This window comes from Pseudorasbora parva, chromosome 2 (assembly GCF_024679245.1).
Source record: "Pseudorasbora parva isolate DD20220531a chromosome 2, ASM2467924v1, whole genome shotgun sequence".
NCBI classification, from domain to species: domain Eukaryota; kingdom Metazoa; phylum Chordata; class Actinopteri; order Cypriniformes; family Gobionidae; genus Pseudorasbora; species Pseudorasbora parva.
Window position 1 is genome coordinate 25691130 of NC_090173.1, and position 72089 is coordinate 25763218.

Genomic DNA, 72089 nt, shown 5'->3' on the forward strand with positions numbered 1-72089 from the left:
ACATTTTAGAAATGTAACAACGGAAACTTTTCAAGTGCCTGTTTGGTTCAGCGTTTACAGAAATACATGCCAAATCCCTATTTTAAATCCAAACCGTGAGGCATCAGCAAAATCCAACCATAGCACAACAGCTCTTAAAGAAGCGACAACATATTGTTTAATGTTTGTGCAGCGTTTTAATGTTGCCACTGAAAGATAAGGTCTTCAATCATGTGATAGCGATCATGTAATATCCGCATTCTTCAAGTTATGAAATATGAATCATGACCGCCACAAACAAACCCAGTCCCATGCTGCCAATGGGACTGTTTTTTGAACTCCTGACTTGTTTGATTGTTCTTAATAGCAGCTCTAGTCCTCCACAATCAGGAACTGCCCCTGACCTTTTCTGATCGAGTGCCACTTGATCCCTACGCCTTACATTAAATTAATAGAACCTAATTAGAGTGGTTAGCCATTGATCTGAGTATGTTAATAACAGCGTTTTCTCAAACAAAAAAGAGAAAAAACACGTACTGAGGCGACGGGGCTGAACGGTAGCATGAGGCTGGTTAATTGGGACGGCAGGCCTGTGCTTTTACAGGAGGCTTTCTTAGCTGTGCTATCTTTGCCAGCCGCTTAGCTCTGCTTTAATTACATCTGGACTACAGAGCCTCTGATCAGCATGATAGCGTCCTAAAAAGAGTTGCGTTAAGAGAGGGGCACAACACGAGTGATTTCATAAGCAGCCAATATAATATGCCACACATCTGTGAAAGAGGTGAATGAGCCAACGTGATACACAAAAGAAAGAGACGGAACGTAATGTACAAAATATATTCTCATTCGTTCCATCTCAGTCGCACACGTGTACATTTAAGCATGCCAGAGGAAGAGACAAAAATCCTCTGGGAGGAGATGGAAAGAATAGGGGGGAGAGACAGAAGTGGGAGTGAGTGGGAAGAGAAAGGGTGAAATGCATAGAAAAAAGAAGAGGATCAAGCCAGGGGAGATTTTTAATGAGGAAAAACAAAGAAATGAGCGACTGCTCATGCTACAGACCATCTTTAATCCCCCCTGTCTTGAGTGATAGAGTTAGAAAGAGAGTTGAGGCGGAATAAGATCAGTGAGTCCGCCTCCTCCTCATCATCATCAAAAAAAAAAAAAAAAAAACCTTTCTTTGAGGAAGTGTGTGTTCTGATTTTAAATTGTGTGTTCTAATATTATATTGTGCAAGTGTGTGTGTGTGTGTGTGTGTGTGTGTGTGTGTGTGTGTGTGTGTGTGTGTGTAGGAGTGTGTGTTCTCACGCATGTATCATTAGGCATCATTAGAGCAAATTATATGGAGGGAGGGAGAGAGACAGATGCTTCCCTTGGCACATGTAACTGTAGTGAGAACCCTTACACCACTGCAAAGCACTGCAAGGCCAGCAACTAAACAACAGAAAACATAATATCCATGTACAAGCATGCATAAATTAATGAAAATCATTTATACTGTATTGAAATAATATGTTCAATACAAACAAGGATAAAGGAATAGGTCTCCCTCTCTTTCCCTCTGTCATAAAGTGTGATGTGTTTGCAGTATTATTTTAGTCTACATGAATTAATTTGTACTGTCAACATTAATAAGCAGTGTTTCTTTATCACTGACTGCATGAAAGGCTCTTAAAGGCAAAGTTCACCTAAAAATTAAAATGCTGTCATCACCCACTTCTTACTCTCACAAGGCTCAAAACCTTCTGTGGAACACAAAAGAAGATGTTTTAGGTTCAGTGGGGTCCAATATTGTTTGAACAAACATGCCGCACGCGTCCTGAAAAGTGAAGCCAAAACGTCTCGCTCGCCCCAAGGTGGTTGGTCCCTCCCAATATAGCTCATAACCCCGCCCCTCCGCGTATTCTAATGGACACGAGACAAACTAAACAATCAAATTACACTTCAAATAATTTTTTCCCAAAGATGGTTTATGTCATTTTCGGTCGTTTTTATCACACTGATGTTAGTTTCAATGTTCGTTCTTTAAAAAGTTAGTTATTTGATGCTATAAAAACGGGGGATGTGACGTCATTATTGACAGCTGAGATTGACAGCACCAACAGACTTTTTTCAGGATTTTCAGGAGGAGCCTGGAGCTTTAGCTTTAATTTCTTCATTTCCATAACTGTTTATTTCATACTGACATAATGATTTGTTCTTTATTTGCGAGAGTGTGGGTGGGCTTTTGATATCGCGCCCCTGTTCTCTACCGTGCAGACTCAGGTACCAAGTCGGGTTTTCAGCGGAAGGTAGTGAAGATGTGTCATCCATATTTTTTTACGGTCTATGGTTTGGAATGACATATAAGACGCCAGGAATTTCACTTTTCGGGGAAATATCCCTTTAAGAGGAATCTACAGTATAATCCTTCAGTCTCTGATGAAGGAGCCTGTTCATTAATGTTGACAGTGCAAATTAACGTAGATTAAAATAATATTCCAAACACATGGTACAGTATGACACAGAGAGAAAGAGAGCGAAAGACTACAACAACAAGCAGAAAACATGCCCACAGGAAATGGAATTAGCCATCGTGCAAGTGAAATAGTAGCACATGTGGCTCAGTCCAACCACAGTTTCTCTTTCCATATCCATCCATCCCACTGTTTCTCCAGCCACTGCGCATTCTAACAAATTTCTCCTCCCATCTTTCCCTCCTCCTCTTCCAATTTTTTTATCCTCCTCCTCATTTCTCCATGTGTTATCCTATAGATTATTTGACGTTATGCTACATAGTCACTCCTCACTATATCTGTTTCTCCTCCTCCTCCTCTCTCTCCCTCTCTGTCTCTCCCTCCCCCTCCTCTTCTCTCTCTCTCTCTCTCTCTCTCTCTCTCTCTCTCTCTCTCTCTCTCTCTCTCTCTCTCTCTCTCTCTCTCTCTCTCTCTCTATCTTTCTCTTGCACCACCTGTTAGTGCAGACCCCTGTGCTTTGGAATTCACTTGTTTATGAGGGAGTCTTTCACACTCACACAATCAAAGGTAAGAGAAAAATACCGCTTATTTATCTTTGCCTGTAACTTCCTCGTATCTGTTATGTAATTTAATCTCCCAGCATTTTCTTGTTTATTCATTTATATCTTTGTCTCTCTCTCTTTGCACACCCCTCTCTCTCTTTCATGTCTATCTGGTACCAAGTCAAATCAGTGTTGACCCTTTCTTGCAGTGTATGTTTATATTTCTGGAAAGGAAATTATCATAAAGTATGGTCTATCTATTTACCACCGGTCCCCTTAACCTCTCTTTCTGTCCTTCTTCGTGCGCCCCCACATCCTGCACTCATTCTGTGTTAAGTATTAATGTACTCATGTATGCGTGCACGTTAACCTTTTCACTCTCTTCCTGTTTCTCGACCCCCCCCCCCCCCCCCAACTATCATTTGCTGTATTTTTTTGCATAATTTTAACTTTAGATGGAGAGAATATACTTCATTCTGGCACATGGAGATACTGTGATGTGAGATACTGTGCGTGCAATGTTTTTTTTAAAGCTCTTTTTGGAAAGCATGCGATGCAGACTCCTCTCTCTATCTCACTCTGGTAATCCATCAGTGTCTGAGTGACAAAGTGACTGACTGTGAAACGGTGATGTGCTTCTCATCAGGACCACCGATCTTGTGTGAATAAAAGAGAACATGATACTACTGATGAGACACACGAGAGAGTTTAGAGAAACGATAGACAGATAGACAGACAGATAGATAGATAGATAGATAGATAGATAGATAGATAGATGGATAGATGGATAGATGGATAGATAGATAGATAGATAGATAGATAGATAGATAGATAGATAGATAGATAGATGGATAGATGGATAGATGGATAGATGGATAGATAGATAGATAGATAGATAGATAGATAGATAGATAGATAGATAGATAGATAGATAGATTAATATTTTTCAGATAATTATTTACACGAATGGTTCCCGCATTATATTTGGTATATAGTAGAGTCACCTGTAAATATTCTTATTTTCTTGGGATTTTCATTCGTTTTCTTGAGGAGATAACATGCGCTTCATGCTGAGAAAAAACCTAAAATGCTTTATAACATGCATAGTATTTACCTCGGATATATCGGTTTAATATTGTTAATATGGTTCGATGTTGAATCGTCACCAAAAAGTAAAGTACAGTCTGATTTATATGGCCGTTTTCTCCTTATCCGTTGCTGGTTTGAGTGGCACACGCACATTCAATTAGTGAAGTTCAAAAGAGACTCACTTATGATAAAAGACAAAGAGCTTTGCGTAATGTGTGCCTTGAATCTATTCAACTGTGTTCAACAATGACTAAAGGATCACTAACTTTTGCCAAGAAAAAAACTGCCTGTATTTTTTTTCCTAAAGGGTTCGTTAAACCCAAACAATGTACATTCTATAGTTGTCCAAAAACTGTAAGACCTTTGATATTGAGAAGATATGAAGATAGTTTTAATGAAATCCAAGACAGACAGAAAGGTAGTAAAAACATCTTTAAAATAGTCCATGTGACTCCAGTGGTTCAACCTTTATTTTATGAGATGAAAATACGAGAAGAAAACAAACAAAAATAACTACTTTATTCAATAATTTCTTCTAGCCTGTGTCAGACTCTTATGCTGTTGACGTAGTGTAAACAGTGCAGTGTTTCCTAGTTCTATGGCAGAACGACTCATGATCAATGCATTGTGGTGCTTACATAAACAGTGCCAGCCAATGGTATAAGCTGGCATTTTCTGGAAGTGCTTCCAGATAGATAGCATGACAAGATTTAGCCTCCAGGCAGAAGCCGTGGAGAACTGAACAAGAATTTTAAACACTGACTGAGACAAAGAACAGAGATGTTGAAAAAGTGAAACAGGTCTGTACAACCAGATATGTGTGTCAGTTACACAATTAAAGTATTGTGCTGCTTAGTCAGCTAGTTAAATTGATCAGCTAGAGAGTATGTTGACAGCAGTCCAAATCACATCTAGCCACTGTGTTTGGCGTCAAGTGCCAACAGTGTCATTATGTACTGAGACAACCCACTGCCAACATGTCAGTAATTTACAGTAGGCTACTTGAATATCTCTCTTCACTACTTCCTCTCACTCTCACATCCCACCCCCCACTCCGAGGCATCTTCTCAACGGTCTCTTCATGTCTTGCTGTGATCCAATCTCAAGCACTGACATTCATTCATTTTGTGACTGCACTCACAAAGTTAGCGGGTTACTGCGCAATGCACACAGTTCACTATTCAAAGCACTGAGAGAGAGAGTCTGCACACTGTCACGACCCATTGCAGAGCGTGCAAGTTACTGGAAGTTTGTTTTTCTTTTTTTATTGATGACATAAAAACAACAGTGCCAACATGACAGCTGACTTAATTCTAGATTGACTTAACTAGCATTGCACTAGCCATTTGGGTTGTTAAACCACAGCTTAAAAAAATAGATTGCGCTACGAATGAGGTCTACAGTTGCCCACCAGGAGAAGCACACATAAAGTCTATGCAAATTAGATTACATTTGAATCCGCCGCTGGCTTGGTAGTTTCGGAAAGACATAAAATCACGTTTGAATTTAAATGAGCCCACACTCACCTCTGAAGAAAGTCTCAGAAGATGAAAAAACATATACGATACAATCACATTTGGTTGATAAAAATTATATTATTATAGAGATTTGTTCTAGTGCGCAAGTATCCTTTCTTCCAAAATCTAATTTCGTCATATAATGATTTTAGATGCAAATTGACATTTCCCTCTGACTGGGGGTTGAAAAACAATACTTAGTTTTCGGTCCTCGCCAGTGAATTGGAAATCATTGAAAATGTTTAAATAAATAATTAAATAAACAGTTTTCATAAACCATCACAGACATGTATTATTATGTACAGCAGGTGGTGGGAAGAGATTTGATTTGAAGTCTAAAAAAACAAATTCTGCTAGGCGTGAGGTCCTGTGCTAATCGCTAATCTTGTTAGCGTCCATGTGTCATGATCTCATTAGCTGTGCTGCACCAATGCCATTATGACAACTTACCTGGCACCACCGTGGAGACAGCCATGATGCCTGTCAAAACAGTGGACGACCTGATGGATTGACAAGTAGAAATCTCTGCAATGGCATGTAATAATGTGCTTTTGGCCAAATGGGCCAAAATTACCTTAAAGGTCAGCTGTGTATGAGTATGTGTCCTCCTGCGTTCTTTTTCTAAGATTTTCTAAAGTTTTTGAAAGAAGTCTCTTATGCTAACCAAGGCTGCCTTTATTTGATCAAAAGTCAACAGTAAAAACAATAATAGTGTGAAATTATTACAATTCAAAATAACAATAATACATTTATTCCTGTGATGTCAAAGCTGAATTTTCAGCATTGTTACTCCTGTCTTCGGTGTCACATTATCCTTAAGAGATCCTTATTGATGATTTGCTCAATCACATATGATGATTTGATGCTCAGGAAATAATTCATATTCCTTATTATTTCTGCAGGGATTAGCTGCAAACACCCTGAAACATTCTCAGGGGAGCTTGTGCATATCAAGTGTGCCCATAGAAACAAGATGTTGCCGCTAGAATAAATAAAGTCAAAAGTGCATTCTCACTTCTTATCAAATTACACACTCATTTTCTCTAAACCCATTTCCCATCCTCTCTTCATTCTAGCAACTTTTAAAACTAATATTTTGTGGTCTGAAGCTGCTCCATCTGCAGGTCTTACTGGTGCTTTAAGCGCTTACATTGAAGGTGAGAAGAGCATGCTGAAATTGAAAGTGTGCTGTGGCACGCGGGTCCGGCAGCTCAGAAAACAGTTTTGACAAGCCAGGTCAATTCATCTCAGTCTCTGGAGGTATTACAGATCAAATGCGTATCTGACAGTCTGTCAAAACAAACAACAACAAACAAGGCTGTTTAGAGGTCTCTGGAAGAAGGTCTTTAATTTAGAAAGGAAGACACAAAAGCTTAACAGTGGTTTCAATTTACATTGAATAAAACCAAGCACGACTGCAGGGAATGGAAAATTGGCCAAGCTCTGCTTTTGGCTTCAGGCATAGATTTTTGCTCACGACTTCTAAATAAATAAGAGCAGGGCTTAGATGGCGAGTTCTTAAAGCTAGAGCTCAGCACAAACTTCTTAAGCCGCAGCATGCAAACGCCCACTCTCCTCCAACTCTGAACCTCCAGCCACACTCTCTCCTCACTTCGCTTTGTACCTACTCATACTCAGCCTCTAGCCTATTGCTCTTGCGCTGTAGTTTGCAGCTCCACTCAGCAGCTAAGTTGTAACTATCATGTATATTTTTGTCCTTTTAACGCTTAAAGCATTTAAAGTACAACACAACAAAGAAACTTTTGGTTTTGGTCTCTAACACGGGTCTCTAGATCCAGTATAATGTCTACATTTCCTTGATCTCTCAAGAAAAGCTCTTCGGTTCAAATTCAAAGGCCTTAACATTCAAAGGAGATTCGGCTAAATGTATTTCTGTGAAACCAAGGGCCTCAAGATCTGTGTAGTGAATTTCTGCCATGCTGGGGTGGACTACATGAACATCTGTGCTCATGAAACTGCTATGAATCTGCTTTTATGGTTATGGTTTTTTCCTGCAACACCAAGTTCATACACTTAAAGAAACAATAAGAAAAAAACTGACTTAATTTTTCTATTTTGCAAAATCTCACTGATTTTTTTAAAGCAAATTTTGCATATAAAAATTAAAGGCACAATATGTACGATTTTTGGATTAAAATATCCAAAAACCACTAGAACAATGTTATATATTTTGTTGACTCGTGTATTATCCCAAATGTTTCCTAGAATGTTAATTAAATTAAATCCAGATTAATATCAAATTTAAACCAGGACATGGACCGTGTCAGTGTGTCGCCTATCAATGACATCATACCCTATTCTAGAAACAAGCTGTCATCAAGATACACCTTTTTTGTATAAGGGACTTCTAGCGGGCGAAAATTACATATTGCGCCTTTAAGTAAACTCTACTTAACTAAGTTAGGTAAAATGAACAAGGAAAATAAGTAACTTTAACTTCAGCAGTAAAAGGTTTCTGGGTAATTTCTACTTGAAGTTTCCAATACTTTTTACAGAAACAATATAACACTTAAACTTAAACAACACATTTAAAGTGTATGCTTCACTTATAAATATATAAGTAAATAATACAGTAGATATCTACATAATAGAAGTAATGCGCCACCTGAACACAGAGATCTCACTTGGTACACAATACACAATAGCGGTAACATTCGATTAACATTCGATTCGATAGTTTTATTACATTTAATAATATTTATGCTTTAATTTCTACAAAACTAATATACACTTACCTAAAGGATTATTAGGAACACCTGTTCAATTTCTCATTAATGGAATTATCTAATCAACCAATCACATGGCAGTTGCTTTATTTGCATTTAGGGGTGTGGTCCTGGTCAAGACAATCTCCTGAACTCCAAACTGAATGTCAGAATGGGAAAGAAAGGAGATTTAAGCAATTTTGAGCGAGGCATGGTTGTTGGTGCCAGACGGGCTGGTCTGAGTATTTCACAATCTGCTCAGTTACTGGGATTTTCACGCACAACAATTTCTAGGGTTTACAAAGAATGGTGTGAAAAGGGACAAACATCCAGTATGCAGCAGTCCTGTGGGTGAAAATGCCTCGTTGATGCTAGAGGTCAGAGGAGAATGGGCCGACTGATTCAAGCTGATAGAAGAGCAACTTTGACTGAAATAACCACTCGTTACAACCGAGGTATGCAGCAAAGCATTTGTGAAGCCACAACACACACAGCCTTGAGGCAGATGGGCTACAACAGCAGAAGACCCCACCGGGTACCATTCACCTCCACTACAAATAGGAAAAAGAGGCTACATTTTGCACAAGCTCACCAAAATTGGACAGTTGAAGACTGGAAAAATGTTGCCTGGTCTGATGAGTCTCGATTTCTGTTGAGACATTCAGATGGTAGAGTCAGAATTTGGCGTGAACAGAATGAGAACATGGATCCATCATGCCTTGTTACCACTGTGCAGGCTGGTGGTGGTGGTGTAATGGTATGGGGGATGTTTTCTTGGCACACTTTAGGCCCCTTAGTGCCAACTGGGCACCGTTTAAATGCCACGGCCTACCTGAGCATTGTTCCTAATAATCCTTTAGGTGAGGGTAGAATTATGTTGTTTTTTAAATTATTGCCTGAACTAACATTTTCATGTAGAAATGTTGCTGTGCTGATGGGACTCAGTGCAAAGATTTTACATAAAGGTAGTTCTTTGGTCACTCTGTTAATTTGGAAGATATCTGCGAAGGTACTCAGTTCAGGGACAGAGAGGTGTTATAATTATAAATATAAATATAAATAAGTATTATGGTGACAGCTATATACAAGCAAAATTTCAGGGGAAATTATACAAGAAAAACTTTGCTCTCTTTCTCCTTATCCTCATCTTCATCCTCCTTACGCAAAAATTCACTAGCTTCTGCACCACATCACAATGTGTAAGCTGAGCAGCAAATCAGAATTGAGCACCAATAATTGTAGTGTGACTGTAGAAATGAAAATTCTGTCATTATTTACTCACCTTCGCGTCATTCCAAACCTCTATGACTTTTTTCTTCTGTGATATACAAAAGAAGATATTCTGAAAAATGTAAATTAAGTGAAAGTCCAATGTTCATTGTATTCAACAAAAAACAGCGTTATGCAGAAGAATGAAAGTCATACAGGTTTGGAACAACATAAATGTGAGTAAATGTCAACAGATTTTTCATTTGAACTATCCCTGTAAACACAAATAGCTCTGGTGGAACCGTCTTTGTATTTTAAGTCACTTTAGATGAAGCACATCTAAGTGAATAAGTCATAATAACTCTCTTTCTCTCTGCTTTAGCTCTATGACGGTGCGTAAGGGAAAAAAGCTCACCATTTCCATCCAGGAACACATGGCCATAGACGTCTGTCCTGGCCCCATACGACCAATTAGACAGATCTCTGCCTATTTTCCCCGGCTCTCCCCGACCACTGAGCCCATCTCTCCTAACCCTGCTTCTCCACTGGCTCTCAGCCCAGGGGTTGGGACCTCTGGAGGAACGAGTGGAAGTCTCTTGTCCCCTCTGCAGGCAGGGGCGAGGGGAGGGGGCGGGACTCTGTCAGCAGCAAGCAGCATCGAGACGTCGGTGGACATCTGCAGTTCAGACAGCGATGAGAGTAGTAAGTTTTGACATTGTGTGCTTAAATCAGCAGAACAATCACACGCATATCCAAGGGAAACGTCTCGGTTACGTATGTAACCCTCGTTCCCTGAAGGAGGGAACGGAGACGTATGTCGGAACTGAATATATATAGATTTTTTTTTACTTCGGAGTAGATTTGTCTCTGAAAACAGATCCCAATTCAATCCCAATTTTAACTGTATCTGTAAGGTATCATGAATGTATAATAGTGTTACATAAGTTGTACAGTGGGCTCATTAGCACATAAACAGTCTGTGAGTGCATCATGGGAACTTGAAAAAGTCGTGGCTGTGTCCGAAAGCCTAGACAGCTGACTCGTTGCCTCATGAGATAATAGCTTGTAAGGCAGCTTTTTGTGCATGAAGGCACCTTACAAATCTAATTTCGGGCAGACTTCAGGCAGTGTAACAGTTCAATGAATTACAGCAAAATACAGAGAGCTTTGATGAGAACTAAATATTTAATTAATATATTAGAAATTTCTGACTAGATACGACATCAGAAGTGGAAAATGTTGGTAAAAAACTCACATTTACACACAAACTGACCTTCAAACACAACTTTTGGACGTCATCTTTTTTCCTCAGCTCAACTGTCACAGAAGGGAAAGCACAGGATTGTGGGATATCAAAGGCAGAGAAGGATACATGTATGCTGCTTTCAAAAATCGATCAGATGAAGGTCTCTCAGGAGACAGGAAGTGAAGCTAACATTAGATTTGGATGTGCCTTGTTGCCTTCCTACCTTGAAATGAAATGTGTCCTCTGAAGGCAGCATTTTTCGGATTTCGGACGCAGCCCGTGAGTCTCAAAGGTGACTGTGACAAGTACTTTATTTGTCCCACCCATAACCCTAAATCTCTTTGTTGTTCCCAATATCCAAATATTTTGGCTCTTATAAAATAATGTTGGATTTTATTAATGATAATGCCTAACAAATATGGTGAAAATTATTTGAGACATACTATCTTTTAAACTTGGACATTGAGAAAAGAGGTTATAAGAATATTATTTTACTATTTTACTGCTAACAATGTTTGTCTGGCTATCACCAGACCAAGCTCAATTTAAAATTGAACATTGGTCTGGGGAGTCTGCTCTGTGTTTTCTACTGCACCAGAGGTGTGATAAATGAGCATTATTATAATAACTCTGTACGCAGTTGGATAGTCCTTCAACCAATCAGATCACAAGAGGTGTGATTAAGAGGCGACGACCCATCATTTCTCTATCTGTCATCATGTTAAACCCCAGGTGGATAAGCCATTCTGTGATTGGTTCCCGCAAAAGCGTAATAGAAGCAGTAAAAATTAATGTACAGGTTTACAGACTGAGTTGCCAGGCGAAATCAAATCGCCAGTAAATCAGGAAAATATCTATAGATCTATAACAAAGTCCCATCTTTAAATTATCTTAGTTTCATTGCGAAATCCAAACATTATGTCATATTTTTGGCACTGATTTTAGCTGATCACATATCAATCATATGATTATTAATATATATTATTAAATATACACTGCTAAAAAAAATTAAAGGAACTGAAAACTTCTGAAAAAATGGAAATTGAAAACACATCAGAACTCATTTGGGAAAATATCATGCTGGATACCTATACTAATATGGACTGGGTAATGTGTAATGAACGAAAGGATACCACATCGTTTGATGGAAATTAAAATTATCAACCTACAAAGGACTGAATTCAAAGACACCCCAAAAATCGGAGTGAAAAAATTATGCACCAAGCTTGTCTATTTTGCTGAAATTTCATTGCAGCAACTCAAAATGGTACTCAGTAGTTTGAATGGCCCCCACATGCTTGTATGCATTCCTGACAACGTCGGGGCACGCTCCAATGAGACAACGGATGGTGTCCTGGGGTATTTCCTCCCAGATCTGAACCAGGGCACCAATGAGCTCCTGGACAGTAGGAGGTGCAACCTGGTGATGGCGGATGGACCAAAACACAATGTCCCAGAGGTGTTCTTTTGGATTTAAGTCAGGTGAGCGTGGTGCCCCTTCAATGGTATCAATTCCTTCATCCTCCAGGAACTGCCTGCATACTCTCGCCACACGAAGCCAGGCATTGTCATGCCCCAGGAGGAACCCAGGACCCACTGCACCAGCATAGGGTCTGACAAAGTGTCCAAGGATTTCAACCTTATAAATAATGGCAGTCAGGGTGCCATTTTCTAGCCTCCATGGATATGACTGCCCAGACCATCCCTGACCCACCACCAAACCAGTCATGCTGAACGATGTTACAGGCAGCATAATGTTCTCCACGGTTTCTCTAGAGTCCAGACCCTTGTCACGTGTGCCTCGGGTGAACCTGCTCTCATTTGTGAAAAGCACAGGCCGCCAGTGGCGAAACTGCAAATTCTGGTGTTCAATGGCAAAGGCCAATCAAGCTCCACAGTCCTAGGCAGTGAGCACAGAACCCACTAGAGGATCTCGGGCCCTCAGGCCACCCTCATAAAGTCTTTTTCTGATTGTTTAGTCAGAGACATTCACACAGTGGCCTGCTGGAGGTCATTTTGTAGGGCTCTGACAGTGCTCATCCTGTTCCTTCTCACACAAAGGAACAGATACCGGTCCTGCTGATGGGCTAAGGGCCTTCTATGGCCCTGTCCAGCTCTCCTTCTGGCAACGGCACGTATTGATGTGCCATCCGGGAGGAGTTGGATTGCCTGTGCAACCTCTGTTGGGTCCAAGTATTGCCTACTGCTACCGGTAGCGACATTGACCCTAGCCAAATACAAAACTGGTTATTAGTAGAGAAAGAAAATGTCAGTGGTCTCCACCTGTAAAACCATTCCTGTTTTGGGAGTCTTCTCATTATTGCCCATCTAGTGCACCTGTTTTTAATTTCATTAACACTAAAGCAGATGAAACTGATTACCAACCCCTCTCTGCTACTTAACTGACCAGATCAATATCCCAGGAGTTTAACTGAACTGATGCTATTCTCTGATTTAAAAGTGTTCCTTAAAAAAATTTTGAGCAGTGTATATGGGCCTACTATAGGCCTATTATAAATGATAATGCTATTGATCCTTATCGATATCTTATGTGATGTAGCCTATCTTTGAATAAATATTGTCCAAAAATGTCTAAACATTAATCTTGTTTAAAACAAATCTTCCATTTACTCCAAAATAAAAAATAAAAAAAACAAGCAAACAAATGGCTCCATTTCAGATTTGGAGTCAAATAAATATATTTATATAATTACTACTTGTATTGTATGCCCCTTTTCGATTGTTGCACTTTGAGATTCTCCGGAATGAAAAGTGCATTATTAATAAAATCTATTATTGTTATTATTAACTTATGAGTCTTCTTTTTTTGTGAGTACATACAACTGAAAAACCTTTCTGGGACAAAACGAGCATGGAGCTGTTCACATACTAAACATTTAGTCAGATACATATATAAACAAATATAATTTATAGTTTTAATAAATATATCATCCATATGGTAATGTCAGTCCACAAACGGGCACCTTATGCTATGCAGAAATAGCCTGCATATCTATATTGTACATGGGCACGGCAAAATATTATGTTGCAATAATACCTTATTTGAATTTTTGTTGGTTTTCCCTTAGTGCCTGGCAAAAATGAAATGTAAATTATTATGTTAATAATTCTGTAATATTAAGCTTTGACTTTGCATTGTTAATATGCATAGTGCAGGCATAATATTCCAATTTGCAATGTTGCTCTCCATCTTACCATCTGTCAGATTTGCATGCCTCCTAATTGTGTTCCATAATGGATTGTTTAATCTGCTTCCTGTCAGGTATTATGTTATATGATGTTATTAACATTTGTACTATCATTCTTATGATTGTGTAGCTGCACTGGGGACGTTAGAATTTGAACTGAGGTATGAGAGAGCAACCAGTTCACTCCACTGTAACATCATCAGAGCCAAGGTAAGGTCCAACTCACACCTCTGCAGTTCACTACACACTCACACCTATCTGTGACTCACATTGCAAAAACAACCTGCAGGTGATTTACCCTTTAGCAGTTTGTTCTACTTCAACAGGGCTCCATAACTTCACTCATTTATATATTTTTATTTATTTATTTAGCATTCCTACCATTAATGTGGCTTGTTTTTTGTTTAGGGTCTGAAATCCATGGATTTTAATGGCCTGTCCGATCCTTATGTCAAACTTCATCTTCTACCAGGAGCCTGCAAGGTGAGATCCTGTTAGGAGTAAACCTCTATGCATGAACTTCACTATATTTTTGTATAATACTAACCATTCAGAGCAGGGGCGTAGTCAAGCTTCAAATTCGAGCTTTAAAGGTAGCCTATAGTTCACCCAAAAATGAAAATTTTGTCATTATTACCTTCATGTCATCGCAAACCCGTATAAGCCTTCGTTTAGGGTGACCATATTTTGATTATCAAAAACAAGGACACTCGCCCCAGCAATGAGATACTCAAATGATACTCAAAGTCTACTCAAAGATTCCTTATTATTTCAATACTTTTAAAGTATGCCCCCTCTATATGGATAGAAAAAGTTATATTAGGGACAGGACTTGAAAACAAGACATGTCCTGGGACAACATACATGCATCGTGCATGGTGATTTTGTCAATGCAGACTGGAGATTAATATTTTGTAAATGAAGTGGTAGGCTGTTGGGAAACAAGAAGGACTGCAAAACACAAGGAGTCAAAAAGGGGGACAAATCAGGCAGGTGATGAGGGAGAACAGGTTGGGTAAATAATCCATAAAGAGATAACAAGAGGGGAGGGGTCAGACAGAAGACAAGAGCACATTGCCCAAAATAACAAAACACCAAAAGACAGAACAAACATGTGACTAAATTGTGTTTATTATAATAACATGAGGGTGAGTAAATTATGACAGAATTTTTGGGTGGACTAACCTTTTAATGGTGGGCTAATCAGCGCTAGTTTGTCCAGTGCAACAGTCCAGTTTGTTTGTTTAAAAGCATGAAACCATAAACATCTGTGTTTCGCTTCAAAGGGCGTCTTTGACGACGTATTCTGTAAAAATGAAGACCTTTTTTTACATTACGATTCTTACACCTAAAAGCTTGTTGACCTCACTATGACCTCTGACCTAATTATTTATGATTGGACACACGAACACCAAACTCATATGTGCTTGTTGAACATTTCAATCTCAAAACTGTGGGAAATAATAAAGAGTTGATCTTCCCTAACAGCTTCCCCTCTTCTAGAGAGACTTCTATTAGGTGTTGGAGCAGGTATGCAGGGATTTTTTTCCATTCAGACACAAGAGCATCAGAGAGGCATTGATGTTGGGTGATGGGGCCTGACTCACAGTCGGTGTTCCAATTCATCCCAGTAGTGTTCAATGGGATTCAGTTAGGCTTTGTGCCTGTCACGTTTTTCTACACCATTTCATTATAGATCTTGTTTTGTGCACAGTATTATGCTGAAATAGAAAAGCACACTCCTCAGACCAAAAATGGTCTTCAGTGGAATTTAGGAGTCTAGCCAAAAACATAAATTAGAAGGGGATGTTATTTTTGGCCATAAATGGTGACACATTAAGTACTCTGAAATATCCTCTACTTTAAATCTAGAAACAACTACTAAAAATGTTTTATAGCACTTACATTTGGTGTTAATAAGATGTTTTTGGAAAAAAAAACAATATTATATACATTTTAAATAACTTTTTTTTAAATGTATATTTTAAAATGTAATTTTTGTGATACAAAGCTGAATTTTCAGGATTATTAATACACTCTTCAGGGTGACATGGTCCTTCTAATAATTCTAATAAGCTGATTTGACATTTCTTACAAACCCGATTCCAAAAAAGTTGGGACTATACAAATTGTGAATAAAAACAAAATGCAAGGATGTGGAAGATTCAAATTTCACTATTTTATTCAGGATGACATGGATGACATATCAAATGTTTAAACTGAGAAAATGTGTAATTTTAAGGGACAAATAAGTTGATTTTAAATTTCATGGCATCAACATATCTCAGAAAAGATGGCACAAGGCCATGTTAACCACTGTGTGTGTGCCATCCCCTCTACTTTTTATAACAGTCTGCAAATGTCTGGGGACTGAGGAGACAACTCGGTCAAGTTTAGGAATAGGAATGTTGTCCGATTCTTATCTAATACAGGCTCCTAGTTGCTCAAGTGTCTTAGGTCTTCTTTGTCGCATCTTCCTCTTTATGATGCGCCAAATGTTTTCTATGGGTGTAAAATCTAGACTGCAGGCTGGCCATTTCAGTACCCGGATCCTTCTTCTACAGAGCCAAGATGTTGTAATTGATGTAGTATGTGGTCTGGCATTGTCATGTTGGAAAATGCAAGGTCTTCTCTGAAAGAGACGACGTCTGGATGGGAGCATATGTTGTTCTAGAACTTGGATATACCTTTCAGCATTGATGGTGCTTTTCCAGATGTGTAAGCTGCCCATCCCACACGCACTTATGCAACCCCAAACCATCAGAGATGCAGGCATCTGAACTGAGCGCTGATAACAACTTGGGTTACTCCTTGTCCTCTTTAGTCTGCATGACATGGCATCCCAGTTTTCCAAAAAGGACTTCAAATTTTGATTCGTCTAACCACAGAACTGTTTTCCAATTTCCCACAGTCCATTTGAAATGAGCCTTAGCCCAGAGAAACGCCTGCACTTCTGGATCATGTTTAGATATGTCTTCTTTTTTTGACACAGAGAGTTTTAGCCAGCAATGGTGAATGGCACGGTGAATTGTGTTCACTGACAATGTTTTCTGGAAGTATTCCTGAGGCCATGTTGTGATTTCTATTACAGTAGCATTCCTGTATGTGATGCAGTGCCGTCTAAGGGCTCGAAGATAATGGGCATCCAGTATGGTTTTCCGGCCTTAACCCTTACGCACAGAGATTATTCCAGATTATCTGAATATTTGGATGATATTATGCACTGTAGATGATGATAACTTCAAACTTTTTTTTTTCTCTGAGAAACTCCTTTCTGATATTGCTCCACTATTTTTCACAGCAGCATTGGGGGAATTAGTGATCCTCTGCCGCTCTTGACGTGACGCTCTTTTTATACCCAATCATGTTGACAATTGCCCTAATAAGTTGCAAATTGGTCCTCCAGCTGTTCCTTATTATGTACATTTAACTTTTCTGGCCTCTTATTGCTACCTGTCACAACTTTTTTGTAATGTGTAGCTCTCATGAAATTGAAAATGAGCCAATATTTGGCATGACATTTCAAAATGTCTCACTTTCAACATTTGATATGTTATCTATATTATATTGTGAATAAAATATAAGTTTATGAAATTTGTAAATTATTGCATTCCTTTTTTTTAAATTCACAATTTGTAGTATCCCAACTTTTTTGGAATTGGGATTGTATTATTATCAATGTTTTTCTCAACTATTTTTGTGGAACCGTGATACAATTTTTCAGATTTTTTTGATTAATAGAAAGTTTAAAAGAACAGCTTTTATTATAAATATTTTTTAATGTTAAAAATGTCTTTACTGTTGACCAATATATACTGTATAAATGCATCAAAGAATTAAGGTATTCCAAAATATTCACTCAAATATAATTATATTTATTTATTATTCATATAAATAATGTGACAGCATTCAAACTGTTTTATACCCACAGGCCAATAAACTGAAAACCAAAACTGTACGTAATTCTCTAAATCCTGTTTGGAATGAGACTCTTACTTACGTTGGCATCACGGAGGAGGATATGCACAGGAAGACTCTGAGGTTAGTGAAGACATCTGTGCACCCTTGAATCCATCTTGCTTTATGGGCGACTCCAAGCAGGCTGTAAATCTATTCTGGATATGTCTTAAAAATACTTATCTCGGAGAGCAGTGATTTGACAGTAGCCTGCATATCTTGCTTCAACAGTAGATGTGTAGGTGTGTGACAGAGAGTGCGACTGCTTAGCAGACCTTCCTTTGCTTATAAACCTTCAGGAATAATCTAGTTTCTTGGTACAACTACTGTTGTGCACGTCTTGGAAATTCTGCATATATTTAGCCTGAAAATGTTTGCAGAGCTGAAAGATACTCTTCCTGACTGCTGTAGCACTCAGGTTTATCCTGTGATTATCCACAGAAAATTGCCTGTGTGCTCATATTATAAATGAACAGTATCCCCAGGCAATATGGGACTGCTGGTGTTTTCAGATTTGCCCTTTTTTTCAGTGACAGGGTGACAGTAGTCAGAGAAGAAGTCATTTAGCCGTTTATCTCCAAGGGAGAGTAAAGGAGCAGAGGAGAGTGTCGGTTCCACAAAAACGCAAGCAAACCTTTAAAAAAAAAAAAAAAAAAAACAGGCGCTTACTTCCGACGAACTGGCAAAGCCAGAAATATCACCCTAATCCCATTCATAAATATACATTTCTGTCTGAGCCATTTTCAGCTCTTGCTGCTCTGCGGGTGGTATTTTTATAGCCTTTTTTTATCACTTTCTCCCATACTACATTTACAACTTTAATGTTTATCTTTGCTCTCCTTCCTGTATAATTGAATAACTCTCACTTTCTTTTGTTGTTGTTGTTGTTGTTTTTCTCAGGTTATCGGTGTGTGATGAGGATAAACTGACTCATAATGAGTTCATTGGAGAGTCTCGTGTGGCCCTACGACGTGTGAAGCCAGACCAGACAAAACGTTTCTACACCTGTTTAGAACATCCGCCACCTGTAAGACACACATACACACACTTTTGTAGTCTGTGTGAACAGTGCCTGATCAAAATGTCACGTCATTGTGATCAATGCCTGATCTAAATTGAATTAATTTAACCTTTAAATGCATGACTGTTTTCGCCAAATATTCTTACATATTTGGGTCTTTAGTGACCCGGATCTCTAACACGGATGGATCTGTACCTGTTGCAATAATATGTAAAACTCCTGATATTAGAATAACAATTACAAGAGAACTAACATTACCTTTTGGAGCTTGGAAGTGTTCCGTTTCAGCAGATGTTTTATATCATCAGAGCTCATTTCCCAGTACATTCGGCATCTGTCTCATATTCGCCACCTCATTTTCTCACAACTCATTTTCAACGTCTTCAAAATAAATGTTTTGATCACTGACAGCTTCTTCACCTCTTCACCATAATTATTAGATTGGATTATATAGTTTCCTTTTCTGTCTGAGGTAACTATTAGTGAAACGTCACTTCATCATTGTGTATCAGACATTGCCATCTTGTGGAATAAAGGTGAATTGCACTTATTTCATCATTATAGATTAATTTAGGCCAATTATTGTGCAGGGGAAAAAAAGTACAAACTGACACACCTTGGGTTGTTAGCGACCCTATACAATTTTGACAAACAAGTAGTGGAAAAACAGGCATTCAATTATAATGTTGTTCTTGTTATATTGTTTAAAATGGATTGATTGAGGAATACTAAAAAGGTTGATGTCTAATTAAAAAAAAAATGAATGAGGAGGAGGGTAGTAAATGATGTCCCGGGTAGCTAAAGACCCAAGGTATGCATTTAAGGGTTACGCTTGTTCTAGCTAATCAAAATAACTTTTCTTAACCAGTTAGTGTTGCTGATAGAAAGAAACTTAATTTTCTAGAATGCATTACCTGTTAAATTTCTTTGAATTGAAACTCGGTAAATTCCGAATCATGCATTGAAAGGAAAACAAATCTTCACTTCTTAAATTTGCTTAAAAATGTTTTACTTTTTAAGCTTTGATAATATAATGTGATAGATAATATGAAACATGTAAATGAACACATTGTTAAACATTATTAATGATAAAAGGATAGCTGAAAAAGAAAAAAAAAAAGAAAGAAAAAAATATCCTGATTAATCCAAGCATTATAATGGCAGTAAACTGCCTTCCATATTCAGTTTACTAAAAAAGAGTAACTGGTGCAACAATGACATGCTCTGAACTTTAAGAGGCGTTGCACTTTCTTTGTAAATGAAAGGAAGGCAGTTTGGCGGAAGCTAGACATTTTACTGTATACTGTTTTAATATGGATATTTTTCTTATTCACAAACCCATCAAATCCCTTCAGACGGCATTTATTAACCTCCTAGAGCCATGGGGATTTACTTTTTTTGTACTTTTGTAACTTTTTGGATGGCTTGAGGGTGAGTAAATTATAGAGTAATTTTAATTATCCCTTTAATTTAACGATTAAGACGCGTTAAGATTAAGATTCAAGTCATGTTGGATAGATGACCTTTGAGTACCCATAAAAAGCCAATGGAATTGCCTCAAGGGATCTTTCACAACACCACAGCAAACCCGAATCCAGCAATAAGAGGAGATTCCAAAGATGTTTTTCACTGTAGCTGCTTCCATCAGTTTTGCGGTCAGGGTGCGACCCAAATGCTGCGCTGTACAATTAGATTTAAAAAATGCATTCAAAGTTACTTTAGAATTGATTGATTAACTTGCACCTCGACTGGACATGTTTATTAAGTAACTTGTCAATTGTGATAAGACCTAGCTCAATTATGAATGGCTCCCTATTTTGTGGTTACTTTAATCAGTGTTAGTTAGGAAGTCACAGCTATTGCGAGATTAGAAAATGAGCTTGGTTTTCACATCTGTTATCAATCCAAAACACAAATGACAAAAACATACAGTCACTCTGCTCACTTCATTTCTGTCTGTCTTCTAGCTTCCCTCTCCTACAGCCATGGGAGCAGCACTGCGAGGGATTTCCTGTTACTTACGAGAGGTACTGTACCCCAAAAACCATCAGTTTTCTCTCCGCCTCTTCTTCAGTGAAAAAGACAATTGATAAAGCACGATGACGTTTTAAATAATACTGATCGACTCAAATGTTTTCACATTGGGATCTAAATTCATTTGCATTTCAATAAGAACATTGAGCACATTATAATAAATGGGACAGAAGAAATGGATTAGCATTTTCATTACCATCCAAAATTGTTCTCAACACGCTCTGTGCCCCATGATGAGAAATACCGGAAGTAAGGACACAAGGAGGATGAGGACGGGGTCGGCTAAGGAAAGGGCTGGCATGTGGATGCACTCTCTGTGCATTTCATTGTTTAAAGAAAATCCCTGCTCTGTCTGTCAACAAGAACGAATGTGGCATTCATAAATTACGGATAAGATGAGCTAAACGGCATTGTGGCTCCCAGAGAGATGAGATACAATTTGTTCTATTTAACTTGGTGTTGTAGAGCACTTATGTTGTTGAGTGTTGACAATTTCACGACAGAAGCTGCTGAACAGTGAGCCAGAGAGAGAGAGAATTCAGATCCATTTCCTTTGATTTAACCAGGGACATAGAAACAATCTGGAAATGGGGGGAGGGGGGAGAGAGAGAAGGAAATAGATCTTATCAGCCTGCTTATGAATATTAATTAGGTGACATAACAGTACTGAAAGCATGTAAATGGACACCAGACACATTAGGGTTGCTTTTTACCCCTTGTGATTGCACGTTCATTTGTTTGATTATTGCTCAAACCGCTTATTTCATATTCATCCCTCACTCTCATTTCTCATTTCTGTCATTGAGAAACTGATAAAATATCAATTTTAAAGGACAGAGACGGCAGAACACTTTGCCGCCCACCTAAAAGCATTAGAGATTTCTGGAGACCAGAATAATAACATTTTTCAAAGGAAGTGGTGTGATTATGTGGGGGAAAAAACATGGAGAAAGCCACAGACAGCATAGATAGAGAAGATGAAGAAAGAGGGAGCGAGAGGTTACAGGGTTATGAATGGACAGAGGGTGCCAGATGAGTGACAGACCACATACTCACAGGTCTCTGGAGGAAGAGAACAAGAACTGACAGGGGAAAACTGCTGAACTGCTTAGAGGGATCACAGAGACAGTGATGGTTCGGGGGGGTGGGTTGCCAGATGAAATGATGTTAAAGGGACAGTTCATCCAAAAATAAAATAACTTTAGAGCAAATAAAATCATTTTCTCACCCTCAAGGCATTCCAAATATGACTTTCTTCTATAGAGAACAAAAGGAGATGTTAGGGGGATTTTAATGTAAGCCTGAAGCCTTTCAAAACCTTTATTTAGGGAACAGGGTGAAACTAAATCATTACTCCTGAAAAGCTTCAACATGGTCCTGACCCTGAAAAAAAGACCACTTTGGAATAGTAAAAAAAAACCTTTACAGAAATAATCATCTTTAAAGGGATAGTTCACCCCAAAATTAAAATGTGATGTTTATCTGCTTACTCCCAGGGCGTCCCAGATGTGGGTGTGTTTGTTTCTTCAGTAGAACACAAATTAAGATTTTTATCTCCAACCATTTCTTGTATAATGCATGTCAGTGGGGTGTTTTCTATGAGAGTCACTATGAGAGTAAAAACACACAGACATACAAATACATATTAAATCCTGTGGCTTGTGGCGACATGTCTTAAGACACGAAATGATCGGTTTCTGAGAGAAACCAAGCAGTATTTATGTAATTTTTTTACCTCGTAGAAGACAAATCTCATCTAATATTCCCAACACCATTACTTCCACCGGTGAATGTCAAAACCACGGCGCGATCATATATATATATATATGGTTGTTTTTATGTTTTTAACTTTTTCGGTGGAAGTAAAGGCATTGGGAATACTGGATGAGATTCTTCTGATATGAGGTAAAAAAATATATATCAATTTCTGTTCGGTTCCTCGCATAAACCAATCGCTTAAGACATCTATGTGTCGCCACAAGCCGCAGGGTATAATATGGATTTGTATGTATATGTATTTTTTACTCTCATGGTTACTCTATAGAAAAACACCCCATTGTCGTGCATTATACAAGAAATGGTTGGAGATAAAAAAAAATCTTAATTTGTGTTCTACTGAAGAAACAACACACATACATTTTGGATGCCCTGGGGTTAAGAAGATGAACATCACATTTTAATTTTTGGTTGAACTATCCCTTTAATCTGCACCCACGTGGGTTGTGCATCGGCGCGATTCTTCAGCCCATGAATCAAATTTTTGTGTTGTAATTCGGAATCACAGATTCTACGTCTTGGAAGTATGACCAAAATAAGAATTTTCACCTGAAAATGTCATCTAAAGTAACAAGTCTGCCAAATGAGAAAAAAAGGCATTACAATAAGTCACGTTACCAACGTTGATTAAATCTAACGATCACTTAGCTAATATCACATCAAACTGTGCAAATTATTATTATTGTTATACTTTGTTCTCAAATTGTTAATGTTAACAACATCAGCTTTGCGTGACTATGCATTTTTACTGTGTATTAGCGTTACCTGCAGATTCCAATTTTTCTAATTGAAATTCACAGCCTCTAATTATCTACCATTCAAATTTCCTATAAACAAATTGTTCTTTTTAACACAAAAAAGTAAAGAAATATTCCTTAGAACTGGTTCTCTTTGAAATTCAGTTTTTTTTTTCCTGTAGCCACTCCACAACCCGAAGTGCATCTCCAGTTGTAACTGATGACTGTTGTTTTGGACCTTTCTGGATTAGGCTACAATCCGCCATCAAAATGATAAATTTAATTATTCTAGCTGCTGTGAGAAAAGGCTATAAATGATCAACCACCTGCAGCAGTATGGGTGGATTGGTTGTCTCCCTCGATTGCAATGGTCTAGTTTTGGATTGAACATTAGGGAGTTGAAGTGTAAACCATTAGTGGTCCCGGGGCAAATGCTCCCTCGTGAGGTTTAATTATCTTATATTATGTTTGCATGGAACAAACATGGAAATTGGTTCATAATATAACACATTTTTTGTCAGTAATTGAAGAAGGTCAATATTTTAAAGCTATTTCTAACTTGTACTCTGCCTTAAAAGTAAAATAGTTCCGGCGGAAAATGAAAATGAAAATGTTCTAGACAGATGAACTATACTCTCATTCATGTGTAAGAATCAAGGAACTTTGCTGTTGTACCATGAGTGCAGCAGGCGCAAATAAAAGTAGGCTATAAGTGGCCTTTTATTTGATTAATATTATATGATCTGTTATATCATTTTAAGACTTTGAAGTACACTACAAGGGCACATTTAATACAATCAAGTGCACGTTTTTTTTTTTTTTAAAAAAAGGTGGTCACCATTCAATTTCATGCATTGAAAAGAGCAGCTTTTCCTTTTGTGTTCTAAACTTGTCACAGCTTGGAAAGCCACGAGGGAGAGTATGATGACAGACTTTTCATTTTTAGATTAATTTTAAAAAAAGAGAGGGAGATTTGTAATTGTAATAAAAGAAAAAAAGGTGGAACAAGATAACAAACTCCAGGCACGAAGGTAGGATCACAAAGTCAGACAGAGTTTATAGCTCAACCGTCACTATATTTATTTAAAGCTCTTGATTTGGTGTCATGACTGGCACACATACAGATTCTGGTGGAGGCTGATGACTGGTGCCACGCCATCTGCCTGCTAATCACGCAAATCTGAATATGAAAGCTGTGCGAGTGCGCATACATGTGTGTGCGCGTGTTCCCAGCCTCATTGTGCACCTGTTTACCTGCTGGATACACCCCCTCATTATGATTAGTGAGTCTGCATGATGGAGGTCATTAGTTTGAAACTTTATGGAGCACAGCAGCCAAAAGCACAAGCAATTCATGCTACAACATTTAAACCGCGCTAAATTAATTGATCCCATTCAGAAATGCCATTGGCATTTTAATTAGTCAAAGAAACTTGCACTGTCAGAGGAAAGCCAGCACTATGCCACCATCTGCTTATTTGTGACTCAGTTGCCTCAAAGATTTTCTAACAAAAACATCTAATCATATTATATGGCATTTGCATTTTATTGTAGTGAGCTATTTGATTATACAGAAACATTGTTCCAAACACCTATTATTTGATATTTATGCAACTTTGTTTCACATACTTGAAACAAAATCAATTCTTGCACCCTGAAGTATGCACATTTATCTTAACACTACAGATTCAAGTGTGCCCTAATGTACAAATACATGGGTAGGAAACTGCAAAAATGGCAACTAACCGCAATGTCTAAGTGGCGGTTCTTAGTAAAGTTGACCTCATGCGGCAGGGAATTATATGTGCGGCTATTTTGTCTGTCTCTTGAGCATTAGGCAGCTGGGCTTCTCTCCTCGCTGCTTTCATTATGAGTTGTCTGTTTATAACACAGGGGTCGCCCCTCAATCTGCCCCACTATGTGTATGTGTCTCCTCACTGTTAAATTAATGAAGGTCTGGCAAATTTCACTCACTCCAACTCTGTCACACACACACACACACACACACACACACACACACACACACACACACACACACACACAACTATCTGTATCTATCCCCACACAATTACATTAATGAAACATCACACTTGCCAGCAAACAGGTTTGGCTTGGCATGCTTCTCACTAATGGGCATAAACACCCGCTACCCCAGCAAACACACACACACACACACACACACGAACACTGTGGCAGACAGGGCTGTAAGGGGAATTTCAAAGTGCAAGGTAAAGAACTAGAAATAACAAGGCTCTTTTTAGAAAAACAAACAGAGAGAGCGAGACACTGTGATGATTACCCTATTGATCCTGTTCTTTTGCTGGTTACTGTGGGTGTGGCTATGAGAGAGAAAAAAGAGAGACAGCCAGGCACAGACAGCTTAAAACAAAGCAAGGCAGGAACAGAGGACAAAAGAACAATATAATGCGTACTGCTCTCTTTGTGAATTTTCATATGTAAAGATATTACACTTTTCTCATAAATGCATAGGGAATTATTTCCATGAATGTGAAATCCTGTCAGCTTAAAAATATATTGATCATTCTGAAGTTCTTGTTAGCTCATATATAAGGCTTGTTTCTTTAAGGTTATCAGAAAAGATGGCAAACTAACTATTGCTACACAATTAAGTGGGTTTAATCAAATCACTATTTGCGCTGTTATCCTTTGCAAAGGACAAGAGATCATAAGAAAGAAAAATTGAGGATACGAGAAAATCCAACATGTTTCTTAAAATTATTTAATGAGAATTTTAAAAACTCTAAAGTCATCAGATGTATACCTGTCTGTTTAATTAATTGTGATATTAAGAGAATATAAAAATAAACTAATATCATCTGCGTCTTTAAAGGTTTAATACTTTAATATATTTAGAGATACAGAAACTGTACTATATAACAGAAATGTGCTCTTTGTTGTGTTTCCTCTTTATCTCTGCATCAGTCTAAACTTTGATCTTCCCCATTACAATCCTTTATAACTGCTGACCCAGATGTAAAACAAAAAAGAATGTGTTTAATCCATACAGAAGGTTTATTGAATATTTCATGTAAATATTGTTGCTCTTGCGGTGTAAGTGTTACATATTCAGAGTCGCACTTGAGCATCCTCTGCATGAATTATTAATGTGCATTCAAATAAGCTTCTCTCAAGCCTTACTAATGTGTGTGTGTGTGTGTGTGTGTGTGTGTGTGTGTGTGTGTGTGTGTGTGTGTGTGTGTGTGTGTGTGTGTGTGTGTGTGTGTGTGTGTGTGCAGGCGTTGCACCAAATCAGACAATTATGTCTCATTAAGTCTCCATATCTCAAAATCCTGAAGAAACCATGCTTAGATCTTCCCGCTTCCCTCTCTGAAAGCCATTGAAGCTGAGATGAGCCTAAATAGACCAGGAAGAGAGAATGATAAATTGGATTGATGACTGTCCGCATGTGAGATGTAGAGGATGAGTATGAATCATACAAGTCATCATTTGCAGAATACTACAAGAGTTTAAATATTATTATGTTTTAAGACAGATTAAACATGATCTTTTATTAGAATCATTATTAGGCTTATATTAATGGAAATAATTTAAATTTAAATTTCCAAAACAACAGATTGGCATGGTTTAAAAATGAGCCTATAGTGCACAGATGTCACATTACACTAACATCCTGACATGCCTTAATCAGCTGTTTATAATTATTCTACTCAATGAACATTCTCAGATTTTACCCAGAGGGAGTCCTTGTCATTGGTTTGGTTGTATGCCATGTACCGAGTCTCCTACTCTATCACTTTTTATATAGACAAAGCTGTACCTATTGGTATTCCTGGTTAGGTTTTGTTATAAAACCTCGAATCTTATGAACCACGTCATATAAACCACAACATATAAACATTGTTTTGAATATAATTTCAGTCTTAGGCGAGCTATATATTTTTTGTTTGTGTACTTTTGTACACTTTATCTTGCAAATTTGATTGCAGACAGTGATTGCGTGTTGATTCTTGTGTAACTGATAAACAAGTCATGCACATCATTTAAGCCTTAAACCTAAGCCTACCTCAGCAGTATTTTTATGCTGTCTTGCTTATAAACGTATACTTTAAGAAATGTAAGCTCCCTAGTCCAGTAAGTACACTACGGGAGTCTGCCATTTATGGCTGTCTTGTCAAAATGCAGAAAAATTCCTACAAAATGAATTATTATATAAAGAAAACTATACCAGGATAAAATCATCAGTGTCCTATTGTTTAGTAGATCAAGGCCAAAGACTATAGATAGAAAGACGATTCACTACTCATGAATGGAACTGCAACGCCCAATATGGTGACTATGAATAGTCATGCCTTCTAAAGTAAAAGGTAAAGTCATTGCGTTACTGCAGCTGCTGTTAGATGCTCCGGTTCCCATAGAAACCTGAGACTCGTGCTTAGGACTGCACACTCTTTTAGCCTGAAAAATATGTTTTTTTGAGCTATTTGAGCATAAGAAACAACACTTATGGGATAGTTTATGTCAGATTTTGTTGCTGATTTGAAATGATATTTAATTGTGAGTTCGTCAAGCAGTTTTTGACCGCCAAGTAAACAGACTTTCCTTGATAGACTTTGTCAAGCTCCTTGCTAGTGCTAGTGCGAATTTGCATTCATGATATGAAGATTTACATGTCACAAGTTCACTTGTGTGCCAGCATTGATGGTGTCATCATAATATGTGCATACTGAAGTCTGCGCTTAGTTTTTTCATACATGTATTTGCTTAAGGAATTCTAACATTGCTCTTGTCATCTTTTCTTATATTTATCCATACATAGCAGCCTGTGACTGTGCTGATTCTTGAGTAACCGACAGCAAGCAAGACGTGATGTGGCATTTCATATGTGGATTATTTAAGCCTGGAACCTAAGCCCACCTAAAACAGAAAACATTTTTCTTTTGCTGCCTTGCAACCACTGGTATTTCCTTCAGGAGATGCCTAATCTAATTACAATTTTGGATCTAAAATACATTTGTTCTTTTTTTTGTTCTTTTTTTTTGTAGTGGGAGAATGAACAAATGACCAGTTTGGAAGAGAGGGGCCGTCTGTTGCTGTCGCTGCAGTTCCTGCCCCCGCCTGCAGAGGGTGAAGGAGAGGGCGGACGAGGGGGCTTGTCTGTCGGAGTGCTGCGCTGTGCCCATCTGGCCGCCATGGACGTCAATGGCTTCTCAGATCCCTATGTGAAAATGTGAGGCTTCTGCAAAAAACACTGAGACAGACATGCAGCGAAAAGACACTTGCTTTGGATCTCAGTGCAGTGCCTCATGAGAAACGCAGAACAAATAAAAAGGGCTAAAGAAAACGGTCAAAATCACCAGTTTGGAAGGGAGGTGACAAACAGATCTCAGAGGTGGAGAACGATTATGAGAAACTGTAAAAAATAAAGCGAGAGTAAAATAGACAGATAGTACAATAAGGCACAAAAAAAAAATCTCTGTACATCGTACGTCTTTCCTCTGATGTGTCTTTGCATCTCACTCTCTCATTTGTTGCCCCTTCTAATCTCTCATTATTTTTCTCACATCATGTATTAAAATAAACGCTCCCAAACAGTTCTTCCTCCCCAGGCAAAATGGCATAAGAACAGACAGGTCCCCCCCACCCACGCTCACGTCCCTTCCAGTCACTCCAGTCTCTCTCTCTCTCTCTCTCTCTCTCTCTCTCTCTCTCTCTCTCTCTCTCTCTCTCTCTCCATTCCTTTCACAAACACACACATCATTCTCTCTTTTCCTGAGGATCAAAGCCATATTCTAACTATGTGTCTTGGGGGAGGGTGGGGGAGAGTTAACAGCAGTACATAAAGCAAATCAAATTTTTATGGAAGCCAGTGGGATGTCACAGCAAAAGGCAAAAAGCACACAGCTTGGCACGAATGTGTCCGGAGTCCATTCCGTATTCACACGACAGCAGCACCGCTTGTTTTAATCTCCTGCTTTCCCACTGTCCGGCTTTTCCTACAGCCCTCACTTTGTTCTTCTATTTGCCTTTCTTTTTCCAGATACCTGAAGCCAGATGTGAAGAAGAAATCCAAACACAAAACAGCAGTGATTAAAAAGACCCTTAACCCAGAATTCAATGAGGTATGGATGTATTTGATAAACTGGCAGAGAGTGTGTCAAGTGTTTTGAGTGTTAATGAGATGTCTGGTCCAATATATTTGCTCAGTTCACATTCCCAGAAGACCTCCAACTAGATGCACTTTTGTTTTTCATGTTGTACGGTTAATTTCCGTCATGTCCCTATTTCTCTCTTTCTCCCTCTCCTCCTTCCCGTCTGTCTCACGCTCTTTCTGTCATGTGGGTGGTTGGCGGTCGCCAGTAAGGCTAAGTGTTTTGTTTCCATTCACTCAGAAGTAATACACAACCAGATTGGCCGTATAATTACTCCTTGGCTCAGACTCCTGCTCACTCCAATCTCACACACCTCTATCTGCTTAAAAGCAGGCCTGCCCTCAGCTCCATGGGAGCCCTCTCAGCAAAACCATAATAACTCATCATATCAAAACTGTTCATGAGGGTGATGAGAATTCCTGGGAGGAATAAGAGGCAGGAGCAACATCGCTCCTCAATGTATTATATTTAGAAAATGTTCCAATTTACTTTTATGAACTGTTTGAACATGTGTGTCTGCCTTTGACTCAGGAGAGAGGGATGAGGTCAGAAGAGGAAGGTCCACTGGTTTGATCCCAGCATGATTTAACTCGGATACCTGGGATATGATGCTATAAAGCAGCCTCCATTTACAACCTGAATTTTGGGATGTTTTTTATTTATTTAAATAAAATAAAAACCAAAAGACTTTCAAATCGCATGAGCCAATATCGTAGTCACATTAGAACAAAGATAACATCAAATGTTTAAATGTAGAACATTTACACTTTTATCCACTAATTTGAGCTCATTTCAAATTTAATGCCTGTTACAGGGGCAACAAATGGCTGGAAAAGCAAGACAAGTTTGATTCAGCTTGAAGAACAGAAACTAATTAATTGATATCAGGTCTGTATATATAAGCCATATAGGTCTTATAATAAGCCATATTCGGATGGTAATTTTTTCTCATGGGGTCATAATGTATTTTCATCATTGACAGGGGCTAGTCTGTGATTTTGTTGCTGTCCGAATCCAGACTATCAGTGTTTTTCTCCCAACCCCCGTGTAAAGATCCCCAGCCGAATTCCCTTTTTTTTTTGACAAACACTGTGATCGTGTGGTAATTTAATTGCCGTTTTCAAGAATATATCGCTTCAAAATTCACTATTTATCATTTTTGACCACTGCAGAGCACCATAGAATTGCACTTAGCAGTAATTTAGATGCATTTTCAAGATCTACTTTTATTACTGAAATGCTGGCAAGTATTTACATGAGCAATATATTTCATCAATGCTCCAAAAAAAATAAACAAAGAAAAGCGTGTAAACATTTTAAACCTATAAATAATAATTAGGACATTATTTTCCTATTATTAAATTAAATATGCATTTATTCTTATTATTCCATGCATATGACATTTTATTTACAGCATACGTCGTATTATTGACCACGTGAACAGTGTTCGCAGGATCACAAAACTCAATCCTCCATCCGTGAATAAATCACCATCCGAATGGACAAGTTTTATCACTGAGGTGGCATGCAAATATATTTTTACGGGTGTCCATGTGAGAAAAAAAATACTGTCTGAATAGGGCTTTACTACAAAAAAATGCTTTTCTTACTTAGTATTTTTGATTGTTTCTAGTCAAAATTCTTACATTAAGAGTTTTTGCTTAAAATAAGCAAAATAATCTGCCAAAGGGGTAATCTTGTTTTCTGTTTGAATTAAGATTATTTTGCTTTCCCCATTGGCAGATTCTTTTATTTTAAGCAAAAACTCTCTTAATTTTTTAAGAGTTATTCCCCCCCCCCCCCCCCCCCCCCAAAACAAGACAATAATTTTTACTTGTCTAGTAAATATTTCTTGTTTCAAGAAATTCTAGATGTTTGGACTAGAAACAGGATAAAAATTCTAAGACAACACTGGTAAGAAAAGTATTTGAGTCTCTCAGAAGTAATCATGGGCAGAGGGTCTCCAATCTGTGAAGGAGTGCATAAAAAGATTGTGGAATACTTAAAAAACAACGTTCCTCAACGTCAGACTGCAAAGGCTTTGCAAATCTCATCATCTACACTACAGTGTAACATCATCAAATTATTTAGAGACACTGGAGAAATATCTCTCTGTGTGTAAGGGACAAGGCTGAAGACCTTTATTGGATGCCTGTGGTCCTCAGGTCCTCAGATGACACTGCTTCAATCATGCCCAGATTGTGTCAATGACATTACTAAATGGGCCTAGGAATACTTCCAGAAGCCACTGTCGGTAAACACAAATTCGCCATAAGATCTGCAGATGCCAACTAAACATGATCATGCAAAATGAATGTGGTCCAGAAGCGCTGTCTTTTCCTGTGGGCCAAGGCTCATTTAAAATGGACTATTTCAAAGTAGTCCATAAAAGTGTTTTATGGTCAGACGAGTCCAAATTTGACATTCTTGTAGGAAATCATGCTGGGAAGGACTTGTGTATTTCAGCAGGACAATGCAAAACCACATACCGCAGCTATTACAACAACATGGCTTCATCATAGAAGAGTCCAGGTGCTGAATTGCCCTGATCTTTCACCTATAGAGAACAATTGGTGCATAATTGAACAAAAAATATGTCAAAGATGACCACAAACTCTTTAGTAGCTGGAAACATATATCAGGTTAGGCTAATATCAGGTAAGAATGGGACCAAATTCAAACACCAACACTCCAGAAACTCATAACCTTGATGCCCAGACATCTCCAAACTGTTTTGAAAAGAAGAGGAGATGCTACACATGACCCCGTCCCAACTTTTATGAGACCTGTAGCATGCATCAAGTTTAAAATGAGCTCAATTAGTGGATAAAAGTGTACAATTTCTCTGTTTAAACATTTGTTATTTTATCTATGTTCTATTGTGAATAAAACATTGGCTCATTTGATTTGAAAATCTTTTAGTTTTCATTTTACGTCCCAACATTTCCAAGATTAGGGTTGCAGAATATATTGCTTTCTATTGAATACATTTTTCTTTTCTTCCTTTATTCTAGCACACGCCAGGCTTCAGTCAGTGGGTGTGATATCCTAGATGGGAACATCTGTTTGGCTGAACTACCAAATGCCATTTGTACCTTGAAATTTGTTTTGAAGCAACTTTTCATTGGGTTTCATATTTTCATCCTTCCCCAGATGGCTTCTGTGCTGTTAGGATGATGTATATGAGATCCTTCAGTGTCTTTAATATGAATTAGGGGGAAATTAAAAGTGGCAATGAATTAATAACATTTTGGGGATCAGCCAAATGATTGATAAAATGAGAAACAAAGGCATCGTCTTTCAAACAATTCTTCTGATAATGTAAGGAAATGATTGAACACCTGAAATAACCCACATCATATTTTACCACTTACAGGAGTTTTTCTATGAGATCCCTCTGTCTGAACTGGTTCATAAGACACTGGAGGTCACAGTGTGGGACTATGATCTGGGAAGATCTAATGATTTCATAGGTAAGTACATGCAGGACAGGATATATAAACAGTGAGGAAAATAAGTATTTGAACACCCTGCTATTTTGCAAGTTCTCCCACCCAATCATGAAGGTGTCTGAAATTGTCATCGTAGGTCCATGTCAGCTGTGAGAGACATAATCTAAAAAGAAATCCAGAAATCATAATGTGTGATTTGGCCAAGACCAAAGAGTTGTCTAAAGACACTAGAGACAAAATTGTACACCTCCACAAGGCTGGAAAGGGCTATGGGGAAAATTGCCAAGCAACTTGGTGAAAAAAGGTCCACTGTTAAAGCAATCATTAGAAAATGGAAGAAGCTAAACATGATTGTCTATCTCCCTCGGACTGGGGCTCCATGCAAGATCTCACCTCCTGGGGTCTCAATGATCCTAAGAAAGGTGAGAAATCAGCCCAGAACTACACAGGAGGAGCTGGTCAATGACCTGGAAAGAGCTGGGACCACTGTTTCCAAGGTTACTGTTGGTAATACACTAAGACGTCATGGTTTGAAATCATGCATGGCACGGAAGTTTCCCCTGCTTAAACCAGCACATGTCCAGGCCTGTCTTAAGTTTGCCAATGACCATTTGTATGATCCAGACTAGTCATGTGATCAGATCAGACCAAAATAGAACTTTTTGGTCATAATTCCACTAAACGTGTTTGAAAGAAGAAGAATGATGAGTACCATCCCAAGAACACCATCCCTACTGTGAAGCATGGGGGTGGTAGCATCATGCTTTGGGGGTGGTTTTCTGCACATGGGACAGGGCGACTGTACTGTATCAAGGAGAGGAGGGCCAGGGCCATGTATTGCGAGATTTTGGGGAACAAACTTCCCTGAAGATGGGTCGAGGCTGGGCCTTCCAACATGACAATGACACTGTATATATATATACACACACACACACACACACACACACACACACACACACACACACACACACACACACACACACACACAGTGCACAGCATAAATGAGTACATCCCTTTTGAAACTCAGAAGACATGTCATTGCTCTCTATAGATATTATGTTTAAGGAAGTCTGCTTGATCATTTACCAGAGAAGCATGTAAAAAATATTCAGGAAAATAAGGTTTTCTTATCAAAGTGATAGAATATTGTGTTGTAAAAAATGTAAACCCTCATTTAGTAAGCCTTTATTTGTACCCTTTAAATAAAACTAAAAACTAAAACAATTCTAGTGTAAGTTTAAGGCACGTTTTGATAAATCGATTAGTATGTTAAACCAAAACATTTAAAAAGTTTCTTGACAATTAAAAGTTTTAAATAGCGCACTTAATTATTCTCAGACTTAATGCTGACAACAATGGAACCACTTGTACTGTAAGGAGACTTGTAAAATAGGACATTGGTACAAGAGGATTACCAAATCATTGTCCTAAGTGTGAAAATATTGCAAAAGTAACACAGAAATTAAAAACCAATGGACTTGTGACAAAGCCCCCTGAAATGATCAGGCCTTCCTTTTAAAGCTACACTGTGTGATATTTTCTCCCATCTAGTGGTGAAAAGGTATATGACCATCCAGTGAATAATAGTTTCTGCTCCTCTCAATTTCGATTTCGTTTCAACTCCTACGGTGGCCGATTTAGTCATGGTTTTGAAATTTTTGAAAACTATTATAATTTGCAGTTATTTAATTTACCAAATGATCTATGATCAAGTTAATCTATGTAAAATGAATAATAGAACTGAATAATAACCAGTTCATTGCTAACATCAGCTATCAGGTTCCCAGACGAATGCAAGCTCTTAGTAAAGTAACTTTTATCAGTGCTATCATTATTCTGTATATTGTACAACACCACTAGCGTAAGGCAAACAAATTATAATGCAATTAAAATATTAATCTCATGTTATCCGTCATAGAACAGGGATTTATGTTATTAGGTAAACAATACTTTTTCATCATTGACGCGAGGAAAACTATCCTAGACGTCGTTCTAGTGTTATGCACAGCACAACATGATATAATTAGCCAAGCAACAATAAAACTTCCAATATACACAAATAGGCTGAATTAATATTACCTGTCGAGAAGAAAGCAGGCAACGTCGGCGTTCTTTTTAAAATCGTTGCTCCTCATGAGCTCTTTCCATCTTGGAAAGGCCACTCCAGTATTTACTTTTGTCTTGTTGATTTGCCTGTTGCGTTGCCGTCTTAATTCTCTTTTCCGCTTCCTTGGCGACTCTGATACATATCCCACAATGTTACTAGGTCCCCGACCCGAGTCGAATTCGGTAATCAATTCCGGGACGTGGTTGCTTTTACACAGAAGGCGACCCGGCAATGTTCCGGGAATATTGCGGGTCCGACGTTCAGTGTGAAAGGGGCTTAAGAGTGATGATCCTCCATCATCATATAGCAGCCTCAAGCAATCCTCCTCTTCACATTCGACACAGTGCCATCGAGTGTAAAAACGCGAAAAGCGAAGCTTGAATTTACGTGTATGTCCCTCTTTGGCAAATGTACTTTCAAGATGGAGGGGCAACATGGCGACCGCCATCCGAACCCTCAACACTTATGTATTTTCAATGGTATATTATAAAATTACAAGAATGCATTATTACTTGAAAGAAGTAAATATACATTAATGAGCACATATATTTTTGAAAGAACTAAGTGATTTTAGCTAAGAATAAACTAAAAAAGTTACACAGTGTAGCTTTAAGCTTGAATTTATAATAAAAAAATTGCTAGACAAAGAGCATGAGAAATACCAGGCGAGCCAGCAAAAACTATGAAAAGAGTAACTGTTTATCTCACAGAGTAAGATGCAGCCTGAAGGTGACATGCTTTTCCAAGGCCCATATTTACAATATATAGTACTGTACGGAATTTTTAGTTATTTTTTCCATTTCCAAAAGTTATTTTTTTTGTGATTGGTACCCAAATTCCAAACCATACAGAACCACTTTTTGGCACCCTTAATTTGGTGTACCTAGCACAGTAGTATGGTACTAAAGGGTCTAGCTAGACTCTACAGAACATTGATTGGTTGACAGAGAATTGTCACTTGCGCATGCTTTTTCGGCTGTGTTTCTCCTTGCAGCCTGCAGCCTTGGCTCAAACAAAGCTTGTCTTCTTCTTGTGACAAACAGCCACATACTGAGAAGAAAGAACTTCTGTATGTCATCCATTGTTGTGTCAACTACTTCACACAAGAATGATGTTGATTGCTACACCCATCTTATCAGAAGCATACCAGGGTGTACAATCACAAATCATACTGTACTGTACTGTACTGTTCTGTACCGTACCGATATAGGGATGTATGAGTGCTGAAGGTGGGATAGAGTTGTGCTTTAAGTTAGGGGTTAACAGTATATGACCCAAGACCAGTAGTGAAAAATGAAAACCAGGAGTCAGGAGTGCAATTAATTAAATAAAAATTTACTGAAGAATAGTTTGCAGTTTCATCAGATGCACGTGTCCATAGACGTGTGACTTGTTGACGCTTTCACCCCGGAATTAGGCCCTTAGTGACCTTCCAGGTCTGGAGCATGCGCAAGTATGCCAAGAACATCTCCACCCATCTCTTAGGATGTCCATTGTACACCTTCTTAACACTGATCAGAATATTACGCACATACAAAGATACACAGTTTATCCGAGGTTGGAGCTGATTAAGCTCCAGTTCTTTCCCAAAACAGACTGATAACGTGCTTTCTCTCAGTGAGAGGTACAGACAGTATTACAGTTAATATTCATCTTGACTCTTTAGTGTTTCAGCAAAAGGAAATATAAAATGAATAAAATATAATACAAATTAAAGACAACTCCATAAATCCATATCTGGATGCCGGGCTAAGTGAGCAAACACTGTTATTGCATTCCTGGCATATTAGGGGTGTGTGATACCTACAAAATCCAAACACACGACACCTTGTTGCTATTCAAGTGTTTAGTGACACCACACATCTTTAGGCCAGACCCTCAGTCACTCCTCAGAGACCAAATACACACTTTAGAAAACAAGAAACATTCAGTGGCTCTTAAGCAAAATCATAACTGGAAAGAATCATGATAACATATCTTTTTTATTAAGTATAAGTTTAATACACTTCAATTGTGCTGTCTTTCAATTAATTGTATTAGTGATCATCAAGAAAATACATCTTTTGTATTTGTTCATAAGGGGTGTACTCATTTATGTATATAGTATATTGTGCACACAGCATGCCAATTTTCTGTGTGAACAGAATACCCAGTATACTGCAATTGCTAAATTATGCAGTATAAAACAGAGCACACTGTGTGGAATACTATATCCTGTAATGAAGTACACTAGATATGAAATCCTATTTCCAGTGTAATGAATTCATAATTTGATAGGACTGCCAAAACAAAAATTGGTAGGGAAGCAACAATGTTAAAACTAATAGGCTGATATTTATGTTCATGCTATGGTTGATTAAAAAAAATCAATTACTTTTGCCTAAATTACTGCAGCGTGGCATGAAGTTGATCAGTCTGTGGCACTGCTCAGGTGTTATGAGAGCCCAGGTTGCTCTGATAGTGGCCTACAGCTCTTCTGCATTGTTGGGTCTGGCATATCGCATCTTCCTCTTAACAATAACCCAATAGATTTTCGATGGGGTTAATGTCAGGTAAGTTTGCTGGCCAATTAAGAACCGGGATACCATTGTCCTTAAACCAGGTACTGGTTGCTTTGGCACTGTGTGCAGGTGCCAAGTCAAGTGTTGGAAAATGAAATATGCATCTCCATAAAGTTGGTCAGCAGCAGGAAGCATGAAGTGCCCTAAAACTATCTGGTATACGGCTGGTTTGACCTTGGACCTCAGAAAACACAGTGGACCAACACTAGCAAATGACATGACACCCCAAACCATCCCTTACTGTGGAAACTTTACACTAGACCTCAAGCAATATGGATTGTGTGCCTCTCCTCTCTTCCTCCAGACTCTGGGACCCTGATTTCTAAAGGAAATGGAAAATGTACTTTCGTCAGAGAAATTAACTTTGGACCACTCAGCAGCAGTCCAGTCCTTTTTGTCTTTAGCCCAGACGAGAAGTACTGACTCCAGCTGCAGTCCACTCTGTGAATCTCCCCCACATTTTTTGATGGGTTTTGTTTCACAATCCTTTCCAGGGTACAGTTATCCGCATTGCTTGTGTACTTTTTTTCTACCACATCTTCCTTTCCTTCACCTTTCTATTAATGTGCTTGGACAGAGCTCTGTGAACAGCCAGCCTCTTTTGCAATGACCTTTTGTGTCTTGCCCTCCTTGTGCAAGGTGTCAATGGTCGTCTTTTGGAAAACTGTCAAGTCAGCAGTCTTCCCCATGATTGTGTAGCCTACAGAACAAGACTGAGAGAGCATTAAGGCCATGTCCACACTAATACGTTTTCATTTGAAAACGTATATTTTTCTCTTCGTTTTGGCCTTCCGTCCACACTGAGACAGTGTTTTAAGTCAATGAAAACGTATCGTTTTGAAAACGCTCTCCAAAGCGGATACATTTGAAAACGCCGTCTTCGCGTCGTAGTGTGGACTGTGAAAACGGAGGCTTTTTAATACGATGACGTATTTTTAGCCATTTGATGCAGTCATATGACAAATTCAGCCAAGATGGTGAACGACATTGTACAGCAGTTGTTTTGTATGCTTTCTTCTTTGAAAGCCTTGTTAAATATTAATGTCTACATTTTTTCGACATTGCTGCAAATTTTCAAAGAGTAAATAAACAAGTAGCGGAAATGACGCAAGTCGAAGCGTCTTGGATTTGCTCATGCACAGTACGGGGATGTAAGCGTTTTCAGACGTTTCAGTGTAGATTAACATTTTTTGGAAAACGATTGAAAACGATAGTGTGGATGCGGAGCGTTTTTAGACGAAAACTCAGTTTTTAAATTTATCCGGATTAGTGTAGACGTAGCCTTAAAGGCCCTTGCGGGTGTTTTGAGTTAATTAGCTGATTATAGTGTTGCACCAGGTGTCTTCAATATTGAATTTTTTCACAATATTCTAATTTTCTCAGATACTGAATTTGGGATTTTCTTTAGTTGTTAGTTAGTTAGAATCAAAATGAAAAGAAATAAACATTTGAAATATATCAGTCTGTGTGTAATGAATGAATATAATATACAAGTTTCACTTTTTGAATGGAATTAGTGAAAGAAATCAACTTTTTGATTATATTCTAATTAAATGACCAGCGCCTGTACACAACACAAACTATATTCTTGAATTGCAGGTGGCGTGTGCCTAAGCTGTCACGTCCAAGGAGATGCTCTTCGCCACTGGATGGACTGCTTGAGGAACAAGGGACAGAGGGTCGAGCGCTGGCATATCCTGGCCAATGAGCTGCCACAGACCGCCTGCCATGATTGAGGAAGAATCCTTCCAGGAATAAAGGAAATCAGTCATGATAGGTTACTGGATTTGATTGATTTGAGGTGGACATGGGGATAATTATATGAGCTAACTAGGGACCAAGATGTTGGAAGTAAATTATACACTTTGTGCTGTTTAAAAGGAGGGTGGAGGAAGGGCCACCAGTTGTCTTCTGACTTGATGTCACTCAAAGCAAGTCCCCACCCCTTTTACCTAATTCTCTCTCTCTCTCTCTCTCTCTCTCTCTCTCTCTCTCTCTCTCTCTCTCTCTCTCTCTCTCTCGCGCTCATTGCTGCACGTTTTCTACACATTTTGTAACGTTGAAGTGAATTTTACTCTTATGAAATCTTGTGTAGCACAATTCTCTTTTTGACTTACCGATTATAATGTATTTCAATGTTCAGTGCTTTCATAATGCTTGCAGACAAAGCTAAGACGCATCTTAAACAAAATTTTAACACGGGGGTGCATGTAAACTGCCTGGTGTAAACGCATCTAAATAATATACACATATGGTATCACCATGACAACATGAGAAGGTCATTAATGGCCAGTCAATGTTGTCAGTTATATTTGAAATGAATAGAATTTCAGGTGTATGTGTACTACTAACAAATAGACTATCCATTTTGTAGCATGATGCAATGTTTACATTTTTTTACTTTGCACCAACTGTGTTTTCCAAAGTCTCAGATTTTGCGGTTATCAATTTCCAGTTGTTACTTTTCTTTAAAAAGGGGTTTTATGTACATGCTACAATTTGATATCGCATACATTAATTACTTGATATATTTTTGGAATCAAATGTTTATATGTGCCATATTATAGGAGTATCTGGAGTGTGTCTGCATGCGTACGCGTGTGTGTCGTCCGGTTGTTTTGTACCAAAAAAAGTGCTGTATTCTTGAGGGTTTGTGGTTTACATTTATATGAAGTGCTTATGTACAAATTGGAAATACATTTGAAATGCATTGCTCTTTAAGATGTGCATCATTTCCCTGCATCCTCTTGAAGCAAGCTTAGAAACCTATCAATAATTACAATTCATAATCGCTCCAGCAAGCAGAGAATCTGTCATGGTGTACCACTTATTATAAGCAGCATATAAGGACACTTCACCTAAATGATCTCATTCACAAAGGGATCATTCTAGGCGTGATTGCAGAATTGCTTTAGCAATTGTGGATTTGGGTATCTTTACACTGATAAGCAATAAGATATTCTCTAAATGGGAATCCAAACCTAGATATAAGCTTTTCCTCCTGTGAAAAACCACCACACTGATTCTGTGGTTCTACGAGACGCACCTGCTTGATTATGTGTTCAATGCGTGAATGGTAATTAGATGGTCACTTAACAGCACCACAATGAGGTAAATGTATCTGTCAATGTATCTGGCCCAGGCCACTGACAGCAATATTAGACATTTTTAGAGGGAGCTGAGTAGAATCAGCCTTCTTCAATCAGCGGTTTGATTTGGGAAAAGGATTATATATATATATATATATGATTTAAAGGATTATTAGAAACACCATAGTAATACTGTGTCTGACTCCCTTTCGTCTTCAGAACTGCTTTAATTCTACGTGGCATTGATTCAACAAGGTGCTGAAAGCATTCGTTAGAAATGTTGGCCCATATTGATAGGCTAGCATCTTGCAGTTGATGGAGATTTGTGGGATGCACATCCAGGGCACGAAGCTCCTGTTCCACCGCATCCCAAAGATGCTCTATTGGGTTGAGATCTGGTGACTGTGGGGGCCATTTTAGTACAGTGTCATGTTTTTGAATGTTTTGCATTTTGTACAGTGTCATGTTTTTGTTTTGCATTTTGAACATTGTCATGTTCAAGAAACCAATTTGAAATGATTCGAGCTTTGTGACATGGTGCATTATCCTGCTGGAATTAGCCATCAGAGGATGGGTACATGGTGGGCATAAAGGGATGGACATGGTCAGAAACAATGCTCAGGTAGGCTGTGGCATTTGAACGATGCCCAATTGGCACTAAAGGGCCTAAAGTGTGCCAAGAAAACATCCCACACACCATAACACAACTACCATCAGCCTGCACAGTGGTAACAAGGCATGATGGATCCATGCTCTTATTATGTTCATGATAAATTTTGACTCTACCATCTGAATGTCTTAACAGAAATTGAGACTCATCAGACCAGGCAACACTTTTCCAGTCTTAAACTGTCCAATTTAGGTAAGCTTGTGCAAAATGTAGCCTCTTTTTCCTATTTGTAGTGGAGATGAGTGGTACCCGGTGGGGTCTTCTGCTGTTGTAGCCCATCTGCCTCAAGGTTGTGTGTGTTGTGGCTTCACAAATGCTTCGCTGCATACCTCGGTTGTAACGAGTGGTTATTTCAGTCAAAGTTGCTATTCTATCAGCTTGAATCAGTCGGCCCATTCTTCTCTGACCTCTAGCATCAACAAGGAATTTTCACCCACAGGACTGCCGAAATCTGGATGTTTTTCTCTTTTCACACCATTCTTTGTAAACCCTAGAAACGGTGTTGTTTGAAAATCCCAATAACTGAGCAGATTGATAACAATCATTTAGGTGAGTGTATATATATATATATATATATATATATATATATATATATATATATATATATATATATATATATATATACATTTTTACTTGCATAAATTCTACACAAAGTGTTTTATAAATAACTTGAAACATTTATATTTATTATAAAAATGCATCACAGTACAGGTTTTAAAAAGGTGAAAACTGCTCTTAAAGTATATAAAAATGTGTGTGGGGGAGGGGGGTTAAAGTTTTGGCATATTTAAACCACTGAGCCTTAAAACTTTTATTTTGTTTATTATAAATTGAGATTGCCCCCCATTAAGTCAAATTGATTGTTAAAAGAAAACACAAAACGCTTTACATATAAAGGGTTAGTTCACCTAAGAATTTGCATTCCTTAAAGGGGAATTATGCCATTTTACGAAGTCTTGATTTTGTTTTTGGGGTGTACTAAAATATTAGCCTAGAAATCTAGACGCACCCTAGCGGCAGCAAATTTAATTTGCCCGCAAGTGTGGTCTAGCAACTCTCAATTCTTATCTGAGCTGTATTCCTCAGAATCTGGACGGCCCAATCACATCGTGTAGGTAGGCTATAGAGTCGGCGGGCGGGGCCATAATGACGACGGCCGAGTTGCGTTTGCGTGCTTCTAGTAACACAGTCTTGGCGGCGGTCTTTCGAATCAGCTCTGCCCGCGCCTCCGGAAGACTTGGAGTTAAGCTTTCCTCTGAGAAAAGAACAAAGAGCGGCACTGAAGTCATTCTTAAAAAGGGAAGATGTGTTCTGAGTTTAGCCGACCGGATATGGTGAATGTTTAATCAGTCAGCGAGCTCCCCTTCACCGTCGTTGCTCCGGTTGGTGTACCGCTATCCTATCGCGTGCAGAGGGAGTTTGAAAGACAACCGTTTATCCCGGCCCTCGGACTGAGCCCTGTCTATGGTGAGTTTCCAGACCAAACATCTTGATGTGGGTCTGGCTTGTCAGGCTACTAAAATATGCTTTAATGCTTGAAACCCACCAGTTTCAATGAAGCCCGCCTTCTAAAAAACCTGATTGGTTAGCTGGCCCAGTGTGTTGTGATTGGCACCACTCAGCGTGTGTTCAGGAAATGTCACGGCCCCTATAAACATTAATGTTGGCTAACAGGAGGCAAAGCTTTCCCCTTTGTTTACATCGTAGCAATAACATAAAACGTATAATTGGAACTTTTAATAGAAAACACAACTACAAATAAAAAGACATACTTACAAGTTGTGATCCACAAACGACAGAAGCAGTTCTCCATAAAATGTGCAGCACACAGATAAACGTTGGGATTATAATGTTCAGGAGCAGTGTTTAAAATAAATGTAAGTTTTAATTTAAGTTTGTCAGCCTTAGGAAGGTCAAACAAATTAGTTTTAGAAATGGGGTCTCTTTGACACAGCACCGTCTTCTCTAATGCCTTTTTTTGCATATTCCATGGATGGTGATTATTTAAATAAGTAACATTGCGACTTTGTAAAGCTTCGATGTACTTTTCACTTTAACTCATTTTGAACTGCACAGAATAAAGTAAGAACAACATATGGGTGGGTGAATTGACAGAATTTCCATTTTTGTATGAACTGTTCCTTTAAATTCTTAATCAGTGAAACCACATCTTAAAGCAGTGATAACTGTGCTAATTGTAAGTGATTTTCCACTAATCACAAACAACATGCTGTAAACTAATTGTTAGGATTCCTGAAGAACACTATGCTAAAACTTAGTCTAGAGAGTCTCTAGAGACTCTAGAGTACTCTAAAGAGACTTTTGTAATAGATAAAACTTGTATTTTAAAAAAGTAGTTTCATATATTCAAATTCATATGTTCAAATTAGCCATGCAAACTTAGTACTGACATTTTCTCAGATGGTGCATTAATATACCCTAGTACACTTGAAATGTTTTGTCCCATTCTAAAAATGCTCAACATCGCCTCCTAGTGGGAATACTTTCCTTTTTTTGCCCCAAATAACTTGGAAACTGAAAAATCAAGACATTACAAGCCTTAAGTATATATAATGATCACCTTCCCATATAGTTGAGTTAAACCCTACTTAAAATATTCAAGTGACCCTGAAGAACTTGATACACTTGTTAAGGTCTGTAAAGGGATAGTCCACACAAAAATGAACGTCGTCATCATTTACTCACTCATGTTGTATATGATATTTCGAAGAATGTTGGTAATCAAACAGTTTTGGGCTTCTATTTTTTGTTCATACTGTGGAAGTCAATGAGAACGAAATGGTTTGATTACTAAAATTCTCAAAATATCTTCTATTTTGTTCAACAGAAGAAAGAAAGTCAAGCAGATTTAGAACAACATGAGGCTGAGTGAATGATTTTTTGGGGTTGACTATCCCTTTTTAGAAGGTTGGGCCTTCAATGAAATAATGGATTTTACACAAATGTCTAAAACATCTTTAGACCTCAGTCTGCGGAATGAGAAATCTCAAAGAGTAAACACTCAATAAAAATCTATAAAACAAACCATTTAATTTAGCATATTAAAAGAAGCAGAAAATAGCTGACAACACTGGCACTTGTTTGTTGCATCCTACTGGTCTGACAGCAGGGCACACAATGGGAACATGAAATGATTTTAATGACACCATCAAACACTATACTCAAAAGATTTTCTGAGGACATCATGTGACATATTCTTCAGTGCCTCAATCCTGCCCACGGAGGTCTCCCAGCATGGCACATTTTAGAGTTCTCTTTTATCTAGAACAGCTGATTCAACTTTGATGTTCAGTAATCAGGAGCAGGAAAACTGGGACCGCACATCACAATGAACAGGGAAACCATCCCATGAGTCTTACATATAGCTAAAGTTCCTTTTAATTTGCACCACTGCTTCACCTATTATGAACACGCATGTGATTTCGACAGGTGTATGCATCCTTAAAGCTACGCGCGCACACCGGACAGTCAAACAGACGTAGCTGCAGATGCACTCGGCTGTGATTCCTTAGAGTCCCGTCGTTGTTGAAGCGTTTCCCGCACTGGGCGCAAACGTACGGCTTCTCCCCTGTATGAATGAGCATGTGCACCTTTAGGCGCGAGTGATGAGGGAATAGTTTCCCACACTGTGGGCAAACGTGTGTCCCAGGACCACTACCTCTTCCTCGTCCTTTTGCCCTACACTGCCGGACATCCCTGTTGAACGTTGGATGGCGTAGGGGATTGACCGCAACATTAGCTACATGTATACCGAGATGGCCGTTGCTGTTGATAGTGTCGTTCCTGACTGATCCTAAGTCTGTGTTTTGATGAGCAGTGTTGTAGTTGACGTGAGTTATGCCTGATTCAGGACAAGTGGTCTTTGACATTTTTGGGCTAATTTTACTAAATGACACTTGCAAGGTATTAGGCTTTATCTTTATATGTTTAGCTGATTCTAGATCAGAGGAACTCGATGTACTGAAAACTTTAGGATCAGACTTGTGAGTAATATCGCTAGTAGCTGGTAACTGAGCAGAACAATGAGGAAGTGGACTGTAGACGGATGTCTTAACACAGGTGGATTGTGAATTGAGGTTTTCAAAAGGCTCCGTTTTTACACCACAAGAAAATTCATTTAAAGTGGATGTCTCAAAGGCTTCATCTGTCTGAGCCAGCATGTTTGCTGTTGGTGGACAAGGTAAACCGATGTCTGATTCGGTCGCCAGAAGCATGTGGCTAGAGAACTCTTCCACTTTCGTGTTGGTGGGCTGTTCATTTTGTACCTGGTTCTGATAGAGCTCTGTAGGCATCGTTTCTGTTTCAATACTAGAAGTCCACTTTAGATGCGGAGGTGGAGATGATGGTGCAGGATTTGAAGCGGCTGGACCTGTAAAAGATGAAGGGTCTGAGGAGATCAGGTGGAAACACATTTTGGTCACTCGGAGTTGATCCCCCCAGTCAGAATGAAATGTTTCTCTCTGAAATCATTGACAAATAAAGAAAATGTAGGCTAGTGATTTCAAATTAGTTTAGATTTTAAAAGTTGTGTAGTGTATGCAAGTCTTAACTCAACTAAAACAACTCCTGATTCAAACATAGCTTTATACAGCAAATGCTTATAAATTATTATATACAGTTCCAGTCAGACATTTGGACACACTAATGTGAATATGTGTTTCTTTAAAGACCTTTATAGTCTTATAGATTATAAATTTTTCATGTTTCAATTGTATATGCACAGAGAAATGTGTTCCATCAAGGGCAAATTGTTTTAATTGCTCATAAAGTGACACTTCCCATATTTATACCCACACACAAAAAGGAGTCTATTAAATGGGCCTTGGTCTTAAACTATGTAATCATATAAAATACACGAGTGTCCAATTTCATATGATCATGAGTAAAATCTGAAATATTAACATTTAGTAAAATATTTTTATGTAGGTCTACAATATTCACTAAAATATTTTTTTCACATTTCAAGACACTCATTTGACAACACTTGTTATCCAGGACAATCCTAAAAAGTTGACAAAATGTCAGTATGTTCTCTACATTTAACCGTACAATCATCTTAAAATGTCAATTATCTTGAACCATATAGTGAAGGAAAACAGTCAACAAGTCATCAGCATACATGGGAACTATTAAAAAACATCTAAGACTCATCATTGATATCTAGACAAGGTAGAGAATGTTGAAAAAGTAAAATTGTTTGTTTTTCATTTTTAATCACTATATAATTTCCATACTTTCCTCTGTGTTATTTCATTGTTTTGAAGACTTATATTGTTCTGACATAATCGTACAACAACTAGAAGTTGGTGTGTGTGTGATTAATTTAACGCAAGTTATTGTTTTATACATATTGGTATAAAACATAAATAGCATTTATATTAAATGTGTTAATAAATTGTTTTATAACTGTCCTTACAACAAACAACATAATAATTGTACTTACAAAATGGTTACATGACATTGTAACCATCTTTTTCGCAAAATTATAGTTATTAGAATAAAACCATAATGCAACTTATATGAAATCTCATTTTAAATATACAAGAAGATTTCAGAGTCTTTCTATCATAGTGTTTAACTTCTTAATGATAGAGACTTCTTGGCTGATATTTTGTTACTATGGCGGAAACTATAGTTTCCATGGTAATTTGTGTAAGGAAAGTAAACAAACCGATCTCTTCGGTACAACTACTAACCAGTCGGTAGCCTACAATACGTTTTTTTTTTTTTAAATGAAAGTGCTATGTACCGATTGCCTCGACGATTTTCTCAATCTCCTTTAGTCTCCGTCTCAGGTACTCGTTGTCTTTCTGCACGCTGTCCAGCTCTTTTTCATACTGCAAGACAGTCCCGCCAATCATGTCCATGATTTCATTCAGCGCCGCCATCAAGCGCTCCGTCAGAAACGTGTTGATGACCTGCATCTTCGTCATTTTGCTGTTGGTTCGCAGTAAATGCAGTTATTTTATGTTCGGCGTACAGTAAGACAGAATGTAAACACTCTTTCCTGTGGTCATATGACCACGTTTATGTTCCCCTTTAATCACAAAAAGAAACGACTTCAGCGCCTACCAACGGAGAGGAGTGGTAGGTACAAAAAGGGGTTGGGTTGTTTCATTATGATATTCGCAACATAACACTGTGAGAAGATGGTACTAAAGGAATGGTACACAGTTACCACAGTTAATGTAGCTTAAAATCATAAATGAGTCAGAGATTGCCTTCAAACTGTTGAAGAACATTTCAGAACGTTTCTGTCACTTTTATGGTAGCAAGCATGTTATTTTAATCAGAACTGACTGTAGTACGTGTGCCCATGACGTTTTATTATTATAATACACCGTTTAGGCATAACAGTATGCCAATTATCATTTTAATATTCCTAATATTGTGTTGGTCCACTTTTTGCTGCCAAAACAGCCCTGTTCCATCAAGGCATGTACTCCACCAGACCCCTGAAGGTGTGCTGTGGTATCTGGCACCAAGATAGCAGTAGATCCTTTAAGTTCTGTAAGTTGCGAGGTGGGGCCTCCATGTATTGGAAATGTTTGTTCAGCACATCCCACAGATGCTCAATTGGATTGAGGTCTGGGGAATTTGGAGGACAAGTCAACACCTCAACGTATGTTGTACTCCTCAAACCATACCTAAACCATTTTTGTTCTGTGGCAGGGGGCGCATTATCCTGCTGAAAGAGGCCAAAGCCACCAGGGAATACTATTTCCATGAAAGGGTGTTCATGGTCTGCAACAATACTTGGTAGGTGTGTCAAAGTAACATCCATATGGATGGCAGGACCCACGGTTTCCCAGCAGAACATCGCTCAAAGCATAACGCCTCCCTCTCTGGCTTGCCTTCTTGCTTTCGGCAGTGGATGGGGTCAGCATAGGCCTGGGTGCTGTCCACTGCCAAAAGTGTCAACAGTGGACAAGTGAATAATAATGATTATCACTGAGCCCCATATGCAACAAACTACAATGCACTGCGTACTCCGACACGTTTCTATTAGAACGAGCATTAATTTATTGATCAATTTGAGCTACAGCTCGTCTGTTTGAACAGACCACACGGGCCAGCCTTCGCTCCCCACGTGCATCATTGAGCCTTGGCTGCCCATGACCCTTTTGCCAGTTCTACTGTTTCTTCCTTGGACCACTTTTGACAGATACTGACCACTGCAGACTGGGTAATAATAAACTTTCTCATGATTATTACTTAACATCTTATAATAATGAAAAACATTCTTGTAATTATGAGTCATTTTGTAATTATGAGTCATTATAAGTAATTATTATGAGGTTCCTCTTTATTAAGTCATTGTTATAAGAAAAACAAATGCCTGGTTTCTCAAACAATGCTTATGATAGTCCCAGTCCCTAAAATACATGTGTGAGCTGTTTAAATTAAAACAACTTGCACTGACATATCTTAAATGTCGGTGCCCTTTTTATTTTTGTCTTAAGATGCAAATCAGTAATGTTTTATCTAAAGCATGTTTACAAAAGCTATGTAAATATCCTAATTCAACAAAGGACTAATCCTGGCCTAAGGCCAGTCTGTGAAACCAGGCAAAATCATTATTATGAGTTTGTTATTATGAGAAACTAGGTAATTATAAAAAGGTTGTAATAATATGGTAAATAAGTCATTGTTATGATAAAGTTTCTCTTTATTCTGAAGGAGAAAAAAAACAAGCAAAGAAAGTCATTATTCTAAGAAATGTTCTCATTATTTTTGAGAAACTAAAGGGCCGTTTACACACAATAACCTTGAGTCATTATTATGAGAAAGTTTCTTGTTATTATGAAAAGATACAGTGAGACATTATTATGGGAACATGTTTTTATGAGTCATTATATAAATTTTCTCATTATGAGATTTGTTTTGTGATTATGTATTTTTGCCCATTTAAACAGTTGTGAAAATATAATTTTGTAAGTCATAATAATGAGAAACAGTCTCAAAAAATTCTCATAATTGTTGTTGTAAAATCTGGGGCAAGGGGTCTAATAATATAATCTAATCTAACATGGCATCTATTAATAGTCAGAATGTCATTATTACAAGAACATGGTTGTAATAATGTTTGAGATTTGTTTACTCGTATCATAATATTACTCATAAATGAATAAAATGTTATTTTTAGAAGGCACACACTGAAACAACAAACAATATTCTCAAAATGTTGTGAAACCATAATTAATTTATTGCAAAATTTTGTATAAAAGACAAAATCAGTTCAAAACTTTAACATGAACATCTTACGTTTCAGTGAGGTGGTAAAAATATTCTGTAAATAGCCTCTTTATTACACTTTTCTTTCATATTAATCATGCCCTAGACAGTAGTTCAATTAAATAACATACCATTATTATTATGATTTTTCTAAACAATGATGAACCCAAACAATTCGCCAGTTACTCACAGGATAAAGATTGTGATAGTTTTTCCAAGCTGTGATTTTTCGCTTTGTCTGTAACCACAATCAAAAGCCTTGAATGACCAACTGTACGCATACATATCCGACTGATCTGATCACAACCCACTCCATATGATGTTAATTTTGATGAAACGATTCATTTGAAAACACACCAAAACACTGAATGTTAAGCAACCACTGTGGTTCGCCATGACACACAATAGCCAGTGCCCGTACTGACTGAGAGCAGTTTAGTGGTTTTCACACAGTCTTTCTCGTAATCTCTTTCATTCGTCTCTTCTCAGCACTGCCAAAGAATAGCACATTTCCTGCAGGAATAACACAAAGATGATGTCTTGCTTTCCTCAAATTTATCCTATTATGCAAGCACCATTAAGGTAGTTGAACAGACTGAGCAGAAATTGTACTACAGCAAATATACATGTATATATATATATAATATATATAATAATAAAAAATCAGAGAACAAAGGATAATGTCATGATAAGATCAACATTTACCATGTTTCATCCGAAGGTGCTTTAGAAGGGCAGACGTCGTGTACTCTTTGCGACCACGAGATATGACGGCCCTACACATAAGGCACACTGCTTTGCTACAATCTCCTTCTTTTAGAGAGAAATACTTCCATACAGGGCTTGATTTGGCTATTGTCCTCTTTTGCATTTCACAGCATTTACTGCTACAGTAGGCCCCGTTGGTGCATAATATGTTGTGATATGAAACGTGATTAGCATCATAAGATGAACTGCTATGCTGGGATGCTGTGGGAGGAGCTTCACCGTATGTTTGCTGGTTTGGGTGTTGTGCTCTGTAGGGGTCCGATGTCCCCAAAGGCAAGTCTGGGCTGCGTGGTGACCAGCTCTGATACACATCTTCAGTGCTCCCTATTGCGTCGCCTGAACACAAGTTAGAGTTCATGAATTCAACTTTGATTTTGGTTGGGAAATGGCAGTTTGTCATCTCGTCCCCGACAGGATTTGTGTTCTGTTTGGTGTGATCAGTGCTCATGTGTGAGCTCTCGTTGTTGTTGTTGTCGTTGGCTTCTGATGGCAAAGCTACAGATTCCCGGTAAGCGTCGGCACAGTACTCAGGCTTTTCCGGTTTTATGAGTGGAAGTTGTTCGCCAAGTCTCTGGCATTGGTCCTGCTGAATCTCTTCAAAGGGTTCTGGCTCCTCACTCTGGCTGCAGACCCATCCAGGCTGCACAGGGGAGATGGGCTGATAAGACTGCACAGGAGCTAAACTGCCCGCTCCCAAAAAAACATAAAATGATAACTTTTACTTCAGATAAAAAGATCCGTGTGAACCTATAATGTGACTACAGCTCCAAGAACCTATGTACATTTTATTAAACACACCTTTAGACATTAGACTTAAAGGGTTAGTTCATCCAAAAATGAAATTCATGTCATTAATGACTCACCCTAATGTCGTTTCACACCCGTAAGACCTCCGTTCATCTTCAGACACAGTTTAAGATATTTATATTTAGTCCGAGAGCATATCTAAGTGTAGGCACACTATACTGTCCATGTCCAGAAAGGGAATAAAAACATCATTAAGGTACTTCATATGTGGCATCAGTGGGTTAATTACATCAGAATCTCTTGAAGCATCGAAAATACATTTTGGTCCAAAAAATAACAAAAACTACGACTTTATTCAGCATTGTCTTCTCTTCCGCGTTTGTTTTCAAACCTCAAATAAAGAATCAAACGGTTATGAATCATTGGATTGATTCATGATTCGGATCGCCAATCACGTAAGTTCAGCAGTTTGACAATCAATCCGCTGATTTTTGGATCAAAATGTGTTTTCGATGCTTCAAGAGATTCTAATTAACTGATGTCACATATGGACTACTTTGATGATGTTTTTATTCCCTTTCTGGAGATGGACAGTATAGTGTGTATACACTTAGGGTGCGTTCACACTTGTCATGTTTGGTTCGATTAAAACGAACCCTGGTGCGGTTGCTCGGTTAGTGCGGTTCATTTGAACATATGTGAACGCTGCCACCCGAACTCTGGTGCGCACCAAACAAGCGGACCGAGACCGCTAAAAAGATGGGTCTCGGTCCGCTTCCAAACGAACTCTGGTGCGGTTCGATTGATATATGAACGCAACACGGACCAAAGACATGTAAACGGACCAAAAACCGGACGTATGTCACAAGATGCCACGCATAATGCAGCTGATTTGACGACGCGGAAAGATCGGTGTACGTTATCCAAAATGAGTAACTTTAACGTTAGAGGGCAAACGTAGAGCAACGAGGAAGAGCCTCATCAATATTTGGTCTGACGAGCATGTTTCGAAAATGCTAGAAAAAAAACACAAAAAGCATACCTGGCTCTTCTCATCAAAGTTCCTGTGTTGCCCATTATTAGCAGGTACAGACGACAGAACGGCCGTCTCTGCACAACGGAGGATATCCTGCTGCTGTTTTGAATGTTTTGAACATTTTATGAGCTCTTCATGAGTTCTCAGCGGGTAAAAATAATGCCACATGTACACGCATAAAATGATCGCGTTTAATCCAGCACATAGCGTTGTTTTGAACATTTCATGAGCTCTTCATGAGTTCTCTGGTAAAAAATAACGCCATATGTGTTACACGCATAAAATGATCGCGTTTAATCCAGCACACAGCGTTGTTTTGAATGTTGTGAACATTTCATGAGCTCTTCATGAGTTCTCTGGTAAAAAATAATGCCATATGTACACGCATAAAATGCCCGCGCGTGTAATCCGCACACAGCATTGTTTTGAATGTTCGGTAAGCGAGCTTCTACGTCATATAAACCGACCAATCAGGTTGTGAGCGTCTCCCTGTGCCTTTGGTTCGGTAACTTTAGGTTCGCTGTTAAAAATGCCCGTGTGAACGCTAAGCGGACCTGGGGCCTGTACCATGATGGCAGTTTAACAAACTCAGGGTTACAGGATTAGTTTCGAGTTGACAAAACCAAACCATTGTATTAAGGCTTTGTTGGTCCCATGATGCTGATCATCAGCTTTCTCTGTCAACTCAGGCTTTGATCCTGAGTTCAAGAGTTTAGCTGTGACATCAGTAGTGAACAGCCAATCACACGCTGTGGAACTGAGATTCACTTCTCGGCGAGACAAGCAGTGAGATTAATTTCTCTCTTCTGCAGAATATTGCATGATTGAAAAATATTAAGAATTAAAAATAAATAAAAATACACAGCAAGAATAAAAGCTGTCTATGAAAGAGGACAACTTAAAGAAAAAATAGTATGCGTCAATGCAAGTAAAAGTTACGAAGTTAGTTAATATTTAGTTTAGTTAATATAGAGAAAATTGAACAGTTAAGCTCAGTAAGCTCAGTAAGCTTTTTTTATAGGCTAGTTTTATTTATTGATTTTAAAGCTTATTCATATGACTTTATGCAGGTGATGAATTTTAACAAATTGCCTATTAATGATTGATTAACTAAAATGATAAATGTGTAATTGATTAAAGGTATAATAATTACATAAATTATATCTAAATCATTCAAAATTATTATTTTTTAAATAAATAAGCATTGTTAAAAGCCAGACGCTTTAGTCTTTAAAAACCATTTTTGCTATGCAGTGACCTTTAATTTGGAGTAGAAACGGGAGTGACTTTATTGCATCAGAGGTGTGTCACTTTACTCACAGCTGATTGGTCCAATTTCAGATTGAGATCTCTAATCCAGAACATAACCTGCCCCAGAGCAGGTTAGCTGTGGAGCATAAATTACTATGGCGATGAACACAGCTAAAAGCCAAACCACTTTAATGGTACCTAAAACCCAGGATTGGCACAAACTAAGCTTAAACAAATATGGCTAGCCAGCTAAACCAGCTTCATGGTACAGGCCCCAGGGGCCTGTACCATGATGGTAGTTTAACAAACTCAGGGTTAAAGGATTAGTTTCGAGTTGACAAAACCAAACTAATCTATTCAGGCTTTGTTGGTCCCATGATGCTGATCATCAACTTTCTCTGTCAACCCAGGCTTTGATCCTGAGTTCAGGGGTTTAGCTGTGACATCAGCAGTGAACAGCCAATCACACGCTGTGGAACTGAGATTCACTTCTCGCGAGACAATCAGTGAGATTAATTTCTCTCTTCTGCAGAATATTGCATGATTTAAAAATATTAAGAATTAAAAATAAAAAAAATGAATGAAAGAGGACAACTTTATGAAAAAAATTGTATACGTCAATGCAAGTAAAAGTTATGAAGTTAGTTTAGTTGATATAGAGAAAATTGAACATTTAAGCTCAGTAAGCTTCTTTTTAATAGGCTAGTTTTACTTATTGATTTTAAAGCTTATCCATATGACTTTATGCAGGTGATGTTATTTATATGACTTATGTATTAATTTTAACAAAGTGCCTATTAATGATTGATTAACTAAAATGATAAATGTGTAATTGATTAAAGGATAATAATTACATAAATTATACCTAAATCAGTCAAAATTAATATTATTATAATTAAGCATTGTTAAAAGCCAGACGCTTTAGTCTTTAAAAACATTTGCCATGTAGTGACCTTTAATTTGGAGCAGAAACAGGGGGAGTGGCTTTATTGAATAAGAGGTTTGTCACTTTACTCACAGCTGATTGGTCCAATTTCAGTTTGAGATCTCTTATCCAGAACATAACCTGCCCCAGAGCAGGTTAGCTGTGGAGCATAAGTTACTATGGCGATGAACACAGCTAAAAGCCAAACCACTTTAATGGTACCTAAAACCCAGGATTGGCACAAACTAAGCTTAAACTTATCTGGATAGTCAGCTAAACCGGCTTCATGGTACAGGCCCCAGGACTATTATGTTTGTTTTTGTTTTTTGGTCCGGACCAAACTAACCAAACGAACCGAACTACAAGTGTGAACGCACCCTTAGATACGCTGTCGGACTAAATATAAATATCTTAAACTGTGTTCTGAAGATGAACGGAGGTCTTACGGGTGTGAAACGACATTAGGGTGAGCCATTAACAACATTTTTGGGTGAACTAACCCTTTAAAGATGCACATATGTTTTTTCCTGTGTTGATTCATTTCCAATTAAAAAAGGTAGCTGGAATATAATATAAATAATGTACCTCCCTTCATCTTTTTTAATATAATAGCCAATAAGCTTTAAAGTCACAATGAAAAAGTATCAACAGATATTTTCTTCCATATTGTGATGTGCATCTGAATGAAACCGATTATCGAAAAATAAATCAATACAGGGCAGGCAATTGGTTCTATTCATTGAATTTTGAGATATGGACATTGCTCTCAAAAGGGAGGCAGAAGAATGTGGGCTTGCATTGGTGAGAGTTTAACTCACATGATAAGGGAAGTCTGATATTTCACAGGAAGATTGATTTATATTTTGATTATTACAATATATGAATTATTGTATATGAATAACTTGCAAATAGACAGAATCGATGTCATGTTGATTTTAAATCATGTCACCGCAGTGAACCATAATTTGCTAGTTATTGCTGTGTCAGAGGCCATCCAAAAGATTTATAGTGATTGGACAAAAATAGGAAATGTCTACAAGTGCACAATGATTGATTCATGTTTTTGGTTTGTTTGCCATAAATATAAAAATATACATTTTAAATTCGTATGTTTAATAAAAGATAAGTTGTTAACTTTTGGAAGTACACTAGTATACAGAGATGGACTGAAACTCACACAACTCATTGGAGTTTTAATAAGTCACGTTAATATTCATATGGTCAATGTTTATTCACACGCCCTCGAATACCATGTAATCAAAAAGAATAATAATTTATGAATAATCTCGTGGCTATGAATCAAACATGGACTCGTGACAACAACAACCAAAACATGAGCACAAAAGGACAAAAAAACTACACTCCAGATCCAGTTCAAATGACCACTACGTAAAATAGATCAGTGGTAAACTCTTTTAAACGTAATGGAAAAACATTCGCCATCATGTTATGGTGAATGTTTAATCGTCATACCAGCATTTGCTCGTTCCGTGAAGCACCCCGAGTCTCGTAACATTTCTTTCAGTCGTTCGTTTTCGCTCCTGATTCGCTCCGTTTCCTCCTCATACTCCCGAACCGTTCTGCCGACTGTGAAGATGATCTCCTTCACAGCAGCCATCAAGCGCTCGGTCATGAAAGTATTCAGACGATCAAGTTTAGTCATTGTGCTATATTTAAATGAAAAATACAGACAATACAGGTATTTCACAGCGTGAGAAAGTTCCCCCTTTAAAATCAAACCACCAACACATAAGGTTGCTGTGCTAACTGAAGTGTCTCTAGCACCCTTCACAGGACGGGAGGAGGCAGTGTAGCTTTTAACCAAATAACGCCATTGGTCATTTATATTATTTACACCAACGAGCAGTGGTTAAAGTGGGATTTCGCAAGTGGGGGAAACCCTCAAATTTGGGGTAGGTGCAGGGAAAAAGGACTCATCATGAGGCAACATATTGAGTATCGTGGTATAGCAGTACTTATTGGGACAAGAGTGTCACCAAGTATCACAATACTTATTCACTTATATATTTTAATGGTTTTATTTTGGTCCATATACATCAACACTGATATGATGTTGTTACTGTTAAAATAATATGCGACAACCCTATTTTTCACAATGCAAATTAAAACATAAAATGGAAAGCAGGCTATAGAAATTATTAAAACCCAAATTAAGAACACATAGGGCCATGGGGCTATAACTAACCCAAGGGCCCCCATAGTATGGGTACCTTAGTTGGTGCCACAATGTGTTCTAGCCTACCATAGAAATAATTAGTATTTAAAAAAATAAAAATATTCAAAAACACAGAGATACAGTGAGTATATACTGTCTGAATATTACATTTTAATATTAAGTATGCCTATATATAAATATTCCAGGCTGCAACACATTAACAGTCATAGATTTGCAATCATACACAGCATGTTTAATGAGAAATAAAGACTATTAAACATATATTTTTATTTTAGCTCTGCGGTCACAATGTGACTGGAGTCGACATCTCTTTTTTGTCACAAACACTTATCTCTTTTTTTTTTTTTTAAACTGACACAAGATTATTTAAGTGAAAGTATGGATACTGAATAATATGCACAAAGTTAATAAAGTAATCTGTTTAATTACGATATCTAAAGGTTTTACTTAAACTTCTTGCCAGTGATTTTTAAAACATAAGATTCAGCAGTTTCGGATTTTACAGTTGTTTAATAGACAGCTATGTTATATATCATTATCATATATTATTTAAAAGTTAGGAATGAGACAGTTGAGCTGAAACAGACTGTCATATGTTGCACCAGTTTGAGAGCTACGCCCCCACCCCCACCCCCCAAACAACACAAAAAACACCAATACACCCTTTAGATTTCTCTAACCTTTTGTTTTTATTCTCAATCTGTACTTAATAAACATATGCTATGATCTGCACAATAAAACAGGCCGAAATGAACTATTCCATAAAAGTATTTAACATTTTCAGATTCAGACAACCTTGTAAAACACTGTAAAACATATTTACAAAACAAATAAAACATATGTTGTAACTTGTTTTTTTTTAAACACAAAAAAACACTAAAGATGTAAACGATAACCTCTAGCAATCTGTCAATCAGTCTTTGATTTTGCCGTGTCCTGCTTCTTCCCAGTGGAAACCTCTTGCCTCTGTGTCTGAAACAAAAGCATCTTCAGTCAGGTAGAAATGTTCACAAGCTTGAAAGAATGAGCAAAAAAATAATAATAAAAATACTACTCTAGGGGTCCACAATATTTACAGAAATGGTCGCTCTATATTTTCTGCAATTTTGTCAATAACAATTATTCAATTATATTCTGTCATGTTGTGGACAGCTGACTCCTACATTTTCTATTAGAGGTTAATGAATGTGTTAAATCATTGAGCAATTTATTCAACAGCTGACTCATTCAAATGCATACAAATGCGGATTCATTCAGGAACAAAGCAAGTGACTGTGTCTGTCTTGAGGCCGTGTCCACCAAAGCGTTTTCTTTCCCCTAGGCCGGCGTTTATTTCCAGTGGTTTTCAATGTGAGCACCACATTTTTAAAATGCCAGCTGCATGGCTATGGAGTTACTTTTGTGTCTTTTTTAATCCAGTTAAACTGTGTTTGAAAGCTAAATGATATTGTAGTTTTAAAAAACAACAACAACTGCCATTAAAAAGTTTTCATAAATAAAAAAATTATTGTAATTAATGCAGTGTTTTTCCTAGTAAAGTTTTTATCACGCGCACACAGATTTGCTGTTCTGCTGTCATTGTTTGCAACTTTAAATCAAGTAAAGCTGCACTTCAATGGGTGGTATCTAAGCACCAGAATGAAAGACCTGTTTCTATTAGTTGCGTAACAATGATGATTTGTAACTTCTATTTTTCAATCAGATATAAGACCTCATCTCAAAATCTAATGCCTGGCAGAAAAAAGCAGTAACTTTACCTTGCATTGTGGCCGCAACCTTTTCCTCAGTGTCATCATTAACAGCATCTGGTAAATCCTTAGGACTCTTTGCTGATGGCTGTCAATAAAAAGAAAAAGAAAAAAGAAATGTTAATTTGGTTAATTTATAAGAATCAAGGAAAAAAAAAAAATCTTTACCTCCAGGCTAACTTTATCCTTCATTGATGTCTCTCCACCTTGGATTCTTCTCTTTGGCCTTTTCAATTTTTCCAGGTCTGTGTTAGTTGACATGTGCCCTTGAAGACATCAACAAAAAAAACATGCAAATGTCTAATTTTGATGAATTACATAAAACTGGGTTTCTGCAGGTTTTATGAAGGGATCACAGTATATGTCAATATGTACACAATGGCCCTCATTTACAAAACTAACATATGACAAAAAAAAAACTAGGCGCACAGTAATTTCCATGAACAACAGCATTATCAATATGGACGTGAACGTTTTTGAGTTTGTGTGAACTTCCAAGGTCAATCTGGCAGAAAACCCCTATGAAATCATTTTGACTGGAATGAAAACATATGGCCAGTAAGCTAAATATTCATCATTTAAAAATGTGTTGTCAATGGTTAAATATTCTATTGACAGTGTGTCATTTAGCCTATCCATTACATTAATAAAGTATTTATTTTAGTTTAAAAAATATATTTTATATAATAATATTAATTCAATAAGGCTAACAGGTGTTTGTGTGTGTGTATGTGAGAACAAATTCTCATTCATGAGATTATTTCCTCTTCTGTGTGAAGAGGCCATGGAGAAATCTAGGGGCAAGGCTTGTGACGTTTAAATGAAACTGTTTTCAGCCACATTTATCACCGACCGGCGGATGGGATTAGTAGGATGGGATTGGCGGCATTACGAATGTTTCATGAAACACACGTGAACTGTCGTAAGATTTCTGCTCTCAGATCTGTGCTTGTTTCTACGTTAGATTGATAAATGAGGCCCAGTGAGTTTTATTTTTTACATATATTTATACATTTTAGAGTTTGAAAATACAACTTCCAACAGATATCTGTTCGTTTTTAATTCACTACCACTAAAATATGGAAATATATTTTACTGTACCTTCTGCAATAAAAGTGTTGCTGTTCCTCAGTATTTTTGTCTTGTATTCAGTGCAAATGTCTAAAGATTTGTAAATCAAGATGTTTTTACTAGATACAAAATAGCATTTTTTTTTCTTTGTTTTCTGTGAAACTGATAAAAATTAAGTGAGTTTATGATTACATTGATTTCTGAGCCCATTAGCAGATGTTCTTGTCACACCTGCCAATGGGCTCAGAAATCAATCTAATTCTAAAGGAAGTTCTCTCATTGACACTCATTGACAGACATTTGATCTTACATTTCAAATATATGATTTTACATTTGCATCTCAAGTAAATGTATCTTGATTTAAAGATGTTTAGATATTTATATTTGAAAACAAAAATACTGGGAAAGATTTGCAATGCATGCATCATTTAAAGCCAATAACTAAATTTAAAGCTTGGTGTGTCCCAGCCTTAAGACTTTCTACTCTGACCTTTTAAAGGCCTTGACTTGTGTTTGGGTGAATTAGGAACTTTTCAGAAAAACTGATAAAAGTAAAATAAATATATAGTGATGATCAAAACAACAACCAATAAATTCACCATGGTATGCAAATGTGTGCTTTAAAAGGCGATACTTCTGGATGAATCCCACATTACAGTGTTGACACCAGAATGGCCTCTCACCTGTGTGGAAATTTAAAAAAAAGAGGCATAAGAACGAGCATAAATGCTTGCTTTGAATTGCAAAATTAGATTGTGTGTTAAAAATGGTTTTGCACACTGACCTGTGTGAGTGTATTCATGTCTGCGCAGCGTGTAGGAACTGCAGAAAGTTGCCCTGCAGTGCTGGCAGACATGTATTTTTGAACTGGGACCCTCTCCTTCACCTAGCGAGGCATAATCCATGATCAGTGACTATATAAATGAAAGGAAAAAACAGACCACTGCTTAGCCTTAGTTCACTGAAAGTACTGCTACAGACATTTCATTCACATTTAATGTACATTCAGACAAGATGAAATGGCGTTATGGTACTCTCAGTGTGCAATGATTTACAGTTTACAGCGATTTACAGCATTTAAAGTTCTGTGTAGAATTAACCATCTGTGTTGCGTACTGGGTGTAGGCGAGACTAAATCTTACGCCTAGTCAAAAGTCGGTGTAAAGTGAAAAGTCATGACTTGTTCAGAAAATATTAGTTTTATGTCATGTAACATCGATTGGTGTGCCTACTAAATACTGCCAACACAGGTAACTGACCCAACACAACATTTCCATTCAATATGTAATCATGTAGGAAATATTAAATATGATCATGTGATTATTATCAGAAATTATATACCATTCATTATCTTGCTCGGCAGAACAGCATAAATGCTTGTAAATAAAATTTCACATTTTCTAAGTCCATTTAACAGCAAGTGATAATTTAAATTACTGTAGGCTACTAATAAAAACAATATTATCCAACACAACATAATTGAATAACTTAATTCATTAGATGAATTTTGTATGCACATAGCTTTATAACCATTTACAGTGCATCCTAAAAGTATTCACAGTGCTTCACGTTTTCCACATTCTGTTGTTACAGCCTTATTTCAAAATGGATTAAATTAATTAATTTTTCTCCGTTATACAAACAAACCCCATAATGACGACATGAAAGAAGTTTGTTTGAAATCTTTTACATAAGTTTACATAAGTATTTACAGCCTGCTACAACACTCAAAATTGAGCTCAGGTTCATATCGTTTCCACTGATTATCCTTGAGATGTTTCTACAGCTTGATTGGAGTCCACCAGTGGTAAATTCAGTTGATTGGACATGATTTGGTGAGGTGTGTAATAGCTGTCTATTTAAGGTCCCACAGTTACAGTGCATATCAGAGCACAAACAAATCCATGAAATCCAAGGAATTGTCTGTAGACCTCTGAGACAGGATTGTATCAAGGCACAGATCTGGGGAAGGGTAGCGTTGAAGGTCCCAATGAGCACAGTGGCCTCCTCCAAACAGTGTAATTGGGGGAGGAGGGCCTTAGTCAGGGATGTGACCAAAAACCAGATCTTCGGCTCCAGCGTTTCTCTGTGGAGAGGAACCGTTCCAAAAGAACAACCATCTTTGCAGCACTCCACCAATCAGGCCTGTATGGTAGAGTGGCCAGTAGTGATGCAAAGTCCGATTTCATTTCCGCAAACCGGTTGTTTTCAAATGGTTCATCTCAAAGAACCGGTTCAAAAAGCTGATTCATATGTTCCTGACGTCATCATGCAATGATGCCACTATGCATTTCTTTTATGTTTTTTTAAATGCATTTCTCAGTGTCGTTATATCCAGGAAACATTCAAATGCATTTAGCTAATTATTGTCTTTCATTCACTTAAGTTAATGGTGTTTGTGTTCAGTTAATTTATTTATCCTTCACGTGGATTCGACAGAAAATTGCAGGACAACAGGACAACGACCCTAAGCATACAGCCAGGGTAACAAAGGAGTGGCTAGAGGACAACTCTGTGAAAGTCCTTGAGCGGGCTAGCCAGATCCCAGACTTGAACCCGATTAAACATCACTGGAGAGATCTGAAAATGGCTGTGCACTGACAATTCCAATCCAACCTGACGGATGTAGAGGTCCTGCCAAAAAGAATGTGAGAAACTGCCCAAAAATAGGTATGCCAAGTTTGTAGCATCATACTCAAAAAAACTTGAGACTGTAATTGGTGCTTCAACAAAGTTTTGAGCAAAGGCTGTGAATGTACATGTGATTTTTTTTGTTGTTGCAAACATTTAAAACAAACTTCTTTCAAATTGTCTTTATGGGGTATTGTTTGTAGAATTGAGGGGGAAAAGAATAAATTGAATCCACTTTGGAATAAGTAACATAAAATGTGGAAAAGTGAAGTGCTGTTCTTTCCAAATGTCCTGTACATGTGTCTGTGTTGTAAGAATATACAGGGAGACTTCAGATAAACGCTGACTTGTTCAGAATAATTTTGCTTATTGAAATTAAATAGCGCAGGGGCTTTATTTGTTATGTGAGAAGCAAACTCAGTTCTTTATTATTAGCAAATTTAAGTTTGTAACTATATAAAAAATGTCATCTCAACTAGCACTGGAGTAGACCGTGTTAGAGTAGACATGCATTGTGGGTGTTTTAGTTGGTGCAACAGGTGCAAATATTGGAAGGCTAGACATAGCTAAGACCAGCATAGAGCTCACACCAAACTTTTTTTTAACGTCCAGTTTGTGCAGTCATACCAAGGAACTTTTTACCTACCCGTATTAAACAAAACAAGATGAGTATGTAAACGTGAACAACTATAGAGTTTTAAAATATCCTTTAAATGTAAAGAATTGTAAGTGACTATTTCATTATGACCTTGAACTTAGGTTAGAATGCCAATTGGTTATTTGGTAATTAATATTTAATAGTTTAACTACACATTTAATTATGCTGTTAAATCTTTGTTGACATTATAAGCCTTCATAATCTACTAGAGATAGTTAATAATTCCAGAGTAAGTCAGAATAAATGAGTGTAACAATTTATTATCAGTCTGGTAATTGCATAACGCAAATTACATAACCAATTCAAAGATAATCCATACATAACATTAAATGCTCTTAAGTAAAGAATAAAATACGGATACCGGACTTCTGAAAATGACATGACGCTGAGCATCCAGTAGACAATCAGCATTACGGGCTGATCTATATAAAGAATCAAGCCTGACATCTTTGCAACATTTCTTCAAATACCCAGACCAAGATACAAAACTCATTCAAATGTAAACAAGAATTCACAATGGGAATTTGCATTATTTAAATCCTATAGGCATGTATTGATGGCAGGAGGTAGAGAAAATTTGGCCTAAGACACACCACACCCATCACACATCAAGTAAAATTTCTCTAAACTCTTAAAACTTTTATTACTTTTTGGTTTACTTCTGTGGAGATGAGACCTTTGTACCAGCCGCAAAGACATTTCAATATCAAACATGTATAAAATTGTGTAATAAGAATTCCCATTAAACCATATAGATTTTAGATGAATTCTGGATGAAGGAAGGGGAAGATGCAGTTCAAAGGAAAGACATGTAAATTAAAGTCCTTCTAAGACGATTTACTCAGTGTGACGTCATCTTGGATGGGGGCGCTAACTGTATGAGTGAGTTCAGATGCTAATTTCTTTTATTTATTTATTTTTAGTCCTTATTTTCAATCAGACATTCTGGCATATGCAAGCTTTTCCCAGTCTTAGAGAATCTAAGAATAGGGAGTCATGAAGAACAGAGTTTAGAATGTGACATTTAAACAATAACATTTACCTTGTTTTGGACATGCGAGCGCCTCTTCCTCTTCCTTCTCTTTCCCGCTCCATAGGTTTGGGCTTTCATGCTGTCATTGGACACATTGTTGTGAGGTGGACTGAGATCATCATATGGATTTCTGAGAACAATGTATTCTTGGTGAGCTTTGATGGCACAGGTGTCTGATGTTGCCGTCATTGTCCTTTCTTGATCAATATCACATATCGGGAGACTTATTTCTTCATTCTTACAGTCTGTTGATTCTTGACCAGTTTTTGGATTGCGAGAATTAACCGACTTAAAATCATAGCTGACTTCATTTTCAGGAGAATATTTGAATTGTAAAGTAGCACCCTCTGTCTGCCCAGCATTTCTAACCCCCTCATTTGGACTTGAGACATCTGGTTGTACTACACTGCATGTGACATCTTGATGGGAACAACTTCCTTGTTCATTATACAAATTTAGTTGCTCTGTTTCATAGGTGGCATTTAGGCAATGGAAACCTGACTGTTCTAGATTAGCATCAAGCTCTTCTGGACTCCAGGGGGAAGTAAGTATGGGAGTTGGAGGAAAGGTTCCAGCATTGGGAAGAATTTCATCACAGCTATCCTCAGCGCTGTCAATTGATTTGCCCTTGCAGTGCTCTAAATGTGTAGCAAACGACTTCTTGTTAAATATCCCTAAACAGTAGATGCAATAAACACTATCATCAAATGAGCAGTCAGATGCAAACATACTAAATGGTTTTAAATCTTGTTTACTACTTTGAACCACATTTGCGCGGTGTAGAACATTTCCCTTGGTTTGAAGGAGGTTCAAGAGACGTTTCCTTTCTTGTGAGCTCTTGTCAAAGCTAAGAGCTTTTGCCACCTCTGGCTCATTAGGATGAACTGACTGAAGATGATCCATCATTCTATAATGCGGTTGCTTGCAGTAACAGCAGTGATGTATCTTGATTAAGTCATCTGTGGAACTGCTTTGGCATTCAGGAACCTGTTGTTGTAAAGAAGCAATTTTTAATAAATGAATTAAACGAACAAGAAATTTCATGAATCAAATAATTAAAAATGGTCACTTTCCATGGTCAGTTTTGCACATTAGCACTCAAGATCGACACTTTTTGTACAGCACAAATCAAAAGCAAGCAAGCAAAGTTTACATTGCAAAAAATACTGTTCAATAAAATAAAATAAAAAGCAAACAACCTGAGAATGAAAACTTGGAACATTTTTCTTTGACTTCTTTTAGATGGCTGATCTGGTAGTCTTGTTTGATGGCTGATCTGGTGGTCTTCCTTGTTGTACTTAATGAAGATGATTTATTGCAGCACACTAGCAAGGATCTAGAACAGGCATGCTTATTTAGAAGTATTGGTCACCAAGTTTGTTTTGAGCTGTGCTGCTGTCCTTACACTTCGGGATAATTCGTTTCCGAAGCAGCACTCTGGCTGTCAAGATTTGGAGAGCTTGAGGGTTTCTGTTCACAAAGCTTCTGTGCTGGTCTGTTCCTAGAATTGGGGGATAATCTGACTCTAGTGTATAGTTCTCCTTAGAAATGAATTGGCTCTAAAAGTCTGGAGATGCTGATCGTGTCTAGAGATGGATTTCCAGTTTCCAGTAACAGTTTCCTGGGCTTTGCTGAATAGAGGTGGGTTCCTGTTGTGCTTACTGTTTTCACAAATGCAGTTGTCCATTGATAAGAAATCCGGCAAAAAGAACTTTAGTTGGCTTCAACTGTAAAACTATTTAATAACCATTTCCATTTAGGGAGAGAGATGTTCTGATGGAGTGCAGTTCTCTCTCTTTCTACATGTCTTCCCAAAAAACCGACAATATAGTGCTTGCTTTACTTTTTTTTTGTGCAGTCTTGCCACTACTGTTAAAGAATTGACAGGTTGTGGAAGGAGAGCACTTCAAATTCTTCAGAACTTATCACGAATAACTAACTTTTTGAACAGAAGGTTCATTCTTCCCTGAGATTTCAGTTGTCAGTTGAATCGTCCAGAACAGATTCTGACATTAAGAAAAATTTGAAAGAAAACAGCATATTATTAAATATAAATTGAGATTTCTCTGTTCACCTATTTACATATCTCTACACATTTCCACCGATTGATTTTCAATCTGCTACTATTGCATACCTGCTTGTTCAAACAGTTTCTTTTTTCTCTCAATGCCACTGAAAATCTCCATGTCTACCAGTTTTTTGTCAGCATTGACTTCTGACAGACATGCTTGGCCAGCAAATACCGCATCAGATGTTTGACATGAAATCTCCTCCATCGAATTCATGCGGTTATCCTCTGTTTGCATGATGGTAATAGAAGGCATCTGGTCTCTGGTGAGCGAGTCATTTGAGATACTCTGATCATCAGTATGTTTTGAGGTTCTGTCAATAGATTGCACATGAACACATGTGGACTCATCAGTCTTGAAGGATTCATTTGCATTTGGAGCTGAAAAACTGGAGTCGCTAGAAGGATTTTCAGATGTTTGAAATGGTCTCTCCTCCATTGAATTCATGGGGTCGTCTTCTGTTTGTCTGTTGGCAAAAGAATCAATCTGGTCTCCGGTGAGTGGGTCATTTAAGATACTTTGATCATTTCTTTCACTTGTTACAACCTGAACACCAGTGTGTTTGAAGGTACCATCGATAGATTCCACATGAACACATGTGGACTCATCATTCTTGGATTCAGTTGCATCTGAAGCTGGAAAACTGGAGTCGCTGGAAGGATTTTCAGTTGTTTGAAATGGTCTTTCCTCAATCAAATTCATGGGAACGTCTTCTGTTTGTCTGATGGCAATTGAATCACTCTGGTCTCTGGTGAGTGAGTCATTTAAGAGACTCTGATCATTTCTTTCACTTGTTACAACCTGAACACCAGTGTGTTTGAAAGTCCCGTCAATAGATTTTACATGAACACATGTGGACTCAGTCTTGGATTCAGTTGCATCAATTGGATTCAGAGCTGGAAAACTGGAGTAGCTGGAAGGATCTTCGCCAGGTTTGCTGTCCACATCTAATTGTTCATTTTCAAAGCTAGGGACTGAGGCAGTTTTCTTTTTATCTAACTCTTTGGGAGAACACATCAACACATCTTCATCAACATCGTCTTCAGCATCGGAGAGAATAACACAAACTAATTCTGAGTCAATTTTCTTCTGCATGGCACCAGAAATAGTTTCCTTGAACAAAGACCTTAAATCACTAGTCTGTGGCATGACAGTTAATTTCATAGCAGAAACGTTAGTACAATCACACTTTGAGTCACACTTTATTCTTCCACAGTCAGACGGAGCATGATTAGCAGCAGTTCTTGTGTTTTGCTGCTCTAGTTCATCATCAATTATTATCAGTGGTACCTGGTTTATGACTTTTTTCTCGGAAAAACCAGGAAAATAACAGTCATGGTCCTCTTTTTGTTGACTCTCTGTGTTATTTCCCTCAGTGGATTCAACACCAAGGGAGTCAAAGTTATATAGCTCTATTTCCGATGGAGAATCACGCTGTGGAGATCCAAACTCTATAGGGACTATTTCTGTCTCAGGAATAACACTGTCGCAACGATTGGAACCCACAATTGTATCTTCCACAGCATCCTCATCAACCAATACTGAGGATGAGGGTTTTTCATGATCAAAGCCACTTCTTTCAGAATGGCTATATTTTAAGTCCCCAGACACTGACCTCCAGTACTTGCATTCAGTCATAATTGGTTCTAGAACAATCCTTGGCTGCAAACTGAAGTGGCTCATGATATCACTGAATAGCTCGGGTTTGACTGTTTGATTACTCTTATTGCAGGTAGTAAGCTGCTTAATAGTTGTCTGAGGTAGAAGGCAGACGCTGTCAGTACAGTCATCCATTCCAGTGGTCTCAGTACTGCTCGTAAGAGTTCCAGACACTGCATGGGTTGTGCTGCTGCTCAGATGTGCAGATCCGTCCTCATTCACAGTTTCTTCACCCGCAGATTCTTCAGACTTGTCACTGTTGTTCCCCGGAGGCTGTATTGGGGGAAACCGACAATCAGGAAACCGACTTAGGATTTACTGCACAAACAATTCCTTGAAGAAATGAAACTGGAAGAATCTAGTAGTCAAATTGATTATCGCATAGTCTCTCCTACCTCCTGATTATGGATTTTCGGAAGTTGGCCCCTTTTCAGATCACCATAAAAACGTTTCTCACGCTGCCGATAGGAGTATGGTTTCTCGCCACAATGAATCTGCATATGCATCAATAGCCGCATTTCCCAAGCAAAAACTTTGCCACAAAATGGGCAGGGAAGTGGCCCTTGACCTCTGGTTTTGCCTTTCTGTAACTCTTTGTTTGGGGATCCTCGAGGTGTCTGCTGAAGGGGTATGAAAAAAAAATTAATAAATTTTTGTGCAGGGGCTAATGTATAAAATGAGTTCCTCCACCAAAAATTATCCTCTTATTTCTAAAATAAGAAAATAAGTAAGAGTTCCTTCAGAAAGACTTGTTAGCCTTGCAGATGCTAATTAGATTCCTGAATTTTCTGAATGTCTTCTGGTTCCATTGAGTGCTAAAGATTTTAAGGATCCTTAGCATTAGACAAATAATACATACCTAATAGCTTAAGTAATGTAAAACTATGAAATGTAATGTAAAAACGGACGTGGATCATTCTTCAGGATTTTGTAAAAAGCACATACCGTATTTGAGTTGCGATTACTTGTTGACGTCTTATCATCAAGCATCTCTTTGGCCTCCTTCTGTCTCTTTCCTACTTGTTCCATAAGCTCGGTTTCCCCTAGAGCTTCCTCAAATTTCCTTTTCTTTTCATTCAGCCACCTACGTACCATGTGTTTCCTTTTGTGCTTCCTTAACTTCTTTTCCCCAACAAACGCTTTGCCACATACTTTGCATGGAAACCTCTTTGGTGGGTTAAACTTTGCTTTTCTTTTAGAGACTGAAGTGTCCGTTGTTTGTTCAGGAGTGCACATAGATTCATCTGTGCTCCTTTTAGGAAGATCTGGACTTTTTTCTGCCTCATCTGTAGTGATTTTGAGCACGTCAACAACCAGGTTAGATTCACCACTTGATAGTCTTGGTTTGGCGTTGACCTTTTTTGATTCTTTATTTTTTTGTTCCAACTCCTTAGTGACTCCCCGTGTCTCAGTTGTGCGCTTACGCAATTGCTTATCAATCAATAAAAAAGGATTGTGGGTTATTATACAGAAATAAAAGTTCAAAAATTATCAGTCTCTCACCAAGTATATAGTAATATCTTTAGATTCTATAACAAATCTGAAAACCAACCTGGGTATAACCAGCAACTACCAGATTGGACTCATCAATTGATGGACTTGGTTTAGCGTTGACCTTTTTTGAAACTTCATTATTTTGTTTCAACTCCTTAGTGACTGCCTGTTTCTCAGCTGTGCGCTTACGCAAATGCTTATTAATCAATAAAAAGGGCATGTTGGTTATTACACAGAAATAAACCCAGCAAGAATAGAGTAACATCTTCACATCTTTTTACAAATCTGAAAACCAACCTGGGTGTAACCAGTAACAACAGGATTGGAGTCATCAATTGATTTTGGTTTATCATTGACCTTTTTCGATTCCACACTGGCTCCCTGTTTCTCAGCTGTGCGCTTACGCAATTGCTTATCGATCAGTACAAAGGAGTGCAAGTTGTTAAACAGAAATAAAAGCAAAACAATTATCAGTCTAAGAAAGTATATAGTATCATCTACGTATTTAATTACAAATCTAAAAACCAACCTGGTAGTAAGGCTGATGTGATCTTGTCTGTCTACTGTCAAGAATAACTCCACGCGGATTACATCTCTTCTTTACTTTCCTGTGTTGTGAACGAATGTGCGGCTCCAGCCATCCTTCACGGATAAACACTTTATCACAATGTGGGCAGGCATACTTTTTTTTTAGCTCTTGCAAAACCTGTCCTTCTGTAGTTTTAGGGACCACCTCCATAGTTTCCTCCTTAGATATCTATGAGAAATACAAATGTCAAAACTTAATATGTTAATTGAAATGATCACATATCCAGATCAAAATTATGCATCATGTGAGCAGGTACCTCAGCCAGGATTGACATCTTAAGAGATCTGCGTGATAAAGCCTCAGTTCTATGGGACTTCATGTGGACACGCAACTTGGCAGCGAAAGCGAAGACTTTGTCACACTTTGGACAATGGAAATCACTTTTGTCAGCATCTTTGGCCTTCTTCACTGCAACATTTTTTCGTTGCTTCTGAAAGAAATGCAAGTCCAATGAGAGGAGCAAGGAAAGACATATGCAATGAGCTCAAAGTGTAATATGCCCTGGATGTGAAAGTGAATGTATGTAACATAGACATTATTCAATTTGTATATTGTCTTCAATTGTGAACTTGAAAGGATCAAATTAACTGCACTGCTACTGCAGGACTATGAAGGGCATTTCAAATCTACACTAACTTTTGAAAAAAAATATTCATTAAAGGTGCACTGATCGTCATTCACAGGAAACTGTATCTGCTGATACAATTACTGATACCAATCAATTTGAAGCTTGTGTGCGTGTGTGTGTGTGTGGGGGGGGGGGGGGGTTCTTACAAAAAACATTTATTTCAAATGTCTAAATGTCTTTTTCAATCAAATTTAAGAAAATTATAATAATAATAATAATAATAATTCTCTAAACGTTTGATCAAGCAGTGCATTTTTGTTTTTACAATGGGGCGATTGTTGCACAATAGCTTACACACAGCACAAGCCTGATATCAAACTACAGAATAAAAAAACCATTAGGTCTAACATTATCATTGAGCTAAGAAATACTAAAGAAATGTAATAAGGTATCAAATGTGAAATAATACTGGATGGCCATAATACTGATACCAATAAATTAAATACATCATACATACAGTTAAGGTTACAAAAATGTGTCATTCAAGAGAAATTTAAGAGCTGCATCAATCCAATATGCTGATACACAACTTTCTCAAATGTTAACATACACTTAAGACAAAACTGATTGTGTTTACATCAGGTTTACATGCATACTCATCAAGACTCATCGATAAGCACAATTTGGCAACTCGCAAGCTGTTTGTGAGGCGGCCAATGTGTGTGCATGAGCTCTAGGAAAGTGTGCGAGTGCTAAGTGGTTTAAACACAGGCAAAACATAAAAATAAATGCATATTACAAACTTTACTGACGATGCTTCAATTGTGCAAGGGACAATTTGTCAACTGTGGAGTGTGCACATAGTGCAGATGCGATGTGGTCGTGTGGAGCCATTTGCGCATTTTGAGAGGGAAAGAGAGAAAGTGCATGCAGTAATTCACTCACACTGAACAAACTTCCCAAAGCAATTATCGACTGATAACGATCGGTAGCCGAGCAATCGGAGCACCCCCTATTATTCGTAGAGTAAACCACCAAACCACCCCAGAAATGACTCAAATGACTGAAAAACCATTTATTTCAAACAGATTTTATTTAAACCACTGCATTATAATAACTGCACTATATACACACAAATGGTACATATAAAAAAAATTTAAAAGTTTGTAATTTTCTATTTTGTATATACATATTTACAAATTTCCATTGGATGGTTCGTCTGATTTCAAGACCTTCATTATCCCACTTTCTCCTTCTGCAATGCGCTCTTCTGGCTCAAAAGGCTCCAATTTAATCTGAGTTTTATTAATCAGCATATTTACTGGTCGGTACCCTTTCGCTTCTAAATAGTCACGATGATGTTTTATTCTAAGATGAGACCACAAATTAGAAGTGTTCTTCTGAGAGGCCTTGCTGGACCCCTGGCTAATTCTGGCTGAACATTGCTGGCAAATGACTTCACCATATGCATCTTTTGAGTAGTAGTCCCAAACTTTGCTAAAACAGCGGTTTGAAACAAATGTCACCTGTAAAGTAATGAGAAAAAAAATGCATAAGTTTTGTGTTACACTTTAGCCATGACAGTTATTTGCATTAAATATATCATAAAATATTATAAAAACATGTAATGCATTCAGTAGATATGGCTTTAAAGACATAAGTGTTAAAACAGACCTACAAAAATTAACATTATCCAAACATTTAATAACTGACTTAATAGTAACAACAAGAATTTAATAAATTATTCTTCAGCTCACTGGTTATACTAGTTTTAATCGTTTAAAGCCAGGGTTTTCAAGCATTGGTCCCCGAGGGTACACCATGGTAAAGAAATGTTACATTTCATACTTTTCTCATTAATGGTCTTCATAAAAAATAAAA

The 72089-nt window shown here is 37.8% G+C and overlaps 4 protein-coding genes across 6 annotated transcripts in view; 1 reads left to right on the plus strand and 3 right to left on the minus strand.

Moving 5' to 3' along the window:
* Positions 1–2708: 2708 nt before the first annotated feature.
* Positions 2709–40459, plus strand: doc2a (double C2-like domains, alpha). The gene is made up of 11 exons (XM_067413313.1): positions 2709–3002; positions 9901–10220; positions 14104–14183; positions 14382–14456; positions 17905–18014; positions 18831–18957; positions 20919–20978; positions 28523–28707; positions 29518–29599; positions 33006–33102; positions 39349–40459. The coding sequence occupies exons 2-11, from the start codon at positions 9905–9907 to the stop codon at positions 39483–39485; spliced, it is 1269 nt and encodes a 422-aa protein (XP_067269414.1). The 5' UTR covers positions 2709–3002; positions 9901–9904; the 3' UTR covers positions 39486–40459.
* Positions 40460–44894: 4435 nt separating this feature from the next.
* LOC137052359 (zinc finger protein 134) lies at positions 44895–47568 on the minus strand. The gene is made up of 2 exons (XM_067428880.1): positions 47279–47568; positions 44895–45898 (listed from the first exon to the last, which is right to left on the minus strand). The coding sequence occupies exons 1-2, from the start codon at positions 47460–47462 to the stop codon at positions 44925–44927; spliced, it is 1158 nt and encodes a 385-aa protein (XP_067284981.1). The 5' UTR covers positions 47463–47568; the 3' UTR covers positions 44895–44924.
* Positions 47569–49712: 2144 nt separating this feature from the next.
* Positions 49713–56269, minus strand: si:dkey-93n13.2 (uncharacterized). Its single transcript, XM_067428881.1, has 3 exons — positions 55965–56269; positions 50470–51222; positions 49713–50277 (listed from the first exon to the last, which is right to left on the minus strand). Exons 1-3 carry the CDS (start codon positions 56152–56154, stop codon positions 50210–50212), a joined length of 1011 nt encoding a protein of 336 aa, XP_067284982.1. The 5' UTR covers positions 56155–56269; the 3' UTR covers positions 49713–50209.
* An 8411-nt stretch (positions 56270–64680) lies between these two features.
* zgc:66474 (uncharacterized protein LOC327500 homolog) overlaps positions 64681–72089 on the minus strand; it is a 13171-nt gene continuing 5762 nt past the window's right edge. The window contains exons 4-12 of one of the 3 annotated variants that reach the window (XM_067413341.1): positions 69897–70067; positions 69581–69808; positions 69349–69462; positions 69110–69247; positions 68503–68988; positions 67953–68177; positions 65964–67830; positions 65029–65835; positions 64681–64816 (exon numbers count right to left, since the gene is read on the minus strand). In XM_067413341.1, coding sequence (XP_067269442.1) covers positions 65804–65835; positions 65964–67830; positions 67953–68177; positions 68503–68988; positions 69110–69247; positions 69349–69462; positions 69581–69808; positions 69897–70067 — 3261 coding nt within the window. In that variant the 3' untranslated portion in view covers positions 64681–64816; positions 65029–65803. Of the gene's footprint in view, positions 64817–65028; positions 65836–65963; positions 67831–67952; positions 68178–68502; positions 68989–69109; positions 69248–69348; positions 69463–69580; positions 69809–69896; positions 70071–72089 lie in introns of all 3 variants that reach the window. The other 2 variants (XM_067413332.1, XM_067413324.1) reach the window with 2 other exon arrangements.

Coding starts and splice junctions, on each gene's coding strand:
- doc2a (XM_067413313.1), top strand. CDS start 9,905: ATGACGGTGCGTAAGGGAAAAAAGCTCACCATTTCCATCCAGGAACAC. Junction 20,979..28,522: donor TTTCCTGTTACTTACGAGAG/GTACTGTACCCC, acceptor TTTTTTTTGTAG/TGGGAGAATGAACAAATGAC. Junction 28,708..29,517: donor TCAGATCCCTATGTGAAAAT/GTGAGGCTTCTG, acceptor TTCTTTTTCCAG/ATACCTGAAGCCAGATGTGA.
- LOC137052359 (XM_067428880.1), bottom strand. CDS start 47,462: ATGACGAAGATGCAGGTCATCAACACGTTTCTGACGGAGCGCTTGATG. Junction 45,899..47,278: donor GAAAATCGTCGAGGCAATCG/GTACATAGCACT, acceptor CATCTTTTACAG/GTCCAGCCGCTTCAAATCCT.
- si:dkey-93n13.2 (XM_067428881.1), bottom strand. CDS start 56,154: ATGACTAAACTTGATCGTCTGAATACTTTCATGACCGAGCGCTTGATG. Junction 51,223..55,964: donor CACGGAACGAGCAAATGCTG/GTATGACGATTA, acceptor TTTTTTTGGGAG/CGGGCAGTTTAGCTCCTGTG. Junction 50,278..50,469: donor GCACCTTCGGATGAAACATG/GTAAATGTTGAT, acceptor TTATTCCTGCAG/GAAATGTGCTATTCTTTGGC.